Here is a 72,089-nt window from a genome sequence, read left to right as displayed (position 1 = left end):
GTAGTGACCATGCCGACATTCACTTACGGTGAGCCTTTTCTTCTTTGTTCATGCCATCTTAGTACATCAAAACTTGGTGAATTTACGCAAAACTCGTTGCATTTGATGCTGCAGGAGGACATGCTGAGTTACTGTATCTGACACAATGGACGGGAAACTCTGAGCAGCCAATGGTGACACTGCATTTTCAACTGTTAGTCATTTGTCACTATCCAAGTGCTTGATAGAGTGATCTGACATTAGTACCCCTTCATCAACAAAGAACTTAATGTCACACAATTTGGCAGGCCCATTTTCTACACCTCCGTAATCAAGGTAAAACCATTTTCCTGATGACAAATTTGTCACCACAGGGACATGAGGAGGGGTATCACAAATGTCCATATCTTCTTCCATTGAAAGAAACTCATTAGGAGGTGGTTGTGGCTCAAGGTATGGAGATTCTTTTAGATCAATAGTGGGACTACAAGACTTTTGTTCCTCAACAGGTTGACTATCACTAATATCTTTCTCACTTGACTTGTCCTTCTTTTGCACGTTTCTTTCACCTCGAGATTTTGCAACTGAAAAACTCGATTCCCTTTGAATGTTTTTATCTTCATCACTCTTACAACTATTTGGGGAGTTCTGCTTATCACATTCTGAGTTTTTGCAACTTGTTTCATCATGAACATCTTTTCTAGTTTGATCAAGGTGGGATCCTTCTACTAAATTTGGAGTACAGTCCCTGTGATCATGATGCCGAGCTTGATCTTCTAGCAACTGTTCGACGCGTGTTGGACTTCTCAACTTATGATTGTGCTGTCGCCAACCCTGATCTTATGGTGACGACTGAAGTAGTCCAAATGTGACTTTTTCATTGCAGAAGATTCATGGAGCAAGGGTGACAGATCAAATTACTAGGTTCCTGATGCATTACTTGGAAGATTCATGTGTGGTTTGATGTCTCTGATGTGACTGTCTTCAAGTTGCTCAGAACACGGAAGTGGATTATGTAACACCCTTCTAAAATACCCCAAATATTTAATTAAAACAACAAATATAAATCAGAGTAAATATGCCAGTTAAGGGTGTCACACAATATTCCACACCATTCACCAATATAACGGTCATGCTCCTTTATTAGTTCAAAACATAACATTTGCATAAAACACAGTGGATAGAAATCTCATCAATCATGTAAAACATTACATGTAAAATGGTTCATAACCAACTATAAAACATTTAAAACAAGTTAAAACATCCCATCCCGATGTTACATCTATCAGAGCACGACCCTCTAGGGAGACTACACTAGACTCCAAGCATTAGCTTCTACTCAACTCATTGCTCGTTACCTGAAAAATAGTTGTAAGGGTGAGTTCCTCAATCGATATAATAAGCATTATAAAATCTCATGTCATGTTAAGTAATTTGACACATTAATCACCCTAATCACAACATACGATCAGTAACAGCACATCAGCTCAACATCATGCTCAACACCAACATAAAACATAAGGATAATCTCAAATCATACTCCATAACAACACAAACACACGTATAATATTGGAATACATCCATTCATATTATACGCCATACATACATTATGCAATGAGACTCCACACATGCGGTACCGACTATTCTTGAATATATAGTTCAAGCTCACCGATCAAATCCAGATACGGCTACTAAGCTCACTAGTCCCACTCATTTGAGATCTAATGACTCACTCACTAATTCCTCACCATGGGAATTAGCTACAGCCCCGAAGGCTATGCTATGCACACTAATCATCTAGCATGCAAACATCAACAACAAATCCACAATGATTCACTCACTAATTCCTCACCATGGGAATTAGCTACAGCCCCACCGGCTATGCTATGCACGCTAATCATCTAGCAATGCAACATTAACAACAATCCACAATGGACATATGCTCACACTCTAAGCCATACAACAGTCCATTCACAAATACATGCATAATATATACATTCACAGCATTTTGCATATCATCATACATCATCAACACATGTATCAACACATCATATCATGTCAAATAATTAAACACAGTATTAGCACACTCTACTAATACCTATACTGCTCAAAACAGCGGGAAATAATCCCTACTATATCACACACCGATATAGGCAACCACCAATTAGGCACACAACATTTTAATTAACACTTTTTCCACTCTGCAACAGTGTTAACCGGTTAACGCCCTGGGTTAACCGGTTAACGCAGGCAAAACAGCACAAATTCTCAATTCGTAACAGTGTTAACCGGTTAACACCCTGGGTTAACCGGTTAACGCAGACAAAACAGCAGTTCCTGCGCTAACACAAAGCAGAATGCAGAATTCTCCGCATTTTCCGTCGTTGGAGGACTTCCGGACCTCCGATTCCAATTCCGTAAAAAGCTATACGTTAGGGAAATTACAACACACTCAATTACAGGTTCAAATTTCAGTTTTTACACAACATATCCATCACAATTTTTCAGCATTTTACAATCCCAATTAGGGTCAAATCAACGGTTTATCACTACCCATTACATGCTAACCCATAATACCCATCAAACGACGATAAACCCCCCTTACCTGAGTTAATCCGGCGAATCTTTAAGCTCCAAACTCTTCTCTTCTTTAACCCTCTTCCTCTTGCTCTGCCTCTTGCCCTTTTCCTCTTTCGGCCGCTTCTCTGAGTTTCACGTGAAAAACCTTATTTTCCAAATGAAACTCTTTTTCCTTATTCCAACTTATATATTTTCCAAATTATATTATTATTCCAATAATAGTAATAATTCAATAATTCCAAAATAATAATAATAATAATAATCCAATTATCTAATTAAATTAATAAATATATTATTAACTTAATTTAAATAATTATCATATTATTATCGGGGTGTTACAACTCTCCCCCACTAAAAGAGTTTTCGTCCTCGAAAACATACCTCAAGCGAACAACTCTGGGTAAGACTCCTTCATCTTACTCTCCAGTTCCCAAGTCACATTGCCACCTGCTAGTCCTCCCCAAGCTACCTTCACCAAGGCAATCTCTTTACCCCGCAACTGCTTCAACTCTCGATCCTCAATCCTCATAGGTGATGTTTCAACAGTCAGGTTATCTCTCACCTGTACATCATCTATTTGGACTACATGCGATGGATCATGAATGTACCTCCTCAACTGAGACACATGAAAAACTTCATGCAAATTCGCAAGCGACGGCGGTAAAGCGATACGATAGGCTACTTCCCCTATCCTCTCCAAAATATGATAAGGACCAATAAATCGAGGTGTCAACTTCTTTGACTTCAAAGCTCGACCAACCCCAGTTATCGGAGTAACACGAAGAAACACATGATCTCCTTCTTGAAATTCAAGTGACTTCCTCCTCTTGTCATGATAACTCTTCTGACGACTCTAAGCAATTCTCATCTTCTCCTGGATCATCTTAATCTTTTCCGTAGTCTGTTGAACAATCTCCGGTCCAACCACAGCGCTCTCACCGGACTCATACCAACATAAAGGTGTCCGACATCTCCTACCATACAAAGCTTCAAACGGTGCCATACCAATGCTCGAATGAAAACTATTGTTGTAGGTAAACTCAATCAAAGGTAAATAACAATCCCAAGCACCTCCCTTTTCCAAAACACAAGCTCTCAAAAGATCCTCTAATGACTGAATCGTCCTCTCAGTCTGACCATCAGTCTGCGGATGATATGCAGAACTCAATCTCAGCTTAGTTCCCAAAGCCCTCTGCAAACCTTCCCAGAACTTCGATGTAAATCTAGGATCTCTGTCCGAAACAATACTCGACGAAATACCATGCAAACTTACAACCTTCTCAATATACAACTCGGCTAATCTCTCTAACGGATAATCCATTCTGATCGGAATGAAATGAGCCGATTTTGTCAACCTGTCAACAATCACCCAAATGGCTTCAAAATTCTTATTTGTCCTCGGCAAACCGGAAACAAAATCCATACTGATACTATCCCACTTCCACTCTGGAATAGCCAACGGTTGCATTAGCCCAGACGGCTTCTGATGCTCAATCTTTGACTTCTGACAAGTCAAACAGGAATAAACAAAACTCGCAATTTCTCTTTTCATCCCCGGCCACCAAAATAACTTTTTCAAATCATGATACATCTTCGTAGCTCCAGGATGAATACTCAAGCCACTACGATGTCCTTCCTCCAGAATACTCTTCTTAAGTTCGGTAACATCCAGAATACACACCCGATTACCAAATTTCAAAACACCATTCTCATCAACTCTGAATTCACCACCTTGGCCTTGATTCACTAAAGTCAACTTATCAACCAAAAACACATCGGATTTCTGACCCTCTCTGATCTCATCCAGAATACCACTTGTTAACTTCAACATTCCCAATTTAACACTATTGTGAGTACTCTCACACACCAAACTCAAGTCTCTAAACTGCTCAATTAAATCCCATTCTCTAACCATTAACATAGACATATGCAATGATTTCCGACTCAATGCATCAGCCACTACGTTTGCTTTACCCGGATGGTAATTCAAACCAAAGTCATAATCCTTCAGAAATTCTAACCATCTCCTCTGTCTCATATTCAGCTCTTTCTGATCAAACAAATACTTCAAACTTTTATGGTCACTGAAAACTTCAAATCTTGACCCGTACAAATAGTGTCTCCATAACTTCAGAACAAATACCACAGCTGCCAACTCTAAATCGTGCGTCGGATAGTTCCTCTCATGAACTCTCAGTTGTCTCGAAGCATAAGCTATAACCTGCTTATTCTGCATCAACACACCACCCAAACCCAACAATGAAGCATCACAGTAAACCTCAAATGGTTCCGACGGACTCGGTAATATCAGAATAGGAGCAGTAGTCAATCTTCTCTTTAACTCTTGGAAACCTTCTTCACATTTTGAGTCCCAAACAAACGCTTGCCCCTTTCTAGTCAACATCGTCAACGGTAACGCCAACTTAGAAAATCCCTCAATGAATTTCCTATAGTAACCAGCCAATCCCAGGAAACTGCGAATCTCAGCAACAGACTTCGGAGCTTCCCACTTAGACACCGCTTCTATCTTAGAAGGATCAACAGCAACACCACCTCTTGAAATCACATGACCAAGAAAACTAACCTCTTCTAACCAAAATTCACACTTGGATAGTTTAGCAAATAACTTCTTTTCTCGTAGAACTTCTAAAACCACTCTCAAATGCTCAGCATGCTCTTCTTCAGATTTCGAATACACCAAAATATCATCAATAAACACCACAACAAACTTATCTAGGTACGGATGGAAAATCCTATTCATATACTCCATGAATACTCCAGGCGCATTAGTCACGCCAAAAGGCATTACAGAATACTCATAATGTCCATACCTTGTTCTGAAAGCAGTCTTCTGAATATCCTCAGTTTTCACACGTATCTGATGATATCCCGATCTCAAATCTATCTTGCTGAACACACTCGCACCAACCAACTGATCCATCAAATCATCAATCCTCGGCAAAGGATACCGATTCTTGATCGTCACTTTATTCAGTTGTCTGTAGTCCACACACAACCTCATAGTACCTTCTTTCTTCTTAACCAACAACACTGGTGCACCCCACGGTGACACACTCGGACGAATAAACTTCTTATCCAACAGATCTTCCAGCTGACTCTTCAATTCAGCTAACTCAACAGCAGACATACGATACGGAGCCATCGATATCGGTCTAGTACCAGGTACCAAATCAATCGAGAACTCAACTTCACGCTCTGGCGGTAATTCATTCACTTCTTCTGGAAACACATCAGGAAAATCACACACCACGGCTAGATCACAAATCGCCAGTTTATCTTTAGCCTCCAAAGTCGCTAACAGCATAAACAACTCTGCCCCCTCAGCTACTTCCTCATTCACCTGCCTTGCTGATAGAAACAAACTCTTTCCCTCCTCAACCTCAGGAAAGACCACCGTCTTATCAAAACAATTGATAGAGACTCGGTTAAACACCAACCAGTTCATACCCAAGATAACGTCAATCTGCACTAGTGGAAGACACACAAGGTCTATCCCAAAATCTCTACCAAAAATACTCAAAGGACAACTCAAGCAAACTGAAGTAGTAGTCACTGAACCCTTTGCAGGAGTATCAATCACCATACTACCATACATCTCAGATATCTCTAACTTAAGTTTCACAGCACAATCCAAAGATATAAAGGAATGAGTAGCACCGGTGTCAATAATAGCTACAAGAGGAAAGCCATTAATATAACACGTACCTCTGATCAAACGATCATCTGCAGAAGTCTCAGAACCCGATAAAGCAAAGACCTTGCCTCCTGACTGATTCTCTTTCTTCGGCTTAGGACACTGTGGACTGATATGACCCAACTCTCCACAGTTGAAACAAGTTACAGTCTTCAACCGACACTCTGCAGCCAAATGACCACCTTTTCCACACTTGAAACACTTCATCTCAGCACTGGTACACTCATGGACACGATGTCCAGCCCGACCACATCTATAACACTTAGCAGGGGCACCAGAGTCTCCCCCACTAGGCCTCTTCATCCCACTCTGCTTCTGGAAACCTTTGCCAGCTGCATACGGTTTTCCACGATCATTCTGATTCTTGCCTTTCCTATCAACCCTTTGCTGATAGCTCTCTGCTCTGGCTTTGGAATCCTGTTCAAAAATCCTGCAACAGTCAACCAAGTCAGAAAACACTCTGATCCGCTGATATCCAATAGCCTGTTTGATCTCGGGACGCAACCCGTTCTCAAACTTCACACATTTCGAAAATTCTCCAGCAGCCTCATTATAGGGAGTGTAATACTTCGACAGCTCTGTGAACTTAGCAGCATACTCCGTAACAGACTTGTTACCATGTTTCAACTCTAAGAACTCTATCTCTTTCTTTCCTCTGACATCTTCTAGAAAGTACTTCCTCAGGAATCTCTCTCTGAACACAACCCAAGTGATCTCAGCATTCCCAGCAGTTTCCAACTCAGTGCGGGTAGCAACCCACCAATCATCAGCTTCTTCTGACAGCATATGCGTACCGAACCTGACCTTCTGGTTCTCGGCACACTCAGTCACTCGGAAGATTCTCTCTATCTCCTTCAACCACTTCTGAGCACCATCTGGATCGTATGCTCCCTTGAACATTGGAGGATTGTTCTTCTGGAACTCACTCAGTTGACGAGCAGCTCCCATTCCCACAACATTCGGATTTCCTCCAAGCACTCCAGCTAGCATACCCAGAGCCTCAGCAATCGCAGCATCATCTCTACCTCTTCCAGCCATCTCTATTCTGAAAACCCAAACAAGCTAAAACAATGAGTACTGATAGGGTTACACAACACCTATACCGTACAGGGGAAACAGAATAATTACGACTCGACTCGACCGACTATGCTCTGATACCACTAATGTAACACCCTTCTAAAATACCCCAAATATTTAATTAAAACAACAAATATAAATCAGAGTAAATATGCCAGTTAAGGGTGACACACAATATTCCACACCATTCACCAATATAACGGTCATGCTCCTTTATTAGTTCAAAACATAACATTTGCATAAAACACAGCGGATAGAAATCTCATCAATCATGTAAAACATTACATGTAAAATGGTTCATAACCAACTATAAAACATTTAAAACAAGTTAAAACATCCCATCCCGATGTTACATCTATCAGAGCACGACCCTCTAGGGAGACTACACTAGACTCCAAGCATTAGCTTCTACTCAACTCATTGCTCGTTACCTGAAAAATAGTTGTAAGGGTGAGTTCCTCAATCGATATAATAAGCATTATAAAATCTCATGTCATGTTAAGTAATTTGACACATTAATCACCCTAATCACAACATACGATCAGTAACAGCACATCAGCTCAACATCATGCTCAACACCAACATAAAACATAAGTATAATCTCAAATCATACTCCATAACAACACAAACACACGTATAATATTGGAATACATCCATTCATATTATACGCCATACATACATTATGCAATGAGACTCCACACATGCGGTACCGACTATTCTTGAATATATAGTTCAAGCTCACCGATCAAATCCAGATACGGCTACTAAGCTCACTAGTCCCACTCATTTGAGATCTAATGACTCACTCACTAATTCCTCACCATGGGAATTAGCTACAGCCCCGAAGGCTATGCTATGCACACTAATCATCTAGCATGCAAACATCAACAACAAATCCACAATGATTCACTCACTAATTCCTCACCATGGGAATTAGCTACAGCCCCACCGGCTATGCTATGCACGCTAATCATCTAGCAATGCAACATTAACAACAATCCACAATGGACATATGCTCACACTCTAAGCCATACAACAGTCCATTCACAAATACATGCATAATATATACATTCACAGCATTTTGCATATCATCATACATCATCAACACATGTATCAACACATCATATCATGTCAAATAATTAAACACAGTATTAGCACACTCTACTAATACCTATACTGCTCAAAACAGCGGGAAATAATCCCTACTATATCACACACCGATATAGGCAACCACCAATTAGGCACACAACATTTTAATTAACACTTTTTCCACTCTGCAACAGTGTTAACCGGTTAACGCCCTGGGTTAACCGGTTAACGCAGGCAAAACACGCTTACTGCCCAAAACTTAACAGTGTTAACCGGTTAACGCCCTGGGTTAACCGGTTAACGCAGGCAAAACAGCACAAATTCTCAATTCGTAACAGTGTTAACCGGTTAACACCCTGGGTTAACCGGTTAACGCAGACAAAACAGCAGTTCCTGCGCTAACACAAAGCAGAATGCAGAATTCTCCGCATTTTCCGCCGTTGGAGGACTTCCGGACCTCCGATTCCAATTCCGTAAAAAGCTATACGTTAGGGAAATTACAACACACTCAATTACAGGTTCAAATTTCAGTTTTTACACAACATATCCATCACAATTTTTCAGCATTTTACAATCCCAATTAGGGTCAAATCAACGGTTTATCACTACCCATTACATGCTAACCCATAATACCCATCAAACGACGATAAACCCCCCTTACCTGAGTTAATCCGGCGAATCTTTAAGCTCCAAACTCTTCTCTTCTTTAACCCTCTTCCTCTTGCTCTGCCTCTTGCCCTTTTCCTCTTTCGGCCGCTTCTCTGAGTTTCACGTGAAAAACCTTATTTTCCAAATGAAACTCTTTTTCCTTATTCCAACTTATATATTTTCCAAATTATATTATTATTCCAATAATAGTAATAATTCAATAATTCCAAAATAATAATAATAATAATAATAATCCAATTATCTAATTAAATTAATAAATATATTATTAACTTAATTTAAATAATTATCATATTATTATCGGGGTGTTACAGATTACAATTGGGTAGAGATTCAGGTTGAGGCAGCTGATCTTCAGGAATCATATGGAAATCAGCAAAATGATGGTTATGAGAGTGAATTTCTTTAGGATGGGAAAGGTGATGGTTAGATTTGGTCCAAATGCCAATTTTTGTAAATTATGTATGTTTTTTTGGATAATCTTATGATTTGCAATGAATGAAAATTTGTGTTTCTTGTAGCAAGACAAAGATCTCTCTTTGCCTATTAGAAACTTCAAGTATTCATGTGATGAGATGCTTTTTGATTATAAGTTATTCATATGCCATGTGCATGGATGATAATGATTGAATGAATGAATGAAGTAATCGAACTATGAATGAGTATGTGGAAACTCTTGAATATAAATGGAAAATTTTCCAGTGTGAAGTGGAGAAAATATGACTGCAAATTTTGAAAATGTGAAAAACGTAAAAATATGAAATAGTAAATATGAACATGAATGAAGGATATGAATGTGAATGAAGAAATAATGCAAACGAGTGATCGATGGAGAAAATTTTCAGGGTCAAAATCGGGGTATGACAGTTGCCCCTTATTTAAACATCCTCCACCAGAGGAAAATGAAACAGCATTTTTCATCGGATCGCAGTGCGGGATGGTTAAATACCATGGAGACCTAGATTTTGAACCTGAAAAATGAAAATGCTATGATATGATATGCGTGGTGCAAGACTTTATTTCTGAATTTATCTGTTAGGGATACGGAGATGCTACTAGACAGACAATCTGTGGGGAATGCTGATGGTCCACAGGGAGACAGACAAATGGTAAAAATCCACCCGCTGGGGAAAACAATCCTGCTGGAGAATCAGACACACACTAGAGAGTACTCAAGGTGAAATTCGATGAACGACACTTAGAATACAAGAGATTTCGGCAGTAAGTTCACACATGACTTACTAAAACCGAATAAGAAAAACTTCTACAACAGGTTCATACATGACCTGATAACACTGAAACAAACATAGAGAAAGATTCTTCAAAACAGGTTCATACATGACCTGGTAATACTAGAATGAAAGCTCAACAGCAGGTTCATACATGACCTGACAGTGTTGGGGAATACCAAGAAGTTCTGACAGCAGGTTCAGACATGACCTAACAAACTCAGAAAAATTCAAAAAGATTATATCAACAGATTCATACATGACCTGATGACAAACTTGAATACTTTGAGAAAATTTCCACAACAAGTTCATACATGACTTGACAACATTGGAATAAAAGGTTCAGCCACAGGTTCATACATGACCTGGTAATACTGGAATAAAGGCTCAACAACAACGGGTTCATACATGACCTGACAATGCTAGAGAATATCAAGAAGTTCTGACATCAGGTTCAGACATGACCTAACAAACTCAGAAAAATTCCAAAAGAGTATATCAACAGGTTCATACGTGACCTGATAACAAACTTGAATATTTTGAGAAAATTTCCACAACAAGTTCATACATGACTTGACAACATTGGAAAGATTCTTCAAAAACAGGTTCAGACATGACCTGGGAATATTGGAATAAAGGCTCAACAGCAATAGGTTCATACATGACCTGACAAACACTAGAATAAGCAAAGAAAAAGATTCTTCAGAACAGGTTCAGACATGGCCTGGTAATACTGAAATAAAAGTTGAACAGCAGGTTCATACATGACCTGACAAAACAGGAACGTTCAAAGAATTTTCAACAACAGGTTCATACATGACCTGACAACACTTGACTATTCAAAGAATTTTCAACAACATGTTCATACATGACCTGACAACACTTGACTATTCAAAGAATTTTCAACAGCAGGTTCATACATGACCTGACAACACTCGACTATTCAAAGAATTTTCAACAGCAGGTTCATACATGACCTGACAAAACAGGAACGTTCAAAGAATTTTCAATAACAGGTTCATACATGACCTGACAACACTTGACTATTCAAAGAGTGCTCAATTAACAGGTTCATACATGACCTGACATCACTTGGGAAAAATCAAAGGGAGTTTTACCAATAGGTTCATACATGACCTGAGAATATTGGAAAACATACAAAGCAAGTTTCATCAATAGGTTCATATATGACCTGACATCACTTGGGAAAAATCAAAGGGAGTTTTACCAATAGGTTCATACATGACCTGAGAATATTGGAAAACACGCAAAGCAAGTTTCAACAATAGGTTCATACATGACCTGACACTTTAGAATACATCTGATGGTTCTGGAGATTTCTCACAAGAAATTCATCCAATCACATATTTCGGAGATTCCTAACAGGTAATTTATGCAAAACAAAGATAAACGGGAGTCTTCTTAGAAGTAGATCATCCACGCAAAAGGCTACGATGATTCTTTACAGAGAAAATCAAACAAAACCTCCAAGCTTCTGGGAACTCCTCACATTGGTGAGTCATACATGACTTTCACGGAACCATCAGGAAAGACAAGGTATTCAAACTCTCTGTATGTGCCAACAACAATTGGACTTTGACCATAAGCAATGGATTACAACCAGATTCTAACGGATAGATGCCAACAACAACTAGACTTGAAATGATGTTGGCGACAACCAAACTTCAGATATCAATCACAAATGTATTTACAAACAGACTGACAGTGATGGCAACGACAATTGGGTTTAAAATAAATGTTGGTTACAACCCGACCTTAAAGGATACCGGTTACAACTGGATTTGGTCAAAGACACTGGTGACAACCAGACTTACACTACGCCAAATAAGGGAAAAGAGGGCGCTTATTTTGGCCTATAACAGCGCTTTTAAGCGCCCTCTAAAGTGGCGCTGGCATAGGTAAAGACAGCGCTTTGTTTTCCTGGAGAAAGCGCTGTCTAAAGTGGCCACATTATAGTGCGCTTTCAGAAAAAAGCGCCCTCTGGAGTGGTCCATAAAGGGACACCTTAGAGGGCGCTTTCTGGAAAAAGCGCCCTCTAAAGTTGTCAATGTAAAGTGTTTAGAGGGTGCTTTCAGGAAAAAGCGCCCTCTAAAGTTGTCAATGTAAAGTGTTTAGAGGGTGCTTTCAGGAAAAAGCGCCCTCTAAAGTTGTCAATGTAAAGTGTTTAGAGGGCGCTTTCTGGACAAAGCGCCCTATAAGGTGTTAGTTATTTTAAAAAAAATTGTTTGAAAAACAGTGGATATTTAATTGGTAACCTGTTCGCATGCTGCAAAAGTGTAAAATTCATATTGATTTCATCCTTTAATCCAATGTTATACACCATTAATCCATTGATATATACAACATGAATCCATTTATATACAACATTAATCCTCCATATATACAACATTAATATATGATTCTTTGATCAACAATATACAACAACATATTCATGATTTAGTAAAAGTACAACAACAATATACAACATATATACAACAACAACATTTCATACATATATGTACAACAATATACAACCTAGCTATATGATTCTTTGATCAACAATGAATTGACACAATCCATCCTTCATTTCATCCAAATGAGCTCTTGAGTAAGATTTGTATTCCTCAAAGTACTACAATTAAGAGAATAAAACATATTCATGATTTAGTAACAAATTAGATGAAATATCCGATAATATTAAAATAAACCCTAAGTTATTATTCCATACCATTTTTGGGATGTCTATACGATTCAACGCAATGATATCTCTCATAAATCTCAATACAAAAAATCCGCAATCGACCGAATTATTTTGCTGAGGACACTACACAGAAAAACAAACAATATATATATAGTTAATTTCTTACAAACACTATTATAAGCAAAAAAACAAACACTATTATAAGCAAAAATAAGATACTTAATATATACCTGAACTCTGACCCAGGTAATGTCCTTCCTATTACGATAATTCTTTTTCGATCTAAATTTTATTATTGCCCTAACAAAATAAAAACGTATATTGAGATCAATCTGACAGACATAATTAAATATACAAATACACACGAATATTTAGGGGAATTTCACTTACGCGTCAACCGTCTTCTTCATACTCGGATATTTACTCCAATCACCCAATAACGAATCGAGATAATACACTATTAGTCTCGAAAGATCCATAGCAACCAACACCCAGTGACCACTGTAAAATAAAACAAAAATTTAGATGACTGAAAATTTTCTACGTAAACGATATATATAGATTAGAATGAAATTATTAGAAAGAAAATCTAACCCGTTGCCAGAATTAAACGGTAAAAAATACAAACTGGGTGTAGTATTATCGCCGGCCGCCATGAATCTATCGACTAGATCATTCTTTACGGATGTTGGATTTTTCGTTATTAACGTTGCGTTGATACGGGAAGCAGCAATAAAATTGAAACGGTTACACAATTCAGTTCCCCGCATCAATGTTACATACATATACCTTAAATAGAAACATAATAAACATTAGACTACTCATTGAAATGTGTAAATAAATTATTCAACTAAGTAAATTATAGATTGATCGGAGTACCATATGTATGTATGAATGACAGCGATGCCCAATTCGTCGTGTTCAAAAAGTTGTTGCATGTCCTCCTTTGCAATTATTTCGAAATGAGCAGCTCCGAAAACACCTTCATCAAAATCTATACTACGAATGGCCCCGTGCATAATATCGGACTCATCCACCATTTTCTCAAGACGCATCATAATTTGAGATTTTGTCCCGGACGTCATTGGAATATCCTTAGCAGCGCTTTTCAACTTTCGACCGGGAACCTAAAAATTCATATAAAATAAATCATGACTTTTTGTGATTCAACAGAATCGTTGCATATATAATTCAATGGGTATATATATTTGTACCTCTTTTTGAGATGCAACCGACTCGATGCGTCTTGAAATCCCTTTACCAACTTTATGTGTGGGTCTTGTAGGAGTCTAACATTACCATGTAATAAGGATTGATTAAATATCATAATTGTAGCTGAATTGAAATGTGAATACTAAATATTCATAATCATTTAGAACATATATACCTCGGCATCAGGGAAAATTAGATCTGACGGCCAACCAACAAAGGATCCGACTGCATCTCGCATCAACGTTGTCTCTGAAACAACGTCAGGTAATGGTAGAAGGGCGTTCGTATCTAATACAAGGTCAACCGAAACTTTCATATATCCCACCGAGAGGGGATTATGGTGAAGTAATTCACCCGAAGTATTGTGCACTTTTCCCTTGCCAACTATGCGATAAGTTGGTGACGATAGATACAGCTGACAAGGTGAAATGCCCTAAACCAATAATAAATGTTATTGTTAACGTGTATATGTGTCAAGTAAAAAAGTGCTATTTTAATTTCATAATAACATATATAATTACCTTGGGAAATTTCGGTTGACAATTGATACTAGCTTGGTCACTAGTATCTTTTGCCTCGGAAGCGCACCTTTCCTCTCTATACCTTGCATTCTTGTTTTGCAGTTGGAGTACTTGTGCCCTTAACTCCGCCAAGGTCTCCATCACCTCTTTGTTGGTAGGATTTTTTGTTTTTGGTTTTTTATAAAATGACGACGGAGTCACACCAAAACCCTTACCCCTCACACGACCGGAATACTCAGGAACATTTAGTACTCGACTAAGTACGCTCCTGCAATCCTGGACCTCGGTTGAAGGTAAGGTTTGGGATAAAGTCTCCTGAAATATTATTAGAGGAGATTAAAAATGAATTATATGTCTAACAAAATTTTCGATATAATTAAAGAAATAATGTTACATATACTTACACATTCGTCATAAACATTTTGGACCGCTTCAACGACAGCCCCATCCTTCCCAACCCGAGCAGCCTTCCATAATACGTGCTCCGGAAGAGATGTTGCGTCACTTTTCTCCTCGGCTAGCTACACATTGAATTAGATTATAAGATCATCAATTATAACATATTGTGACAATGTATAAGCTCATAGCATTTGAATATACTCAATATTCTTTGTTGTAACCGTGCATATCCTGTACGCCCTTTTTTGTACGGATACGCGGGTTTTGATGCCCTTTTCCGATTTTTGTCGCTTACTTCCTGGATAAAAAAGTTTAAGGCATATTAGAACCAAGTAACTTAACAATTGTATAATACCATAATTAATAGACATTACATGGAATTTTTCGTTTCTTCGTTTGGCGACAAAGTTATCCCATTCATCGGCTGAAATAATCTCGGCATACTTCATTGGTCGTTCTGCTTCAACAAATTTTCCTTCCTCATCCTTGAGAAATTTGTTGGACAAAAAGGATCGAAATCCTCGGAGTCTTTTTCCGGCCAATTGAATACAATATTTTTGCCAGCTTTCATCGATGTGAAAGGATCTCTAAAAAACATACACATGGAGTGTGTTATTATAAAGTAATATTATAACAATATATGGTCAACAAATAGTAAACAAAAAAAACATATAACAATATATGGTAAGTACCTGTATCTCCGACCATATTTTTTCTTTGCCAACCTTCAAGTCCGGACTTCTCCAATTATCACATGTAATCGGAATATGTTGTCGAACAAGGAAACCAATGTAACTTGCCAACATTGAACCGTTAGGCTCAATTAGTTGGTCTTCAGCACTCCAATGTACTTCAAATTTTACACCCTTGTCTCTTGCACGAATGATTGACTTCATAACAGTCAATCCTCGTTTGATTTCTTTTTCAACATTGTTACGTGATCCATTCGCGTCATGGGTATCGTCTTGGTTAGCCATTTTATCTGTAATATAGAAATGATTCAATAAGACCCAAGTAAGACAATGATTCAATACGTGAACACATTCATATACCTTCCATTTCTCTCATGTTACAACAATCTAAACTCTTTTTTTTTTATCATTATTGAATACAAACTCACACACACCTACTGCATGCAAAAGACCAATGCAAACTTATGGTGTTTGGAACATGAACAAACTTGCATCCATAATCATCAAACTTCTAAGCACAAGCTCAAACACACTTCAAATGATATCAGTTTTCAATCAGAAATAAAAAACTCAGTTTGCCCTAAACAACATTAATCAACATAATGCACAAAATGTAAAACTAAGTTTAGAAAATGCCCTAATCAAACACATGAAGAAAGTGAACGGTAACGATGGAGAAGAGAAATACCTTCAAGGTGACGGTAACGATGGAGAAGAAAGTGAACAATGACAGTTGACGCAGATAACTCAGTGAACGTGAACGCAGCAGCAGAAAAAGGCGACGGCGACGATGACGGTGAGGGAGGGAGAACGAACGGAGGACGAGAGTAATCGCAGTAGAGAGTAATCGTAGTAGAGAGAAAACCCAGTTACGTAAACGAAATAGCTTATAGAGAGGGAAAATAAAGAGACATGCAGTATATGTTATAATTTTAATGTTTACTAAAGGGGACCTTAGAGGGCGCTTTTGTAAAAAAAGCGCCCTCTAAAGGGGGCCTAAGAGGGCGCTTCTGAAAGCGCTCTCTAAGGCTTTCCAAAAGCGCCTTCTAAACTGGAAATGTACATGGACTTAGAGAGCGCTTTTTTAAAAGCGCCCTCTAAGGGTAACCTTAGAGGGCGCTTTCACTAAAGCGCCCTCTATTGTTGTCCCTCCATTTCCTCATTATTATTTTTTTTGGCTTCACTTTAGAGGGCGCTTTGTTACAAAAGCGCCCTCTAAAGGGGGTCTAAGAGGGTGTAACACCCCGATAAAAATAAGATAATTATTTAATTTAAGTTAATATTATATTTATTAATTTAATTAAATAATTGGAATTATTGGATTATTATTATTATTATTATTGGAATAATAATTATTGGAAAATATATATAAGTTGGAAATAAGAAAAAGAGTCCCATTTGGTAAAGAAAGGGTTTCACGTGAAAAGCAGAGAAGCGGCTGAAAAGAGGAAAAGGGCAAAGAGACAGAGCAAGAGGAAGAAGATTGGAGAAGAGAAAAGCTTGAAGCTTAAAGATTCGCCGGATTAACTCAGGTAAGGGGGGTTTATCGTCGTATAATGGGTATTATGGGTTAACATGTAATGGGTAGTGATAAGCCATTGATTTGACCCTAATTGGGATGTTGAATGCTAAAAAATGGTGTTGGATAAGTTGTGTTAAAGCTGTAATTGACTCTGTAATTGGATGAGTCTTGATTTCCCGAAAGTGTAGCTTTTTACGGAATTGAAATCGGAGGTCCGGAAGTCCTCCAACGGCGGAAAATGCGGAGAATTCTGCATTCTGCTTCGTGTTAGCGCAGGAACAGCTTTCTGTCTTGCGTTAATCGGTTAACCCAGGGTGTTAACCGGTTAACACTGTTAGGAATTGTGAAGTATTGCTGTTTTGCTTGCGTTAACCGGTTAACCCAGGGCGTTAACCGGTTAACACTGTTGTGATTTGTGAAAATTGTTGTTCTGTTTGCGTTAACCGGTTAACCCAGGGCGTTAACCGGTTAACACTGTTAAAATTGGCCAGGAAGCGTGTTCTGTCCTGCGTTAACCGGTTAACCCAGGGCGTTAACCGGTTAACACTGTTGGAAATTGGAAAAATTAATATTTTAATGTTGTGAACATAATTGGTGATTGGCCTATATCGGTGTGTGATATAGTAGGGATTATTTCCCGTTGTTTTGAGTAGGATAGGTATTAGTAGAGTGTGTTAATACTGTGATTGAATTATTTGGCATGACATGATATGATTATGTGATAAATATGCTGATGATGTGTGAAAATATGCATAATGTTGTGAATGTATATATTATGTATGTAATTGTGGATGGACTGTTTTATGGCTTAGAGTGTGAGCATATGTCCATTGTGGATTGTTGTTGATGTTGCATGCTAGGTGATTTGGCATGGCATAATGTGGCCTTTATGGTGGTAGCTAATTCCCATGGTGAGGAATTAGTGATGTTAGTCATTGGACTGTTGTTGATGTTTGCATGCTAGGTGATTAGCGTGCATAGCATGGCCCTTGGGGTGGTAGCTAATTCCCATGGTGAGGAATTAGCTATGTGAGTCACTAGGTCTCAAATGAGTGGGACTAGTGAGCTTGGTAGACGTACCTGGATTTGGTCGGTGAAGTTGAACTATATGTTCACGAATAGTCGGTACCGCATGCATGGAGTCTCATTGCATAATGTATGTATGGCGTATAATATGAATGGATGTATTCCAATATTATACGTGTGTTTGTGTTGGCATTGAGCATGAGTATGAATTGTGTTGGTATTGAGTATGATATTTGAGTTGATGTGCCGTTACTGAATGTGTGATATGATTAGGGTGATTAATGTGTTATTTACTTAGCATTACATGATATTTTATAATGCTTTTTATATCGATTGAGGAACTCACCCTTACAACTATTTTTCAGGTAACGAGCAGTGATTGAGTAGAAGCTAGTGCTTGGAGTCTAGTGTAGTCTCCTTAGTGGGTCATGCTCTGATAGATGTAACATCGGGACGGGATGTTTTACCTTGTTGAATAATTTTACATGTAATGTGTTACATGTTTTGCATGATTGATTTGATTTCTATCCGCTGCGTATTGTGCAAATGCTTTATGTTTTGAATTAATAAAAGAGCATGACAGTTATTATGGTGAATGGTGTGAAATAATTGTGTGACACCCTTAATTGCATATTTACTCTGATTGATATATGTTGTTATTTTAATTAAACTTTTGGGGTATTTTAGAAGGGTGTTACATTAGTGGTATCAGAGCATAGTCGGTCGAGTCGAGTCGTAATTATTCTGTTTCCCCTGTACGGGATAGGTGTTGTGTAACCCTATCAGTACTTATTGTTTTAGCTTGTTGGGTTTTCAGAATAGAGATGGCTGGAAGGGGTAGAGATGATGCTGCGATTGCTGAGGCTCTGGGTATGCTAGCTGGAGTACTTGGAGGGAATCCGAATGTTGTGGGAATGGGAGCTGCTCGTCAACTGAGTGAGTTCCAGAAGAACAATCCTCCAATGTTCAAGGGAGCATACGATCCAGATGGCGCTCAGAAGTGGTTGAAGGAGATTGAGAGGATCTTCCGAGTGACTGAGTGTGCCGAGAACCAGAAGGTCAGGTTCGGTACGCATATGCTGTCAGAAGAAGCAGATGATTGGTGGGTTGCTACCCGCACTAAGTTGGAATCTGCTGGGAATGCTGAGATCACTTGGGCTGTGTTCAGAGAGAGATTCCTGAGGAAGTATTTTCCAGAGGATGTTAGAGGAAAGAAAGAGATAGAGTTCTTAGAATTGAAGCAGGGCAACCGGTTTGTTACTGAGTATGCTGCTAAGTTCACAGAGCTGTCGAAGTATTACACTCCCTATGATGAGGCTACTGGGGAATTCTCGAAATGTGTGAAGTTTGAGAACGGGTTACGTCCCGAGATTAAGCAGGCTATTGGGTATCAACGGATTAGAGTGTTTTCTGATTTGGTTGACTGTTGCAGAATTTTTGAACAGGATACCAAAGCCAGAGCGGAGAGCTATCAGCAGAGGGTTGATAGGAAAGGCAAGAATCAGAATGATCGTGGGAAACCGTATGCAGCTGGCAAAGGTTTCCAGAGACAGAGTGGGATGAAGAGGCCTAGTGGGGGAGACTCCAGTGCCCTGCTAAGTGTTACAGATGTGGTCAGGCTGGACATCGTTTCCATGAGTGTACCAGTGCTGAGAAGAAGTGTTTCAAGTGTGGCAAAGGTGGTCACTTGGCTGCAGAGTGCCGGTTGAAGACTATGACTTGTTTCAACTGTGGAGAGGTGGGTCATATTAGCCCACAGTGTCCTAAGCCGAAGAGAGAGAACCAGTCGGGAGGCAAGGTCTTCGCTTTATCGGGTTCTGAGACTTCTGCAGATGATCGTTTGATCCGAGGTACGTGTTATATTAATGGCTTTCCTCTTGTAGCTATTATTGATACAGGTGCGACTCATTCCTTTATATCTTTGGATTGTGCTGTGAAACTTAAGTTAGAGATATCTGAGATGCATGGAAGTATGGTGATTGATACTCCTGTGAAGGGTTCAGTGACTACTACTTCAGTTTGTTTAAATTGTCCTTTGAGTATTTTTGGTAGAGACTTTGGGATAGACCTAGTGTGTCTTCCACTAGTGCAGATTGATGTTATTCTGGGTATGAACTGGTTGGTGTTTAACCGAGTCTATATCAATTGTTTTGATAAGACTGTGATCTTTCCTGAGATTGAGGAAGGAAAGAGTTTGTTTCTATCAGCAAGGCAGGTGAATGAGGCGGCAGCAGATGGGGCAGAGTTGTTTATGCTGTTAGCGACTTTGGAGGCTAAAGATAAACTGGTGATTTGCGATCTAGCTGTGGTGTGTGATTTTCCTGATGTGTTTCCTGAAGAAGTGAATGAATTACCGCCAGAGCGTGAAGTTGAGTTCTCGATTGATTTGGTACCTGGTACTAGGCCGATGTCGATGGCTCCGTACCGTATGTCTGCTGTTGAGTTAACTGAATTGAAGAGTCAGTTGGAAGATCTGTTGGATAAGAAATTTATTCGTCCGAGTGTGTCACCGTGGGGTGCACCAGTGTTATTGGTTAAGAAGAAAGAAGGTACTATGAGGTTGTGTGTGGACTACAGGCAACTGAATAAAGTGACGATCAAGAATCGGTATCCTTTGCCAAGGATTGATGATTTGATGGATCAGTTGGTTGGTGCGAGTGTGTTCAGCAAAATAGATTTGAGATCAGGGTATCATCAGATACGTGTGAAAACTGAGGATATTCAGAAGACTGCTTTCAGAACAAGGTATGGACATTATGAGTATTCTGTAATGCCTTTTGGTGTGACTAATGCGCCTGGATTGTTTATGGAGTATATGAATAGGATTTTCCATCCGTACCTAGATCAGTTTGTTGTGGTGTTTATTGACGATATTTTGGTGTATTCGAAATCTGAAGAAGAGCATGCTGAGCATTTGAGATTGGTTTTAGGAGTTCTACGAGAAAAGAAGTTATTTGCTAAACTGTCCAAGTGTGAATTTTGGTTAGAAGAGGTTAGTTTTCTTGGTCATGTGATTTCAAGAGGTGGTGTTGCTGTTGATCCTTCTAAGATAGAAGCGGTGTCTAAGTGGGAAGCTCCGAAGTCAGTTTCTGAGATAAGGAGTTTTCTTGGACTTGCAGGTTATTATAGGAAATTCATTGAGGGATTTTCTAAGTTGGCATTACCGTTGACGATGTTGACTAGAAAGGGGCAAGCGTTTGTTTGGGACTCAAAGTGTGAAGAAGGTTTCCAAGAGTTAAAGAGAAGGTTAACTACTGCTCCTATTCTGATATTACCGAGTCCATCGGAATCATTTGAGGTTTACTGTGATGCTTCATTGTTGGGTTTGGGTGGTGTGTTGATGCAGAATAAGCAGGTTATAGCTTATGCTTCGAGACAACTGAGGGTTCATGAGAGGAACTATCCGACACACGATTTAGAGTTGGCAGCTGTGGTATTTGTTCTGAAGTTATGGAGGCATTACTTGTACGGGTCAAGATTTGAGGTTTTCAGTGACCATAAAAGTTTAAAGTATTTGTTTGATCAGAAAGAGCTGAATATGAGACAGAGGAGATGGTTAGAGTTTCTGAAGGATTATGACTTTGGTTTGAATTACCATCCGGGTAAAGCAAACGTAGTGGCTGATGCATTGAGTCGGAAATCATTGCATATGTCTATGTTAATGGTTAAAGAATTGGATTTAATTGAACAGTTTAGAGACTTGAGTTTGGTGTGTGAGAGTACTCACAATAGTGTTAAACTGGGAATGTTGAAGTTAACGAGTGGTATTCTGGATGAGATTAGAGAAGGTCAGAAATCCGATGTGCTTTTGGTTGATAAGTTGACTCTAGTGAATCAAGGTCAAGGTGGTGAATTCAGAGTTGACGAGAATGGTGTTTTGAAATTTGGTAATCGGGTGTGTATTCCGGATGTTACCGAACTTAAGAAGAGTATTCTTGAGGAAGGACATCGTAGTGGCCTGAGTATTCATCCTGGGGCTACGAAGATGTATCATGATTTGAAAAAGTTATTTTGGTGGCCGGGAATGAAAAGAGAAATTGCGAGTTTTGTTTATTCTTGTTTGACTTGTCAGAAGTCAAAGATTGAGCATCAGAAGCCGTCTGGGCTAATGCAACCGTTGGCTATTCCAGAGTGGAAGTGGGATAGTATCAGTATGGATTTTGTTTCTGGTTTACCGAGGACAATTAAGAATTTTGAAGCCATTTGGGTGATTGTCGACAGATTGACAAAATCGGCTCATTTCATTCCGATCAGAATGGATTATCCGTTAGAGAGATTAGCCGAGTTGTATATTGAGAAGATTGTAAGTTTGCATGGTATTCCATCGAGTATTGTTTCGGACAGAGATCCTAGATTTACATCAAAGTTTTGGGAAGGTTTGCAAAGGGCTTTGGGAACTAAGCTGAGATTGAGTTCTGCATATCATCCGCAGACTGATGGTCAGACTGAGAGGACGATTCAGTCACTAGAGGATCTTTTGAGGGCTTGTGTTTTGGAAAAGGGAGGTGCTTGGGATTGTTATTTACCTTTGATTGAGTTTACCTACAACAATAGTTTTCATTCGAGCATTGGTATGGCACCGTTTGAAGCTTTGTATGGTAGGAGATGTCGGACGCCTTTATGTTGGTATGAGTCCGGTGAGAGTGCTTTGGTTGGACCGGAGATTGTTCAACAGACTACGGAAAAGATTAAGATGATTCAGGAGAAGATGAGGATTGCTCAGAGTCGTCAGAAGAGTTATCACGACAAGAGGAGGAAGTCACTTGAGTTTCAAGAGGGAGATCATGTGTTTCTTTGTGTTACTCCGATAACTGGGGTCGGTCGAGATTTGAAGTCGAAGAAGTTGACACCTCGATTTATTGGTCCTTATCAGATTTTGGAGAGGATAGGGGAGGTAGCCTATCGAATCGCTTTACCGCCGTCACTTGCGAATTTGCATGAGGTTTTTCATGTGTCTCAGTTGAGGAGGTACATTCCTGATCCGTCGCATGTGGTCCAAGTAGATGATGTACAGGTGAGAGATAACCTGACTGTTGAAACATCACCTATGAGGATCGAGGATCGAGAGTTGAAGCAGTTGCGGGGTAAAGAGATTGCCTTGGTGAAGGTAGCTTGGGGAGGACCAGCAGGTGGCAATGTGACTTGGGAACTTGAGAGTCAGATGAAGGAGTCTTATCCGGAGTTATTCGCTTGAGGTATGTTTTCGAGGACGAAAACTCTTTTAGTGGGGGAGAGTTGTAACACCCCGATAAAAATAAGATAATTATTTAATTTAAGTTAATATTATATTTATTAATTTAATTAAATAATTGGAATTATTGGATTATTATTATTATTATTATTGGAATAATAATTATTGGAAAATATATATAAGTTGGAAATAAGAAAAAGAGTCCCATTTGGTAAAGAAAGGGTTTCACGTGAAAAGCAGAGAAGCGGCTGAAAAGAGGAAAAGGGCAAAGAGACAGAGCAAGAGGAAGAAGATTGGAGAAGAGAAAAGCTTGAAGCTTAAAGATTCGCCGGATTAACTCAGGTAAGGAAGGTTTATCGTCGTATAATGGGTATTATGGGTTAACATGTAATGGGTAGTGATAAGCCATTGATTTGACCCTAATTGGGATGTTGAATGCTGAAAAATGGTGTTGGATAAGTTGTGTTAAAGCTGTAATTGATTCTGTAATTGGATGAGTCTTGATTTCCCGAAAGTGTAGCTTTTTACGGAATTGAAATCGGAGGTCCGGAAGTCCTCCAACGGCGGAAAATGCGGAGAATTCTGCATTCTGCTTCGTGTTAGCGCAGGAACAGCTTTCTGTCTTGCGTTAACCGGTTAACCCAGGGTGTTAACCGGTTAACACTGTTAGGAATTGTGAAGTATTGTTGTTTTGCTTGCGTTAACCGGTTAACCCAGGGCGTTAACCGGTTAACACTGTTGTGATTTGTGAAAATTGCTGTTCTGTTTGCGTTAACCGGTTAACCCAGGGCGTTAACCGGTTAACACTGTTAAAATTGGCCAGGAAGCGTGTTCTGTCCTGCGTTAACCGGTTAACCCAGGGCGTTAACCGGTTAACACTGTTGGAAATTGGAAAAATTAATATTTTAATGTTGTGAACATAATTGGTGATTGGCCTATATCGGTGTGTGATATAGTAGGGATTATTTCCCGTTGTTTTGAGTAGGATAGGTATTAGTAGAGTGTGCTAATACTGTGATTGAATTATTTGGCATGACATGATATGATTATGTGATAAATATGCTGATGATGTGTGAAAATATGCATAATGTTGTGAATGTATATATTATGTATGTAATTGTGGATGGACTGTTTTATGGCTTAGAGTGTGAGCATATGTCCATTGTGGATTGTTGTTGATGTTGCATGCTAGGTGATTTGGCATGGCATAATGTGGCCTTTATGGTGGTAGCTAATTCCCATGGTGAGGAATTAGTGATGTTAGTCATTGGACTGTTGTTGATGTTTGCATGCTAGGTGATTAGCGTGCATAGCATGACCCTTGGGATGGTAGCTAATTCCCATGGTGAGGAATTAGTGATGTGAGTCACTAGGTCTCAAATGAGTGGGACTAGTGAGCTTGGTAGCCGTACCTGGATTTGGTCGGTGAAGTTGAACTATATGTTCACGAATAGTCGGTACCGCATGCATGGAGTCTCATTGCATAATGTATGTATGGCGTATAATATGAATGGATGTATTCCAATATTATACGTGTGTTTGTGTTGGCATTGAGCATGAGTATGAATTGTGTTGGTATTGAGTATGATATTTGAGTTGATGTGCCGTTACTGAATGTGTGATATGATTAGGGTGATTAATGTGTTATTTACTTAGCATTACATGATATCTTATAATGCTTTTTATATCGATTGAGGAACTCACCCTTACAACTATTTTTCAGGTAACGAGCAGTGATTGAGTAGAAGCTAGTGCTTGGAGTCTAGTGTAGTCTCCTTAGTGGGTCATGCTCTGATAGATGTAACATCGGGACGGGATGTTTTACCTTGTTGAATAATTTTACATGTAATGTGTTACATGTTTTGCATGATTGATTTGATTTCTATCCGCTGCGTATTGTGCAAATGCTTTATGTTTTGAATTAATAAAAGAGCATGACAGTTATTATGGTGAATGGTGTGAAGTAATTGTGTGACACCCTTAATTACATATTTACTCTGATTGATATATGTTGTTATTTTAATTAAACTTTTGGGGTATTTTAGAAGGGTGTTACAGAGGGCGCGTCTAAAAGCGCTCTCTAAGGCTTTCCAAAAGCGCCTTATAAGCTGGAAATGTACATGTACATAGAGAGCGCTTTTTAAAAAGCGCCCTCTAAGGTTACCCTTAGAGGGCGCTTTCAATAAAGCGTCCTCTATTGGTGTCCCTCCATTTCCTCATTATTTTTTTGCTTCACTTTAGAGTGCGCTTTGTTACAAAAGCGCCCTCTAAAGTGCGCTGTCTATTCCAATAGTATGCTCCTTATTTTTTCTCTTCACTTTAGAGTGCGCTTTTGTAATAAAGCGCCCTCTAAGGGGCGCTGTCTATTCCAGTTTTTGGCATAGTGTTAACAGACGATGCCAGTAACAACTGGTCTCAGAGGTCAAGGGATACAATCAACAACGAGACCTGAGATTATGCAAATGAGCGCGAAGCACTTCGGGCTATGCATGATTTGGATTTTTCTTATATGCATGATGTATGAATGATCATGATATGCAAATGCTGACAATATACAGACTGGAAATTAGGGAAAGCTTTATGGAGGTACTGAATTCTCAACACCAATAACTCAATCGAAGGAGTGAGTAAATGCATCAAAGGAGGATCTATCAAGCTGAACAGTTACAACTGGCCCAATAATCCTTCCAGAGAATGATAAATTTGTGCTCTCTGGAGATAGATATTGATCATCCAAGGGGAGTCTTGCAACTTGAGACTTGCGGGGAAAGACGAAAGATTTCCTTTTAATATTTCCACATGTCAAAGCAAAATTGTGTTTCTCAATATGTTGAATTTTTTTTTTGAGTTCAAAATTCATTATTAACAAATAAATGACATTTTGTATAACAAAAGAAAACCAGAGAAAAATAGCAAATGATAGAATTCGATAGGCAAACTTGTATTTATTCAAGAATGGTAGCACACAAATGGCGTAGCTCCATGGAATATTACAAATTTGAAAATGGCAACAGGGAAAGGTTTACATTGAATTGCAATGACTACTACTATCCCTAATAACAATGACTCCACGAGACCTCGCTTCCGAAGGGAGTAACTAGATTGATCTTCCACTTCAGCTCTTCTGTGTTGATCAGTGACGAACCGATGCAGTCTATGCCTTTTGTCCCTAATTTTTGCCTGGATCGCCCTTTCGGGTTTTCAATCCACCAGGACGCTCCTTTTTGCCTAAGTCGCCCTTTCAGGTTTTCAGTCCACCGGGATTTGTTAGGCATAGTATCTTTTGACTGCATCAGAGTTCACAGGGTGAACGAGCTCTTCGCCATCCATAGTTGTGAGAAATAGAGCACCTCCAGAGTATGCTCTCTTTACAACGTATGGGCCTTCATAGTTGGGAGTCCACTTCCCACGTGAATCTTTGTGTACTGGCAAGATCTTCTTGAGCACGAGATCTCCTTCCTTGAACTCTCGAGGACGGACCTTCTTGTCAAATGCCTTCTTGATTCGTTGCTGGTATAATTGTCCATGGCACATAGCGGTCATCCGCTTCTCATCAATGAGATTAAATTGATCATAGTTATTCTGGATCCATTCAGCTTCATCCAGCTTGGCTTCCATCAATATTCTCGTGGAAGGTATCTCTACTTCGATTGGGAGGACTGCGTCCATCCCATATACTAAGGAGAATGGGGTTGCCCCTGTTGAAGTGCGGATTGAGGTCCGGTATCCATGCAAAGCAAAGGGTAGCATCTCGTGTCAATCCTTATAAGTTTTCACCATCTTTTGCAGGATCTTCTTGATATTTTTGTTGGCAGCTTCAACAGCACCATTCATCTTTGGACGATATGGAGAGGAATTATAGTGGTCAATCTTGAAACTCTGATATAATTCTGTCATTGTCTTGTTGTTCAAGTTCGAACCGTTGTCAGTGATGATCTTGCTTGGGATTCCATAGCGGCAGATAATCTCCTTCTTGATAAAGCGAGCAACCACATGTCTCGTCACATTGGTGTAGGAAGCAGCCTCTACCCATTTAGTAAAGTAATCGATAGCAACCAGGATGAAGCGGTGACCATTGGAAGCTTTAGGCTCTATAGCACCAATAATGTCGATGCCCCACATTGAGAAAGGCCAAGGCGACGTCAAAACATTCAAAAGTGTTGGCGGTACATGCACCTTATCAGCATAAATTTGGCATTTATGACATTTTTTTGCGTAGCTGAAACAATCGGATTCCATGGTCAACCAGTAATAGCCAACTCTCAAAATCTTTTTGGCCATGGCATGCCCATTGGCATGGGTCCCAAAGGATCCTTCATGAATCTCCTTGATTAACATGTCTGCTTCGTGTCTATCCACGCATCTGAGCAGAACCATATCATGGTTTCTCTTGTAAAGCACATCATTGCTCAAAAAGAATTTGGACGATAACCTCCTCAGAGTTTTCTTATCCAACAATGTAGCATCCTCTGGATACTCTTGACTTAAAAGATACCGCTTGATGTCATGAAACCATGGTTTACCATCAGTTTCCTCTTCAATCAACTGACAGTAAGCAGGCTCATCTCTTCGCTCGATTCGAATAAGTGGAGCTTCATTATGGAATCTGACTTGGTACATTGATGCCAATGTTGCCAAAGCGTCAGCCACTTGATTTTCTACTCTTGGGATGTGATGGAAAGTGATATCGTTGAAGTATTATATCATCTTCACAACATGAGCGTGATACGGGATTAGCTTCGCATCGCGGGTCTCCCATTCACCTTTGACCTGATAGATCACCAAGGCTGAATCTCCATACACCTCGAGGATCTTGATTCGGAGATCAATTGCAGCTTCAAGACCAAGGATACAGGCTTCATATTCGGCGACATTATTTGTACAATCAAAGCACAACCTTGCTGTGAAAGGGGTAAAGCCACCATTTGGATTCATCAAAATAGCTCCCACACCATGACCACTGTAATTGGAAGAACCATCGAACGCGAGCTTCCATCGAGACCCTGGTTCTGGTCCTTCATCTGGACCTGGGGTCTCACAATCCTTTATCACCATTATATCCTCATCGGGAAAATCAAACTTCAATGGCTGATAGTCTTCAACTGGTTGGTGAGCAAGATACTCTGCTAACACACTTCCCTTGATTGCCTTCTGGGTTACGTACTGGATGTCGTATTCTGACAAAAGCATCTGCCAACGGGCAAGTCTTCCAGTCAAGGCAGGTTTCTCAAAGATATACTTTATTGGATCCATTTTTGAGATCAACAAAGTAGTATGGCAAATCATGTACTGTCTTAAACGACGAGCGGCTCATGCTAGCGCACAGCAAGTTTTCTCCAAAAGTGAATATCGACTTTCACAATTGGTAAACTTTTTACTCAGATAGTAAATAGCATGTTCTTTCCGACCAGTTTCGTCATGTTGCCCCAGCACGCATCCCATTGATCCTTCAAGCACAGTCATATACATGATTAATGGCTTTCCCGGGACAGGTGGAATCAAAATAGGAGGCTCTTGCAAGTATTGACGGATTTTCTCAAAAGCATTTTGACAATCAGAATTCCATTCAACATCTTGGTCTTTTCGAAGCAATTTGAAGATAGGCTCACACGTGGCCGTCATGTGTGAGATAAACCTTGAGATGTAATTCAAACGTCCAAGGAAACCTCTGACTTCTCGCTCGGTGCGTGGAGCAGGCATTTCTTGTATAGCTCGGACTTTGTCGGGGTCTACCTCAATCCCTCGTTGACTAACAATGAAACCAAGCAACTTCCCTGAACGGACACCAAATGTGCATTTTGCAGGGTTTAATCGTAATCTAAACTTTCTGAGGCGTTCAAACAGCTTCTTAAGATGGCTCATATGATCTTCTTCATTCCGAGATTTAGCGATCATGTCGTCAACATAGACCTCTATCTCCTTGTGCATCATATCATGGAAGAGAGTGACCATAGCTCTTTGGTAAGTTGCCCTAGCATTTTTTAGACCGAAAGGCATTACCTTGTAGCAAAACGTGCCCCAAGGGGTAATAAAAGTGGTCTTCTCCATGTCATCTGGAGCCATCTTGATTTGATTGTATCCCGAAAAACCGTCCATGAAGGAGAAGACAACAAATCTTGCAGTGTTATCTACCAGAGTATCAATGTGTGGTAGGGGGAAATCGTCTTTTGGACTAGCTCTGTTCAGATCCCTATAGTCAACGCACATCCTCACCTTTCCATCCTTTTTGGGCACAGGTACAATGTTAGCTACCCATTGTGGGTACTTCGCCACTGCGAGAAAACCAGCGTCAAATTGTCGTTTGACTTCTTCACGAATTTTCAGAGCCATATCTGGTCTTGTTCTTCGGAGTTTCTGTTTTACTGGCGGGAAATCTGGCTGAAGTGGCAGCTTGTGCTCAACGATGTCGGTATCTACACCTGGCATATCCTGGTATGACCATGCAAATACATCCACATATTCTTGTAGCAGCTTAACCAATCTCTCTTTGATGCTTGCTTCAAGCGTGGTACCGATTTTGACTTCTTTCTTCTCTTCCTCTGTGCCAAGGTTGATTGTTTCCACCGGTTCTTCATGTGGTTGAAGGGCTTTGGACTCGTGCTCGAGCAGCCTTGCCAATTCGTCGGGGATGTAACAATCTTCTTCACCCTCTTCTTCCGCTTGGTAGATAGGGGAGTCAAAGTTATGAGAGGTAGTAAAGTCATTGGATTCAACGGGGTTATCATTTATTCTGCATGTTTGAATGATTGATTTCTTTTAGAAAAGTAAAAATAGAAAATGCATAAATGAAATATTTTTTTTTGTTTTTGAAAAGATTGCCATTTTCTTATGAGAAAGCCAAGTAAATGAATAAAAAGAATTTAATGAAATGCCTTTCATTCATTGATAATGATTATTTGAAAATGAAAAGGGGCCCTACAACATGATCCATTAGCCTTGGGTAGAGCTAAGGATTTGAAAGGAAAAAAAACAACAATTATTACTTTGACAAAGGAAAAAATTCGGGGATCTCAACCGCCTTCCAGTTGTTCAAAGCTGTCTCACACCGGTAAACCAAACATGGCTCATCTTCATTTTCGGTGTTGTCTTCAATGGCATTGACCTGATCTCCATGGATGAATCCTGTGCTAAGGAATACTTCCTGGATGCTTCGGGTGTTGTCCTTTGCAGGGACTCGGGCTCCTTTCGCAGCGGAAGGCACATATCCTAGACCAAAGCGATCATGCTTCTCACGAATATCAATAAGTTGACCCCAACCTTCAGGGTTTCCTCCTTCAATACTAGACTTTGCGCTTTTCAGAGACGCGAAAGACGAACAAGCTTTCCCAACAGGGTCCTTCATTTCCACAAAAGTGGCATTGGCTATTTCAAGAGCTTGGAAAGAAGTTTCCAAAGCGTCCTCATCAGCCTCAATGTATCTGAAGGATGAAAGGTGACTGACCACAAAGTCCTCATCTCCAGAAATGATGATTAATTGATTGTCCACTACAAACTTCATTTTCTGATATAAGGTGGAGGTAACTGCCCCTGCAGCATGAATCCAGGGACGCCCCAATAAGCAGCTATATGCTGGATTAATATCCATGACTTGGAAATTAATCGGGAATACATGAGGGCCAATCAATATGGGCAATTCAACCTCTCCAATCATTGTTCTCCTGGAACCATCAAAAGCTTTCACTACCAAGGCACTGGGCTTCATAGTTGGTCCTTGATAAGATAACTTGGCGAGTGTTCTCTTTGGCATAACATTCAGAGAAGATCCGGTATCAACTAACACTCTTGCCAAAGCATCATCTTTGCATTTCATCGAGATATGGAGGGCACAATTGTGATTTTGTCCATCCTCAGGTAATTCCTCTTCACTGAAGCTCAAAGTATTACAAGTTGTGATGTTTGCCACTACCCCATCAAATTGGTCTACTGTTATGCTTTGTGTTACATGAGCTTGAGCAAGCACCTTCAACAAAGCCTCCCTATGGGCTTGGGAGTTCAGTAGCAGAGACAGAATAGAGATCTTAGATGGTGTTTGATGCAGCTGATCCACCACTTTGTAGTCACTTCTCTTGATTAACTTCAAGAATTCAACAGCATCTTCGGATTGGACCACTTCGGGTTCTTTAGTGGGAGCTGCAACCGTTGATTCCTTGTTTGGCCCTTGAGGAGTCACATTGAATTCGGGCGTATAGATTCGACCACTACGGGTCATTCTGCTCATTCCTGCAATATTGGTGACATCTTCACTTACAGCTTTTATCACTTCAGCGTCTGCACTTCCTTCAACAACCTTATCCACAACAGTAATCTCATATTTCCAAGGCACGGCCTTGGTGCTCTCATATGGAAAAGGCGCGGGCATACATATTTCAACAGGCGACGGATGACTATTCTCAGGAACCACTCCACCACTATAATATGGGATTTCAACTGGTTCAGGTAAATTGAAACAAGGTTCAATTACCAACACATCTTCATTCTTCACAGCACTGGATATTTGAAGCACTCCTTTATCCATCAAATCTTGAATGTTGTCCCGTACCACCTGACATCCCTTTGGGTATGGGGCAAACTCTTCACAATTGTCATGATCAACATTAATCAGGCCAACTTCCACCAATCGGGCACGGAATGCTGCCAAAGGAGTCTTTACATCATCCACCTTCTCAACCATAACAACAGTAGATGCATCTTCAATGGTGTTCACCGCCGGATCTCCATGGGGAGGAAGAGGTTTGCTTTTCACATTCGGTCCCATGTCCTTAAAAGACAAGATCTTGCTCTCAATCAATTCCCGAACCCTGTGCTTTAGAGCGTAACAACCCTCTAGGTCATGCCCGGGGGCACCCTCATGAAAAGGACAGTGTGCATTAGGTTTGTACCATGGAGGAAGACGGTCAGGTGGAGGTCCCATAGGTCTAGGAACCACCAAACCCTTTTGCAACAAGGAGGGATAAAGCTCAGTGTACGACATTGGGATTGGATTGAAGGTCGCCCTCTCCCCTTGCCTCTTATTCTGGTTCTGAGCATTTTGCCTCGGCGCTTGAGCTCTCGGTTGTTGATAAACAGGAGCTGCTGGTGCTTGTTGATAAGCTGGAGAAGTCATAGCACGTTGCTGAACTGGAGCTGGTCGGTAAGCTGGAGGCGCTTGATAAGCCTGAGCAGGCTGTTGATTGAATGCAGGCATCACAGCAGCCACATATGGTTGCAGAGCATACTGGACGGGATACATGGGTTGCTGATAGGGAATTGGTTGTTGAACATACTGCTGAGGTGGATATTATTGTGGTCTCCTTCTTGGAGGAGCTCTTCCTTGACCATCAGTCACAGCATTCGTTTCCCCTTCCTTCTTTCTAGGAAACCCTCCAGAGAACTTCTTTGGATTAGCACTTGAAGTTCCAGCTACAACCGCCAGTTTGCCATTCCTTCTTTCTAGGAAACCCTCCAGAGAACTTCTTTGGATTAGTACTTGAAGTTCCAGCTACAACCGCCAGTTTTCCATTCCTTACACCATATTCAACACGAGCTCCTATAGCAACAAGCTCGGAGAATCCCAAAGAAGCACTTCCAACCATCTTCTCGTAGAATTGGGGTTGGACAGTGTCGATGAACAGTTCAGCCAATTCCTTTTCAGCAAGAGGTGGTTCGACTTGAGAAGCCAGCTCCCTCCATCTCTGAGCATATTCTTTGAAGGACTCTTTGTCATGCTGGAACATGCTCTCCAACTGTCTTCTGTCAGGCGCCATGTCCATGTTGTATTTGTAATGTTTTATGAACGCATCTGACAGGTCTTGGAAACACCTGATCCTGATCTGATCCAGACTTAGATACCACTTGGAAGGAGCCCCACTCAAGTTGTTCTGAAAACAGTGAATCATCAGCTTGTCGTCCTCCACGTGTGCAGCCATTTTGCGGTAATACATGATGAGATGGCTCTTTGGACAAGTATGCCCCTTGTATTTGTCGAAGTCCGGGGTTTTGAATTTTGCTGGAATCACCAACCCGGATACAAGGCACATTTCTTTGGCAGCAGATCCAAAGACGTGGTCTCCTTCTAGATCTCAGAATTTCTTCTCAAGGAGCTGCATGTTCTCCTTTAATTCTCCGAAATCCTCAAGCCTTACTTCGTCACCAGCAACGGTTGAGTCGACAGTCTGATACATGTGGTTTTGATCTTCATAATGAGGAATATGCCTAGCATAGGCAGCTGGTGGAACCACAGTATGGATGACTGGACGTGCGTCAGTGTAAACCGGTAATGGCACGGCTTGTTGGACAGATTTCCCCATGTCGTGCACCACCTCCGCTCGGGGGACGAAGTCATAGGGTAGCCCATATGGAGGAATGGTTGAGGGTGACGTCCTCTGAGGTGGGACTTCTACTGCTGGGCCCGTGGTCTTTGAAATAACGGTCGCTTGTGGAACCTCGAACCTGAAGGTTAAAGCTTGCAGCATTTCTCGCATCTGGGACATGCCTCCTTTGATTTCGTCTAGTTCAGCTCTAACTCGGGCGCTCTCTTGTTCTTGTTCAGCCATTCTCTGTCTTGCTCTGGCGCGAGTATTGTACCGGTGTTGAAGATTCAGCGTGAAACGGTTAAAGAAAGGGCAGAATGAGACTCTATTTTGAAAATGTATGAATGCATGTATGGATGCATCTTGTTTGCAAAACTCTTGGTTCAAACTAAAAGTTTTGCTTTTTATGCGTATGCAATGAATGGATGGATGCAAAGTTTTTTTTTTGGATAAGTTCAAAGGTCCGAGGTATGGATAAACCTGATTGCTTTCTAAGGATAGGTTCTCACCGGGTATGATCTAGGGCTTTGTTACAAAGGATCCCCAGAGTCATTGATTCACAAGAATGTTTGACGCTTACGGGAAATACTTTCCGGTCGTCAACTCCATCAAGGGAATCTATTCTGGGTGAGGTTCTCGTACCGACTCTTACGAAGTATTCACCTCGGGAGTCCGCACTACGCAACCATCGACTTGGTTCTAGACAGGGTACTCAGAGTCATGGATTCAAAAGAATGTTTGACGCTTACGGAAAATACTTTCCGGTCGTCAACTCCATCTAGGGAATCTATTTTGAGCGAGGTTCTCGTATCAATTCTTACGAAGTATTCACCTCGGGAATCCACACTACGAAACCATCATTTCTAGTTGGCCAAAGGTTCAATGTTCTAAAAGGTTCTTAGAGTCATGGACCCCTTTGAAACATCGAAGCTTACGAGGTATACACCTCGGGCGACAATATTTGCAAAAGGATCTACTCTAAGTGAGGTTCTCGTACCGACTCTTACGAAGTATTCACCTCGGGAGTTCGTACTACTCAACCATCGTCCTATCTTATGTCTTTTCACTCTAGACTCGGGTGTAGAGTCTTTCCCACATGGTTTGCAATCAAATACCCAAGTACCCAACACAGTGGAACCAATATACAACAAAAATATAACAATAAAGATAATAAAAGAAATAAATAAGGAAAAGCCACACAATTAAACAAACAAAGGCACACAAACGTCCTAACTAGGCTTGACTCACTTAGGGATTGGATATGTCCCCAGCAGAGTCGCCATCTGTCGTACCTCATGGAAAAATGAGAACACGACTTAGCGAAGCGCGATCGCACGCTCGCAATGATGGACTGAACAGAGTCGCCACCGAACTTTATTTATTCCTAAAAAGGAAAGGGGAAATATTGATAAAGCCCAAGAAACAAAACGACAATGATTATTGGTCGTCGCAACCAAATCAGGGTTCGGGAGTCGATTACGCAAGGGGAAGGTATTAGCACCCCTCACGTCCGTTGTACTCAACGGGAACCATTAGGTTAGTTGTGTGTGTTAGTGTTAGTTGAAATATTAGGCTTTTCGAATTATTAGGTGGGAAAGAAAGAATAGAAGAGAGAAGAAATATTTTTGGATTTTTGACGAAGGACTAAACCTAAGTTTTTTATTAGTGGGCCTGACAAGATTTACAAATCCTGCTCCTACGTATCTCAACAGAGAAATCAAGGCTTACGTAGTTCTGGGTAGAAAAATGTTTTGTTTGTTGGTCGATTTTAGCGAAAGCTACTTTGTGTCAAATCGATGAAAACATTGTTGGACTACCCAAAACAGGTGGAGAAACATTGCCTTGCATTGTTTTGAAACAAAGTACCTTTCGTTTGAAAAAGGTTTAAGAGTCAATCGCACGGCGACGAGAAAAAGAAATTGATTGGTTTGGTGTATTTTGAGTGATGGCGAGAACTTGGATGAGCGAGATATACCTCTCGAATTCTAGCCTCAGGAGTGCACGATATACACCATGTTCAATTTCCATCTTTATTGAAAGAGGTTAAGATAGGAATTAAGTATTTTGGAATTTGATTGAGAAAGGGTTTGAAGAAACCTCATTGACAATTTTAGACGATGGCGAGAGCTAAGATAGGCGAGGCATACGTCTCGAATCTTAATCTCAGGAGTGCACGGTATACACCATGTTCCATTTCCACCTTTATTGAAAAAGTGTTAAATAAGAATTAGGTATTTTGAGTTTTGTTGTGAAAATAACTTGACCCTAGATCAAGTATTGATGGACGTTTAAGAGAAATTTGAATGAGTGTTTGAGAGAAAACAAAGTGGATAAATTTGGATGATGGCGAGGGCTAGGATTGGCGAGATATACATCTCGAATCCTAGTCTCAGGAGTGCGCGGTATACACCACGTTCCACTTCCATCTTTATTGAAAAGGTCTTGACTATGAATTAATATTTTTTGAGTTTTTATTAGGGAAAATGGCTTGACGTTGAATCAAGCGTTTGATGAAAGTTTGAAAGAAATGGAATAGAATAGGAGGGAGAAATGGATTGATTTGTTTATTGAGAAAATACTCGACGTTGGATCGAGTCTTATTTTTGATCTTTTGGAAATTGTTGATTTTATTCTTGTGTTAGTAGCTAACTAAACAATCAAAGAAATAAAACAGTAAAACTATTACACATCGGGGGAGTGGGGTACATTTTGTCAAATGGGGATTCAAAATACTGGAATAATTAAATCGGGCCCAAACAACAAATAATGCAATGTATGAGTGTAAGTGTAAGAGAACTGTCTCATTGTAAGAAGGCCCAAGAGTAAGTCATGTGAAGAAAATAACACAACAAATTATATCTACAACACACTTAAAAATTAAATCGAAAAAAAGGTAAAATCGGGATTTGTACGGATGGAAATTGAGGGACACATAAAACCTAAATAATGTGCTCAAAGCCGGTTTGCGCATGTTGACAATAATTGAAATGTCATATGCGATTAATCGAAACGCGGCGAAATATTATCAATATATCGATAAAAATAATCATGGATAAACAACATGGGAATTGTTGAATCCATAAATTAAAATCGATATTTAACAATTAAAATAAGTAAAAGGGGTAATAAACATTAGGAATAATGAGGGGATTAAAAAGAAATGTGAAATAGAAATTAAAGAAAATGCTGTAAAATATTGAACCCAGGAGCAAGGGTTTGCCAAAGCTTTCCTTTACCAACTCAGCCATACAGACATACTTGTCATAAGATCTCATGCGCTAACACATAACATAAAGAAAAACGGACCAAGCCCTTTTAAATAAAACAAAGTTGAAAAACAGTAGCAGAACTCAACAAGTTCATCTTAACGCACATAAATACTGTTTCTTTCCATTTCCAATATCAAAGATTTAACAGCAAGATATTATCACAAACAAACAGTATTGCTAAATGAAATCAAAGTGGAACAACAACCATGGTTCCCTCAGAAGGATGCAAAGCAGAATCGAAACATAGAAATAAAGTTCGGAAAGGAAGCTAACCAGTTGCGGCGAGCTCGACCGACGAATGTAGTTAAACGTTGCCTTCAAATCTCTCCTTTTCTTTTCTGAATGGTAGCCGCCAATCCTCTCCAAAAACTAGGGTTTTTCCAGCTCCTCTATGAACAGTGGCCACCTATTATATATGACTGATAGTCCTTTCTCTCTGCTGCGTTTTCAGAGTAGTGGTCGTACGGAGGATGCTTGGAGGTTGTTTGTCCTCAATCCAGCTCAGTGGTCCCTCCCTCAATTCTCTCCATTTTGAAAACTTCACCGCTGGTAAAAAAACTTTTACTATCGTAAGTTATTTCAACTGAAAAAAACTTGCATTTTTGGAATTAACTGATTTCGTGTTGTTATTGTAGCAGTTCTGCAAGCTCAAGACGGACGATCTCTGTGTAACAAACAATAACTGCTACTTGCATTTTGATTAGGTGAATGGATGGTGATGAGGTAGTGGCAAAAGAAATGGCAGTAGTTGATGGGAATTGTGCTTCGGCAGAAACATCCAAGGATTGGACAAAGTTCGTTGAAGCAGATGCTATTATAACCTGCGATTGACTGACTTGGGAACCTACTGATCAAGTTGCTGATGGGTTCTCAAACCTTGCTAGTGTTGGTGGTGTCTTAGGCAAGTGTTGACCGGTCTTTCCAAGAATGCCTGCTCATAACCTTTTGCAACCAATGGTTAAGATGAGTTGTAGATAATCTTGTACACCATTTTTCATATGTATCAATGACTTGATGCAAGACAATTGTCCGGCCCCTTACTTCTAAAGCTGAAATGAATAATACTGGGATTCCGGTAACCTGAGGTATAACTGTCTGAATTTCTTTTTGAACAACCTCCATAATTTGCTCATAGGATGATGATTTATCTTTGCCCCTTAGAAAGTCCATCTTATTCACAATCACAACCAGTCCACGTCCCTCTTCCACAGCTCGTCTGGCTATAACTACTTCAGCATGTTTCATACTCTGTTTAGCATTTACTATCTCGTCTGCATCTAGTACCAAAGCAATTATATGAGCTCGGAGTAGACTCTTTCTTGATCGCATAATGCTCAAGGATGACGCTCCTTTCTCCAGTTTTGTCCTCTGTAACCAGCCGGCAGTATCAACCAGATAAATTGTTCTTCCTTGAAATTCAAACTGAGTTCTGATTGCATCTCGAGTGAAACCAGCTTCAGGACCCACAAGAACACGGTCTTCTTGCAACAAAGTATTCGGTAAGGTTGACTTACCAACATTGGGGCGTCCTACAATTGCTAACTGCAATGGCAATTTGCTTTCATCAGCCTCAGGGGAACTAGGCTCAATATTGTGTTTGTTGCAAAAGGCGACCACTTCTTTGCAAACTCAGCTGTTTCTGATAAGGCTTCAAAAGTCAGCATAGCTGAACCATCATCCGATACATAGCAGGAAACCTTGTCGACAGGGTAATCAACGGAGAGTATAGACAAAACAGTATTTGCAGTGATAAGAGGCGGCTTTTTGAGAGGGTTCTCCGTACTGACAAAAACATCAATAAGGGCCAACTGTGATGGTTCTCCGTCACGATCATATCTTATATCAAGTCTGTCAAGATAAATCTCACGGCTAATGGGCGACCACTTTGGAAACTGATCCAAAATCCCGGATAATGCAAACCAAATCTCACAGATAGCCGATGTCAACCACAGTGGATATGCTATTTCATGGAATGGCTGGACACTAGGGAGAACCGACATATTAATGTGCCTTATGATAATCCCTTCTACTTCCTTGAACAATTGGTCACGATCCTCCCAACAGCAGACACACTGAAGTGTGTGTAGGAGATTGTATGTTTAGAACCTTTCCTTCTGTTTTTTTGTTTTATTCAAAGAACTTTCTAACAGTAGCTTGCTTTCTTATGTTCCAAACTTGACATGATAGTAACGGTTTCGTAGCATGGTCTAATTATTATTATTGAACTGATGCACACTTTATTTTTCTTGGTTGGAGACAAAACATGCAGGTTGGTGCTACTGCAAGGTTATCAAATATGCCAGCAATTATGTTTGCTGCTGACCCATGTAAGGAACAAATCTTTAGCAGCCAAAGGTTTACCGACTTCACAAAATCCATCAATCAATTATTCAGCTGCTGCCTCTAGTCTATCAACTCTGGATGTGACTTCAGAGGATTTCTATGGAAAAGGATATGATGACAGTGATAGGCGCATCCCTGACATGACAATTATCACTAAGCAGCTTGGTAGCCAACCACCCAAGTCCCCCCATGACTCCTGCAACTTCTTGGTTTACGCCCAAGTGGTTACTGGCTATATTTGGTGTGATTAACATGCTGAATTATTTAACCAAGGAGCAATAGCTAGCAATGGTATTATTGGACATCGTGGAACTTGCACAGGTGGTACCTGCAAGTCTGGTACGGGAATACATGGTGATTTTGACTTGAACAATTTTGCTTTCACCAGTCATACTAGATTCATCAATTGCGAGTGAGTGACCTATGATTAATACTCCGTCGGCAGGAACCTGATCTCCTATTTTAAGGGGTGTAACATCACCAACAACAATATCAAATAATGATATTTTAATTGTTCTTCCACTTCTAATGATCTCTAAATGTATATTTTGTTTCTCTGCATTCAGATTCTGAAATTGCCAAGATTGTCGATAATCACGGCAATTCTAATCAGTACCATGGCTACCGAACCACCGGGGAGTCTGTGCTTCTATGGATGTACATCATAGTAGTTACTCATGGTCATAATGCTGATGAAGAATCCACTATACCTGAGCTTGATTCGGTGTACATGATTACGAGTTCCAGAGCGACAACTTATTTTGGTGCAATTACCAAGCCAGCTAATTCAACTGTTAGCAATTCGAAGTTGGGAATCCATGACAGAAACAGAGCTGACAGTTGCGCCAACCAATCATCCAGTCTCCGCAGTCATAACAGGTAAATCAAACTCGCTGCATGAGTGTTAACTTGGAAAGTGCCAAAACATTTCCAACGAAACAGCATTGACCGATACCGGTAACATCATCATGGATATGTGAAAGCCAAGACAAATAGCCGATCGGTAACACGACATTCCCAAATATCGCATCACATTTCATTTAACTGACTAACATCTCTCAAAGAGAAAACCAACAGAAATCATTTGAACCAAAGCCTTGCATCGTCATCATCGCGACTGCCCTTTCTAGACAGGTTCAACGAAAGGATATAGCAGTGGAGGCTTCCACATGGCGTGCATAATTTCTACAGTAGCAGCATGTCCATCAAATGTGTATGGTATGTTAGTTGCTCCAATGAAATATAGCACTAACTTTTTTGGACCACTGTGTGTCACATTTTCTGCCTGTCCATGAACAATAGCTGCTATAGTAAGATACCAAGCAGTGTAAGTGATCATTCCAAGTCCAAGAAAAGACCAAATACGGTAATTATGAGACGATGGAATGAAAACAGTTGTCGCACAACATACTCCAAATATGTAAGTCCAAGTTCTTTTGTCCAAGTTGTCATTTGTGCAGTAGATGTTGCTTGCACAAACTATAAGCTGAATCACAAGTCCAAAGAGAAAGAAAGTACAGTTGAAAGCTAGACCCAATGACCCAGTAGCCCATCAAGCACTTCAAACTACTGAATAACATGGTTCTTGAAATTAACATTTCCTTTTATTTTCCGGTTCGGTACTCAACGTATAGGACACTGATGAGATAAGCAGTCTAGCCTCCAAGAATTCCATGGAATATTTGAATCAAGATTCCAGATAGCATACAAAATTGAGAGAAAGAAAATGGCAGTGTCAACAAAACTTGAGCCACTTGATTTGAAGCACAACTGAACCATGCATCCCGAACAGAACCACCATGCTAGAGAAAATTCTTGACACTGAATGAATGATCTTGTTCTTGCTCTTCTTCCTTTCCAAGTGCGGATTCTTATTGATCTGGTTTTGATAGTGAGCATTGCGATTTGGTTTAATTCTTGCAGGGCCACAGTTGTGTTTGCTGTAGTGACCATGCCATCTTAGTACATCGAAACTTGGTGAATTTACGCAAAACTTGTTGCATTTGATGCTGCAGGAGGACATGCTGAGTTACTGTATCTGACACAATGGACGGGAAACTCTGAACAGCCAATGGTGACACTGCATTTTCAACTGTTAGTCATCTGTCACTATCCAAGTGCTTGATAAAGTGATCTGACATTAGTACCCCTTCATCAACAAAGAACTTAATGTCACACAATTTGGCAGGCCCATTTTCTACACCTCCGTAATCAAGGTAAAACCATTTTCCTGATGACAAATTTGTCACCACAGGGACATGAGGACGGGTATCACAAATGTCCATATCTTCTTCCATTGAAAGAAACTCATTAGGAGGTGGTTGTGGCTCAAGGTATGGAGATTCTTTTAGATCAATAGTGGGACTACAAGACTTCTGTTCCTCAACAGGTTGACTATCACTAATATCTTTCTCACTTGACTTGTTCTTCTTTTGCACGTTTCTTTCACCTCGAGATTCTGTAACTGAAAAACTCGATTCCCTTTGAATGTTTTTATCTTCATCACTCTTACAACTATTTGGGGAGTTCTGCTTATCACATTCTGAGTTTTTGCAACTTGTTTCATCATGAACATCTTTTCTAGTTTGATCAAGGTGGGATCCTTCTACTAAATTTGGAGTACAGTCCCTGTGATCATGATGCCGAGCTTGATCTTCTAGCAACTGTTCGACGCGTGCTGGACTTCTCAACTTATGACTGTGCTGTCGCCAACCCTGATCTTGTGGTGACGACTGAAGTAGTCCAAATGTGACTTTTTCATTGCAGGAGATTCATGGAGCAAGGGTGACAGATCAAATTACTAGGTTCCTGATGCATTACTTGGAAGATTCATGTGTGGTTTGATGTCTCTGATGTGACTGTCTTCAAGTTGCTCAGAACACGGCAGTGGATTACAATTGGGTAGAGATTCAGGTTGAGGCAGCTGATCTTCAGGAATCATATGGAAATCAGCAAAATGATGGTTATGAGAGTGAATTTCTTTAGGATGGGAAAGGTGATGGTTGGATTTGGTCCAAATGCCAATTTTTGTAAATTATGTATGTTTTTTTGGATAATCTTATGATTTGCAATGAATGAAAATTTGTGTTTCTTGTAGCAAGACAAAGATCTCTCTTTGCCTATTAGAAACTTCAAGTATTCATGTGATGAGATGCTTTTTTATTATAAGTTATTCATATGCCATGTGCATGGATGATAATGATCGAATGAATGAATGAAGTAATCGAACTATGAATGAGTATGTGGAAACTCTTGAATATAAATGGAAAATTTTCCAATGTGAAATGGAGAAAATATGAATGCAAATTTTGAAAATGTGAAAAACGTAAAAATATGAAATAGTAAATATGAACATGAATGAAGGATATGAATGTGAATGAAGAAATAATGCAAATGAGTGATCGATGGAGAAAAATTTTCAGGGTCAAAATCGGGGTATGACACCATTATGTCTTAGGTTAGTAGGAACTCGCCGAGACAAAGTGATTGTCACACTCCTCACATTTTGTTTTCAGATAAGGAAGTTATAAAGGGTAGGAAGGCTGACAACTGATCTTGAGAATTGAACAATTAGTTTTTCCCTAAAATTTTCATTTAAATCTGTTTATGAATTATCAAACTTATTATGTATTTGATTTTTTGTTGGATTTATTGTGATGTACTTTATGCGTAATGATTTAATACATTTTGATGTTTTAATTCGAACAAAGTTGTTTGTAATTTTAATGTACCTAGTACTTAGTTAAACTGGAGAAAATATTTTGAAAGTACAAGTTTTTTGTTGCCGCTAAATTTTACAATCAAATGGATAATTTCAAAAATTAAATACAATTATTTTTTTGACAGAGAGAGGGAGTCATTTTACCATTCTCTTAACTAATGACAAATCTATTTAAGATAAAAGACTATGGGAGAAAGTGTCCCCATATTAATTTTGAAAACTATGCTAATTAGATAAGACATGAATCATTCATAAAAAAATTAACAATATTTTTTAATTTTTAATTATGAAATTTTCTTTATCCTCTCTAAAATAATGGAATTTTAGGCCTAAAAAACAGAAAAAGATAATATTGATTAATTTGTCGGTATTTTTGAGGATTGTTAACTATTTCAAATCATTTATCTAGAAATTACGAGTATAAAGATAATGTTATATATTTTGCACGAAAATTTTCCTCGTAATGTAATGTTTTTGATCTATTCGCAACACTATGTCTATTTTGAAGATATACCATTTTTTGGTCACTGAGACTATTAATTTAGATTCTCTTTTTTTGTGTGACCGTTGTGATGTGGTTGAATCGTTACGATAATTAATTTTAGATTTGATGTTAATTGTGCTTTGACGAATAGTAGTTTTTTTAGGTAACACTCAATTTAACATTTTGATGCCTCATGATAAAGTAATTTGTGAATGAGCTGAAGTTAGATGTAAACTAATAAAAATTAAAGATTAAATAGTTAATTTTTAAGCTAATGATATTTTAAGATCTTATTAATGACAGGTCTTCAAAAGAAGTCAGTTGGAACATGCAATACGAACTGTTATAAAAAAGAATATACTAAAACTGAAAAGAGAAAATATATAGAGAGACTAAAAATGAAAGTAAATATTTTAGAGGACCTAAAATATATTTAACCCAAATATATTATATCAACAAAATAAATCACGATATTTTACTTATATAAAATATAAATTAAAGGAACACAAAACATAAAGATTAATAATATCTATTCAATAAATATATTTTTTTAAATCTACAACACTTTAAAGATTTAAATTTATTCTTATACAAAAAGACTTAAATTTCATCAATAATTGACTTTGTATATATTTTCAAAAAAAAACTAAATATCTCTGTAAAATATTTAGGATGTCATAAGTGCCAAAATAAGACAAAATAAATGTATCAAACATGTAATCATCTTTTTATTATTATATTTCTCCTAATTTTATACAAATAAACTTATTTATAGTAACTAACTATATTTTATTGTAGTAGCTAAACATAAATTTTACTTAATCATATAAGTAAAAAGATAACTTTTGGAGAACGATTTCTCAACATGTACTTTTATTTTATTTTAATGTGTTAATATTTCCCTTCCATGGTATTTTAATGTGCTAAGAACCCCTTCCATGATATTTATCTCTCAAGTATAATATTTCCCTATTTTGGGCTTTTGACTTGAATCCAACTTTTCAACATTAAGCATTCAAACAAGGCTTAAAAGGAACAAATATTTTTGCCATAAAAAAATTTTGTTAATAAAATTGAGGTGTGACTTTCAACAATAACAGTGACTTGTGAGTTGTCGTTGTAACATTGAGCTTCAGACAACTAAATTGATCTAAATCCGTTGCGTTTTACACAAAATATGACACCAACTTCAATTTAAATAACCCTTTTCAAAATTTTAATTTATCAATTTACACAAAGTGAAACATTAGTTAATTATGGTTTCTTCATATGCTAATAACTCTGTGTTTCTCTTACTTTGCTTATGCTTAACCTTTAGTACAATTGCATTTGGAGGAAATTTCAACACTGATTTTAACATTCTATTTGGAGATAAAAGGGCTAACATACAAGATGGTGGCAATTGTATGACACTTACAATGGATAAATATTCTGGCTCTGGCATTGGTACTCAGAATGAATATTTGTTTGGACGATTTGATATGCAAATCAAACTTGTGCCAGGAAACTCTGCAGGCACTGTCACTGCATATTATGTATGTACTTTGTTACAAAACTACACTCATATATGCAAACTCTTAATTCACATTTGTTATAGTTTTAAATGACAATTGCATATATATTCCAAATTTTAATATTTCGGTAAATGTGATTGATGTGGCAAAATTACGTTTGTGATGTTGTTAAAGAGACTAATAAAACCATTATATTGCATATTACAACTTCCTATAATTAAAAATTCACACAATTGGCACATCGGTGACGCTTAGATCGAGGTCAAACAATGCATGAATCAAGTAGATTTGGATATTTTAAATTCTAAAAATATTGAGTTTGAAATATATATTGTTTGATCTTGATTCAACTTGTCATCGATGAGCTAGCCACTTGAATGTGTAAGATTTATGACATTAGCCAATTCAAATCGTTATATTGTGGCAAAACTTATAGATATGGAAAACAAGTTATTACTATTATGGTTGCGCACACACATAACACATTGCATAATATAAGAAACTTTTACTTATTGTATGGCTATTTAATTTCGCATATATGCATATATGCAGCTAAGTTCTCAAGGACCACACCATGATGAGATTGATATGGAATTTTTGGGTAACTTGTCTGCTGATCCATATATTCTCTCAACCAATTTTTATGCCAATGGTGATGGAGGTCATGAGGTACAATTCTATCTTTGGTTTGATCCCACAAACGACTTTCACACTTACTCTATTGATTGGAATCCTCAGCGCATAATGTAAGTTTTTCATTGTTTAAGTAAATTTTCATAAACTTTATTAGAAATATTTTTTATTTGGTGTTTCACATTTCCCTTCATTAAAGGTACATAATTTTATTCGAGACATGTCATCCACTAAATGTGGCGCCTCTCACAGTTGAATTCAAATTTGGATCACCGTCTAACCTTAATTTCTACTAGACCTAATACCCGAGTTAATACATATCACAAAAATCAAGATTAAATTATACTAGATTTTAATACATTAACCATCAATAATACCTATTAGAAATTCAATGTGAATTAGAACCTCAACAAATTGACCAAAATTGATGATTGCGTACAATCACATCGCACATAATCCAAATCCTAAGATTACATGATTCTATCATTATCATTAATCTATGTCCCTTGATCTAAGTGACAATATCTTGATCTCCATAAGAAAAATTCTTTCTAAAACAATGAAAAAAATATAATTCAATATATGGAACAAACAATGTATATATACATATAACTATATCATGTGTTTGGCATCTATGCAAAATATTGGTGGATAACATACCCATAAGAGTGATACATAATAGACAAAACGTTGGTGTTCCATTCCCAACAAGGCAACCAATGAAATTATACACAACACTATGGAATGGAGATTCATGGGCAACAAGAGGGGGACAAGTGAAAATTGATTGGTCAAAGTCTCCATTCACGGCTGGATTTAGAAACTTCAGTGCTAATGCGTGCATGCCTAGTCCATCAAATAATTGCTTAGGTTTCAATGGCGGAGAATATAAAGGTCTTAATGGTGAAACAAGGAAGAAGCTCAAAGAGATTTATTCAAAATTGATTGTTTATGACTATTGTCGTGATTTTATACGTTTTGCTCGTGGTCTGCCTAATGAATGCCGCAATCGCTTAACAGATCACCCAGATGAATATTAGAAATTGCATGTAGTCACGATGCATATTATGATCAAATATATACCGTGAAGTAAAAATTTTGTTGTTTTCGATAAGTTAAAATATGTAATATATATATTTGTCGATGAGTTCTTAATTTTGTATTCATTAAAAAGATGGGTACGCCGACTATTGATGCCTCTTGCAAAATTAATTTAAAATTCAAATTTATTTAAGTTTAATTAAATTTATAAAACCTAACATTGCATAATTGTGTATTGGATAGTATGACCAATAAAATTTTATGGTATTGGATTGTTCACTATATATTTTGTTATACTTTATTGATTTAATGTTTTTTTGTGTGCAAAATCATATATAATATATTGTCACGTGAAATTTACTATGGTTGATAAGGTTGATACATTGTTTTAAATAACACTACTCTTATATTTAAACTCTTTTGCTTATGAAAATACATTGATTGAACCATATTTATACTATAGCTCTTTAGTTTAGATTGGTGAGCTATTGTTTTGTTTTACATAAAAAAAATCTCATGTTTGAATTTGAAAATCAAAACTTAAAAAAAGTTTATAAGCAATCACTTTCATCAACCGACTAAGACGTCTTTCAATTAAGTGCAAAATTTTAAGAGTCTATGCAATACACAAAGCATACAATGCCATAAAAATAGAAGGAAAAAAATATGGTTATTTCTACCGGCATTCACATGCTTTAGTTAGAATAGATGAATTAGGTTCAATGAAACCTTTCAAAAAAGTTGGAAGAAAATAAATGACAACATTAGTGGTGTAGCTATTCAATGAAACATTTCCCACCCAAAAGAGAATTTTGATAAAATCCATTCTACATACTTTTAAGTTTCAAGGACAATTTTTAACAACTATATTCAAAATATTAATACTATTTATGATACTGTATGTTTCTAAAAATTAACAATATTTTTTAATTTTTAATTATGGAATTTTCTTTATCCTCTATAAAATAATGAAATTTTAGGCCTAAAAAACAGAAAAAGATAATATTGATTAATTTGTCGGTATTTTTGAGGATTGTTAACTATTTCAAATCATTTATCTAGAAATTACGAGTATAAAGATAATGTTATATATTTTGCACGAAAATTTCCTCGTAATGTAATGTTTTTGATCTATTCGTAACACTATGTCTATTTTGAAGATATACCATTTTTTGGTCAGTGAGACTATAATTTAGATTCTCTTTTTTTGTGTGACCGTTGTGATGTGGTTGAATCGTTACGATAATTAATTTCTAGATTTGATGTTAATTGTGCTTTGACGAATAGTAGTTTTCTAGGTAACACTCAATTTAACATTTTGATGCCTCATGATAAAGTAATTTGTGAATGAGCTGAAGTTAGATGTAAACTAATAAAAATTAAAGATTAAATAGTTAATTTTTAAGCTAATGATATTTTAAGATCTTATTAATGACAGGTCTTCAAAAGAAGTCAGTTGGAACATGCAATACGAAATGTTATAAAAAAGAATATACTAAAACTGAAAAGAGAAAATATATAGAGAGACTAAAAATGAAAGTAAATATTTTAAGAGGACCTAAAATATATTTAACCCAAAATATATTATATCAACAAAATAAATCACGATATTTTACTTATATAAAATATAAATTAAAGGAACACAAAACATAAAGATTAATAATATCTATTCAATAAATATATTTTTTTAAATCTACAACACTTTAAAGATTTAAATTTATTCTTATACAAAAAGACTTAAATTTCATCAATAATTGACTTTGTATATATTTTCAAAAAAAAACTAAATATCTCTGTAAAATATTTAGGATGTCATAAGTGCCAAAATAAGACAAAATAAATGTATCAAACATGTAATCATCTTTTTATTATTATATTTCTCCTAATTTTATACAAATAAACTTATTTATAGTAACTAACTATATTTTATTGTAGTAGCTAAACATAAATTTTACTTAATCATATAAGTAAAAAGATAACTTTTGGAGAACGATTTCTCAACATGTACTTTTATTTTATTTTAATGTGTTAATATTTCCCTTCCATGGTATTTTAATGTGCTAAGAACCCCTTCCATGATATTTATCTCTCAAGTATAATATTTCCCTATTTTGGGCTTTTGACTTGAATCCAACTTTTCAACATTAAGCATTCAAACAAGGCTTAAAAGGAACAAATATTTTTGCCATAAAAAAATTTTGTTAATAAAATTGAGGTGTGACTTTCAACAATAACAGTGACTTGTGAGTTGTCGTTGTAACATTGAGCTTTAGACAACTAAATTGATCTAAATCCGTTGCGTTTTACATAAAATATGACACCAACTTCAATTTAAATAACCCTTTTCAAAATTTTAATTTATCAATTTACACAAAGTGAAACATTAGTTAATTATGGTTTCTTCATATGCTAATAACTCTGTGTTTCTCTTACTTTGCTTATGCTTAACCTTTAGTACAATTGCATTTGGAGGAGGAAATTTCAACACTGATTTTAACATTCTATTTGGAGATAAAAGGGCTAACATACAAGATGGTGGCAATTGTATGACACTTACAATGGATAAATATTCTGGCTCTGGCATTGGTACTCAGAATGAATATTTGTTTGGACGATTTGATATGCAAATCAAACTTGTGCCAGGAAACTCTGCAGGCACTGTCACTGCATATTATGTATGTACTTTGTTACAAAACTACACTCATATATGCAAACTCTTAATTCACATTTGTTATAGTTTTAAATGACAATTGCATATATATTCCAAATTTTAATATTTCGGTAAATGTGATTGATGTGGCAAAATTACGTTTGTGATGTTGTTAAAGAGACTAATAAAACCATTATATTGCATTTTACAACTTCCTATAATTAAAAATTCACACAATTGGCACATCGGTGACGCTTAGATCGAGGTCAAACAATGCATGAATCAAGTAGATTTGGATATTTTAATTCTAAAAATATTGAGTTTGAAATATATATTGTTTGATCTTGATTCAACTTGTCATCGATGAGCTAGCCACTTGAATGTGTAAGATTTATGACATTAGCCAATTCAAATCGTTATATTGTGGCAAAACTTATAGATATGGAAAACAAGTTATTACTATTATGGTTGCGCACACACATAACACATTGCATAATATAAGAAACTTTTACTTATTGTATGGCTATTTAATTTCGCATATATGCATATATGCAGCTAAGTTCTCAAGGACCACACCATGATGAGATTGATATGGAATTTTTGGGTAACTTGTCTGGTGATCCATATATTCTCTCAACCAATTTTTATGCCAATGGTGATGGAGGTCACGAGGTACAATTCTATCTTTGGTTTGATCCCACAAACGACTTTCACACTTACTCTATTGATTGGAATCCTCAGCGCATAATGTAAGTTTTTCATTGTTTAAGTAAATTTTCATAAACTTTATTAGAAATATTTTTTATTTGGTGTTTCACATTTCCCTTCATTAAAGGTACATAATTTTATTCGAGACATGTCATCCACTAAATGTGGCGCCTCTCACAGTTGAATTCAAATTTTGGATCACCGTCTAACCTTAATTTCTACTAGACCTAATACCCGAGTTAATACATATCACAAAAATCAAGATTAAATTATACTAGATTTTAATACATTAACCATCAATAATACGTATTAGAAATTCAATGTGAATTAGAACCTCAACAAATTGACCAAAATTGATGATTGCGTACAATCACATCGCACATAATCCAAATCCTAAGATTACATGATTCTATCATTATCATTAATCTATGTCCCTTGATCTAAGTGACAATATCTTGATCTCCATAACAAAAATTATTTCTAAAACAATGAAAAAAATATAATTCAATATATGGAACAAACAATGTATATATACATATAACTATATCATGTGTTTGGCATCTATGCAGAATATTGGTGGATAACATACCCATAAGAGTGATACATAATAGACAAAACATTGGTGTTCCATTCCCAACAAGGCAACCAATGAAATTATACACAACACTATGGAATGGAGATTCATGGGCAACGAGAGGGGGACAAGTGAAAATTGATTGGTCAAAGTCTCCATTCACGGCTGGATTTAGAAACTTCAGTGCTAATGCGTGCATGCCTAGTCCATCAAATAATTGCTTAGGTTTCAATGGCGGAGAAGATAAAGGTCTTAATGGTGAAACAAGGAAGAAGCTCAAAGAGATTTATTCAAAATTGATTGTTTATGACTATTGTCGTGATTTTATACGTTTTGCTCGTGGTCTGCCTAATGAATGCCGCAATCGCTTAACAGATCACCCAGATGAATATTAGAAATTGCATGTAGTCACGATGCATATTATGATCAAATATATACCGTGAAGTAAAAAATTTGTTGTTTTCGATAAGTTAAAATATGTAATATATATATTTGTCGATGAGTTCTTAATTTTGTATTCATTAAAAAGATGGGTACGCCGACTATTGATGCCTCTTGCAAAATTAATTTAAAATTCAAATTTATTTAAGTTTAATTAAATTTATAAAACCTAACATTGCATAATTGTGTATTGGATAGTATGACCAATAAAATTTTATGGTATTGGATTGTTCACTATATATTTTGTTATACTTTATTGATTTAATGTTTTTTTGTGTGCAAAATCATATATAATATATTGTCACGTGAAATTTACTATGGTTGATAAGGTTGATACATTGTTTTAAATAACACTACTCTTATATTTAAACTCTTTTGCTTATGAAAATACATTGATTGAACCATATTTATACTATAGCTCTTTAGTTTAGATTGGTGAGCTATTGTTTTGTTTTACATAAAAAAAAATCTCATGTTTGAATTTGAAAATCAAAACTTAAAAAAAGTTTATAAGCAATCACTTTCATCAACCGACTAAGACGTCTTTCAATTAAGTGCAAAATTTTAAGAGTCTATGCAATACACAAAGCATACAATGCCATAAAAATAGAAGGAAAAAAATATGGTTATTTCTACCGGCATTCACATGCTTTAGTTAGAATAGATGAATTAGGTTCAATGAAACCTTTCAAAAAAGTTGGAAGAAAATAAATGACAACATTAGTGGTGTAGCTATTCAATGAAACATTTCCCACCCAAAAGAGAATTTTGATAAAATCCATTCTACATACTTTTAAGTTTCAAGGACAATTTTTAACAACTATATTCAAAATATTAATACTATTTATGATACTGTATGTTTCTATCTCTAAATTTAATACTTTTTACTTTCAATATTTAGCACACATTTCAAAAGTACACAGAAAATATACCTACACAATAAAAAATGTATATTTAAATAAGGTTTCTCAATTTTTAAAACATTAATTAGCATCTTGTACTCCCTGCAGATAATACAATTAAAAAATTTACTACATGTTTTAAGGGGTCTAGATTTATTTTTTTGGATTACTTTTGGTTTATTTGTTCTCTTATATAGAAAATTGGTAGTATTTTAATGTAAATTAGTTTTAAAAGCATAACTTTGAGAGTTTTTTTTGGTAACATTCTTTCCGATTCAAGCATTTTTGTCAATATTACCGTCCCTGCAAATATACGAGAAGAAATGAGTGTGTATAGCAATAACAATAACTAGTGTTACTATAAGAGTGAGAGAGTTCCCTTTCCTTTAGAATAAATAAAGTCCAGTGACGACTCTGTATGTATTTCGATCTTTCCTTACACTCGGGTATTTTTCGCAGTGCAAAAATGAGCATTGAGTGAACTTGAAGTAAATTTTAAGCATTTAGCTTGATGAACTTCCCAAATAAATCTTGAATCTAGATGATTTTATGTCTTGATGAAAAAAGAGAAAAATTAAATTCACGAAATTTAACAATTAAGCTGAATTAGTAAACAAAACTTACATTCTTGTTGTAAAAGTGGTGAGGAAGTTATGAAAATATGAGGAAGTTGTGAAAATGAAAGGAGAAAAGGGTTGGGAGGAAGACGAAACAGAGAGGGAAGAACACAAAATATGGAGAGAAAAAATAAGTCCATGAGGAGTGTGGGGGTGCTGCAACCTGTCTAACAAATAAACATTTCAGCATTGGGAATATCACGTCACAATTAAAGTGATTGTTGGTTGTTGCATCGTGAATCCCATGTCACCAATTCAAAATTCATTGCGACATGATTATCTTATCACTAGATGCCAACGTGCCAGAATGGTCATAATTTTATGACGTGATTTCAATGACACTAATTTGAAATATTTTGTGACGTGATTATCTCCTCACTAGCTGCCAGCGTGACAATTTTAAATTTTTATTAGCGGCGTTTTTTGCACGCCACTAAAAGGTTTACACACATTCTAAATTTCACCAGCTAAAGTTTAATTTTTTTATTATTTTCTAACTATAGCGGCGTGTTTTTCATGTGACAACTGCCTTTTATTAGTGACGTGAATTTCATGTGACTATATCGTGTGGTTCGAGCACAGTTTTCTTGTAGTGTAGTTAGACAAATCTCTTTCTCCATGCTTATTATGTTGGTTAGAATTCTTGCATGTGAGATTTTGTGGGTATTCAATGAGAATTTTATGTTGAAAATGGTATAGTTATCAAGAAAATTTTTTATGCACAATTTCGGTTGGTTATTAGTGATTTATGTGTAACATGAACCGATGCATTAATTAATGAACCGATGTATTAATTAATGAACCGATGCATGTTACACATTGACTTGCAATATTTGAAAAATTGTCAATAATGAACCAGTTCATTAAATAATGAACTGGTGCACGTTTGTCAAAACCTGAACATGAACCAATTCATTAACTAATGAACCGATGCATATTTTTCGAGACTGCAATGTGAACTAGTTCATTAATTAATGAACCAATGCATATTATCTAGAATATAAATGGAGCGGTGTATAGGTAAGATGAACGGGTGCATGATGATAAATATTTAGAATTTTTGTTCTTAAAACTTGCAGAAACTTAATCAATAATATATTAACTCCACCAATGTAATAATCATGATTTTAATACTTCTTTGATCTGTATTATTTAATCAAGTTTTATAGATAAGGGGTCACAAACTCACTTAGATATTGGAAAACCTCAATCTAGGATCAAAAGATATTTAAAAGATTACAGCCAAGGGAATTATAAGATTCAAGATTAGAGGATCATTAGTTTATCTAATGGATTCTTAGAATATATCAGTTGATCAAAGAGATATTCCCCATCATGAAGTGTTAATCTATGTGCACAATAAATACTCATTTTGATTATGTTATTTAGCTAATGCTACATGGGACTCCGACAGACCTTTTGGAATCCATTTACGACGATGTTAAGCTAGGAAAGCTAGGAAGGAGACTGATTTGCATCCTATATCAGTCAAATACAATAGACCTCTGAGATAACTCACCTCATAGTGTATATCATTTCAAATGAACAGGACAATAATAGTGTGAAATAATGATACATTCATTATTATGCTATGACATTCAGGGGGGGCTAAGAATTATGTTTAGATCAATAAATCGATGGAAATTATGATAACTAATTAAAAATTAGGTTCCCATTATGTCTTAGGTTAGTAGGAACTCGCCGAGACAAAGTGATTGTCACACTCCTCACATTTTGTTTTCAAATAAGGAATCTATAAAGGGTAGGAAGGCTGTCAAGTGATCTTGAGAATTGAACAATTAGTTTTTCTCTAAAATTTCCATTTAAATCTGTTTATGAATTATAAAACTTATTATGTATTTGATTTTTTGTTGGATTTATTGTGATGTACTTTATGCGTAATGATTTAATACATTTTGATGTTTTAATTCGAACAGAGTTGTTTGTAATTTTAATGTACCTAGTACTTAGTTAAACTGGAGAAAATATTTTGAAAGTACAAGTTTTTTGTTGCCGCTAAATTTTACATTCAAATGGATAATTTCAAAAATTAAATACAATTATTTTTTTACAGAGAGAGGGAGTCATTTTACCATTCTCTTAACTAATGACAAATCTATTTAAGATAAAAGACTATGGGAGAAAGCATCCCCATATTAATTTTGATGACTATGCTAATTAGATAAGACATGAATCATTCATAAAAAAATTAACAATATCTTTTAATTTTTAATTATGGAATTTTCTTTATCCTCTATAAAATAATGAAATTTTAGGCCTAAAAAACAGAAAAAGATAATATTGATTAATTTGTCGGTATTTTTGAGGATTGTTAACTATTTCAAATCATTTATCTAGAAATTACGAGTATAAAGATAATGTTATATATTTTGCACGAAAATTTTCCTCGTAATGTAATGTTTTTGATCTATTCGTAACACTATGTCTATTTTGAAGATATACCATTTTTTGGTCAGTGAGACTATTAATTTAGATTCTCTTTTTTTGTGTGACCGTTGTGATGTGGTTGAATCGTTACGATAATTAATTTCTAGATTTGATGTTAATTGTGCTTTGACGAATAGTAGTTTTTTAGGTAACACTCAATTTAACATTTTGATGCCTCATGATAAAGTAATTTGTGAATGAGCTGAAGTTAGATGTAAACTAATAAAATTAAAGATTAAATAGTTAATTTTTAAGCTAATGATATTTTAAGATCTTATTAATGACAGGTCTTCAAAAGAAGTCAGTTGGAACATGCAATACGAAATGTTATAAAAAAGAATATACTAAAACTGAAAAGAGAAAATATATAGAGAGACTAAAAATGAAAGTAAATATTTTAAGAGGACCTAAAATATATTTAACCCAAAATATATTATATCAACAAAATAAATCACGATATTTTACTTATATAAAATATAAATTAAAGGAACACAAAACATAAAGATTAATAATATCTATTCAATAATATATTTTTTTAAATCTACAACACTTTAAAGATTTAAATTTATTCTTATACAAAAAGACTTAAATTTCATCAATAATTGACTTTGTATATATTTTCAAAAAAAAACTAAATATCTCTGTAAAATATTTAGGATGTCATAAGTGCCAAAATAAGACAAAATAAATGTATCAAACATGTAATCATCTTTTTATTATTATATTTCTCCTATTTTATACAAATAAACTTATTTATAGTAACTAACTATATTTTATTGTAGTAGCTAAACATAAATTTTACTTAATCATATAAGTAAAAAGATAACTTTTGGAGAACGATTTCTCAACATGTACTTTTATTTTATTTTAATGTGTTAATATTTCCCTTCCATGGTATTTTAATGTGCTAAGAACCCCTTCCATGATATTTATCTCTCAAGTATAATATTTCCCTATTTTGGGCTTTTGACTTGAATCCAACTTTTCAACATTAAGCATTCAAACAAGGCTTAAAAGGAACAAATATTTTTGCCATAAAAAAATTTTGTTAATAAAATTGAGGTGTGACTTTCAACAATAACAGTGACTTGTGAGTTGTCGTTGTAACATTGAGCTTTAGACAACTAAATTGATCTAAATCCGTTGCGTTTTACATAAAATATGACACCAACTTCAATTTAAATAACCCTTTTCAAAATTTTAATTTATCAATTTACACAAAGTGAAACATTAGTTAATTATGGTTTCTTCATATGCTAATAACTCTGTGTTTCTCTTACTTTGCTTATGCTTAACCTTTAGTACAATTGCATTTGGAGGAAATTTCAACACTGATTTTAACATTCTATTTGGAGATAAAAGGGCTAACATACAAGATGGTGGCAATTGTATGACACTTACAATGGATAAATATTCTGGCTCTGGCATTGGTACTCAGAATGAATATTTGTTTGGACGATTTGATATGCAAATCAAACTTGTGCCAGGAAACTCTGCAGGCACTGTCACTGCATATTATGTATGTACTTTGTTACAAAACTACACTCATATATGCAAACTCTTAATTCACATTTGTTATAGTTTTAAATGACAATTGCATATATATTCCAAATTTTAATATTTCGGTAAATGTGATTGATGTGGCAAAATTACGTTTGTGATGTTGTTAAAGAGACTAATAAAACCATTATATTGCATATTACAACTTCCTATAATTAAAAATTCACACAATTGGCACATCGGTGACGCTTAGATCGAGGTCAAACAATGCATGAATCAAGTAGATTTGGATATTTTAAATTCTAAAAATATTGAGTTTGAAATATATATTGTTTGATCTTGATTCAACTTGTCATCGATGAGCTAGCCACTTGAATGTGTAAGATTTATGACATTAGCCAATTCAAATCGTTATATTGTGGCAAAACTTATAGATATGGAAAACAAGTTATTACTATTATGGTTGCGCACACACATAACACATTGCATAATATAAGAAACTTTTACTTATTGTATGGCTATTTAATTTCGCATATATGCATATATGCAGCTAAGTTCTCAAGGACCACACCATGATGAGATTGATATGGAATTTTTGGGTAACTTGTCTGGTGATCCATATATTCTCTCAACCAATTTTTATGCCAATGGTGATGGAGGTCATGAGGTACAATTCTATCTTTGGTTTGATCCCACAAACGACTTTCACACTTACTCTATTGATTGGAATCCTCAGCGCATAATGTAAGTTTTTCATTGTTTAAGTAAATTTTCATAAACTTTATTAGAAATATTTTTTTTTTGGTGTTTCACATTTCCCTTCATTAAAGGTACATAATTTTATTCGAGACATGTCATCCACTAAATGTGGCGCCTATCACAGTTGAATTCAAATTTTGGATCACCGTCTAACCTTAATTTCTACTAGACCTAATACCCGAGTTAATACATATCACAAAAATCAAGATTAAATTATACTAGATTTTAATACATTAACCATCAATAATACCTATTAGAAATTCAATGTGAATTAGAACCTCAACAAATTGACCAAAATTGATGATTGCGTACAATCACATCGCACATAATCCAAATCCTAAGATTACATGATTCTATCATTATCATTAATCTATGTCCCTTGATCTAAGTGACAATATCTTGATCTCCATAACAAAAATTCTTTCTAAAACAATGAAAAAAATATAATTCAATATATGGAACAAACAATGTATATATACATATAACTATATCATGTGTTTGGCATCTATGCAGAATATTGGTGGATAACATACCCATAAGAGTGATACATAATAGACAAAACATTGGTGTTCCATTCCCAACAAGGCAACCAATGAAATTATACACAACACTATGGAATGGAGATTCATGGGCAACAAGAGGGGGACAAGTGAAAATTGATTGGTCAAAGTCTCCATTCACGGCTGGATTTAGAAACTTCAGTGCTAATGCGTGCATGCCTAGTCCATCAAATAATTGCTTAGGTTTCAATGGCGGAGAAGATAAAGGTCTTAATGGTGAAACAAGGAAGAAGCTCAAAGAGATTTATTCAAAATTGATTGTTTATGACTATTGTCGTGATTTTATACGTTTTGCTCGTGGTCTGCCTAATGAATGCCGCAATCGCTTAACAGATCACCCAGATGAATATTAGAAATTGCATGTAGTCACGATGCATATTATGATCAAATATATACCGTGAAGTAAAATTTTGTTGTTTTCGATAAGTTAAAATATGTAATATTTATTTGTCGATGAGTTCTTAATTTTGTATTCATTAAAAAGATGGGTACGCCGACTATTGATGCCTCTTGCAAAATTAATTCAAAATTCAAATTTATTTAAGTTTAATTAAATTTATAAAACCTAACATTGCATAATTGTGTATTGGATAGTATGACCAATAAAATTTTATGGTATTGGATTGTTCACTATATATTTTGTTATACTTTATTGATTTAATGTTTTTTTGTGTGCAAAATCATATATAATATATTGTCACGTGAAATTTACTATGGTTGATAAGGTTGATACATTGTTTTAAATAACACTACTCTTATATTTAAACTCTTTTGCTTATGAAAATACATTGATTGAACCATATTTATACTATAGCTCTTTAGTTTAGATTGGTGAGCTATTGTTTTGTTTTACATAAAAAAATCTCATGTTTGAATTTGAAAATCAAAACTTAAAAAAGTTTATAAGCAATCACTTTCATCAACCGACTAAGACGTCTTTCAATTAAGTGCAAAATTTTAAGAGTCTATGCAATACACAAAGCATACAATGCCATAAAAATAGAAGGAAAAAAATATGGTTATTTCTACCGGCATTCACATGCTTTAGTTAGAATAGATGAATTAGGTTCAATGAAACCTTTCCTTACACTCGGGTATTTTTCGCAGTACAAAAATGAGCATTGAGTGAACTTGAAGTAAATTTTAAGCATTTAGCTTGATGAACTTCCCAAATAAATCTTGAATCTAGATGATTTTATGTCTTGATGAAAAAAGAGAAAAATTACATTCACGAAATTTAACAATTAAGCTGAATTAGTAAACAAAACTTACATTCTTGTTGCAAAAGTGGTGAGGAAGTTATGAAAATATGAGGAAGTTGTGAAAATGAAAGGAGAAAAGGGTTGGGAGGAAGACGAAACAGAGAGGGAAGAACACAAAATATGGAGAGAAAAAATGAGTCCATGAGGAGTGTGGGGGTGCTGCAACCTGTCTAACAAATAAACATTTCAGCATTGGGAATATCACGTCACAATTAAAGTGATTGTTGGTTGTTGCATCGTGAATCCCATGTCACCAATTCAAAATTCATTGCGACATGATTATCTTATCACTAGATGCCAACGTGCCAGAATGGTCATAATTTTATGACGTGATTTCAATGACACTAATACGAAATATTTTGTGACGTGATTATCTCCTCACTAGCTGCCAGCGTGACAATTTTAAATTTTTTATTAGCGGCGTTTTTTGCACGCTGTCGCATCCTGCGAAAAATCAACCGGCGAGCTAAAAACAAAACACACACAGAGCCGCCACTGCGCGTTATTTATCCCAAGATAGGGAAAGGAAACGCTCAGAGAAACCTGGAAAGGAAATGGTCTCGCGACCAAAGAGAAAGGGTAAGGGAGTCAGTTACGCAAGGGGAAGGTATTAGCACCCCTCACGTCCGTCGTACTCGACGGGATCCACGTCCTAGAATAAAAAAATAGGTTGCTAAAACATCACACACACACACGGGGGACGCAGGTGGGGTTAAGAGAAGGGAGCTCGATAGGATGTCGCATCCTATGCCTACATATCTTGTCTGGAACAAGAATCAGAGCCACTGTATTTCGGCTTACGCACGCCAAACAACACAAAACATACAAACACACAAGGGTGGCAAACATGGAGCCCGACAACCACTGGATGGAATTACGTCGGCATCCGAACCAAAACATACTCAAAACGGCAAACGTGGAGCCCGACAGCCAATCACTGGGCTTACGTCGGCATCCGAACCAAAGCATAAGAAGATAACAAACAAACACACACAAAAAGAAAAAGGTTGCCCGGAGTGGTCTCGCACGACCACCTGCCTACGTACCTCGTCTGGAACGAGGATCAGGGCGATGTAGTTCCCCTGAAAGGGACTGAATTACTAGCCAGAAACCAGGGAGACACAGCACTAGGGAGACTACGACTCGAGCCTAAATGTTGCCATGCACAGTCATCCCTAAGTTCAGTTTTCTATCCTACTTGCATAAGCAAACTACTCCTATCCAGGAAAGAAGCAAGCACACAAGCAAAATAATTCAAGCATACATCAAATGAGAACAAGCATCTCAAACAAGCATGTCAATCAGATATCCACATAGCACGCACTATAACCAAACAAGGGGGCTCAATCAATAGGTTTGACTGCCGAAGCGAGTCGTCTGTACGGGCTGGGTTTGCTCTTAACCTTGCCATTACGAGGCTAAGGTGAAGCAGATGAAAAGGTGAAGTGAGGATCAGACCTCACAGCTCTTATCCCTAACCAGGGAGAGCTTCTGACAAATGAGCATGGGTCCAGAATAGGGGAACCCTTCTATACTCGATGACTCCGACTCGATTGTGCGACAGCACAGATCTTGGGCTTGTGTTCTCAATGCTACAACCATGTAATGGGAGCAATGAGAAGACTCACAGAATAGTGGGGGGTAGACTGCATACCCCTACCTTCCACCAATTGCCTTATTTAAAGGACTTTACCTGCTTAGGCACAATATTAAACAACCACAATCATCGCCTCTTAAGGAGGACTTCAGACAGTTTGCCCGGTCAAATAACAGACCGGGTCTCCAGACTACATGAAGTTAGGAAGTTATACCTCAATGCAAGTTGCTTAAGCAAAGCAAAGCAAAAGTTCACAAGGAACTGAGCAACTAAAAGTACCTGGAAACAGTCAAACACAGTTAGTACTCAGACAAACAAAAATAATCAGCAAATATTAATCAGTCAGACTATACAAACTAATGCACAACAAAGGCAATCTATGAGCTCAAGCCCAAACTTCACAACCTACAAAACAATGTTATGTTAGTGTACAAACATCAAACAACATCATTTCAATCAACTTGGATCATTCTCCATGAGCCTTATGCTACTCATCCTGAAAAATCAAGCAAATATTAGCAACTAGACCACTAGGCCAAGCCTAGGGTCCAAAGGCAAGAAAAATTCCTAAACAGCAAGGTATCTCTAACCAAACTCAAATTAATGTCAAACAAAAGCCAACGCAATTAGTCCCATGTCCCTATCATTCATTATGTTCCTTTTATGCACAAAACAATCCAAACTAGTTCAAATGGAACACCAAACATCCAAACAGAACCATTGCATCCAATTTCATATCAAAACAAATCCAAAAAATCTCAAATAAATTATACCTAAACAGGACCTAATCCAGGTATGGCACACCAAATTTCAGCTTAATTGGGCAAAGGGAACCATGTCAATGAAAATCAACAAAAACAGACACAATTATATGCTCCAAATCACAACATCAACACATGCTTCCACTTCAAAAATTCATAACTCAATGAAAACAGTAAAGAAATGAGTGAGACCAAAACAGGGATGTCACATCATGTGTCCACAACAAGCATATTAAATTTCATGATCATTCAATACCATATGAGCATTTCACAAGGATATTTCAAACACATGTCACACAAGCTTGCACATTTGACCAACAGAGATGAAAAATAGCAATCAATTTGAAAATGCCACATAAAATTCCACAAAAATTCACATAGCATCCTAACATGTTAATCAACCATCATGCAAAATTTCACATTAATCCAACAAGTATAGGTCACTCAAATAAATCCAGCAAGTTGACATAATGAGGTGTGACACACATTGTCACACCTAAGTTCCAAAATTCATAACTCAATCCACAGGAATCAATATTTCACAAAATGTACATGTAAATCACCATTAGCCAGTCCACAATTACCACAAAAAGTTTCAAGCATTTATTTGTAACCATGAGCATTTCACAATCAAAATGGTAGAATGTATCAAAAATGCACACATGTGAAACAAACCTAGGTCAAACATAATTTCTACCATGCACAACCTTCAAAAATGAGTCAAATAAATCCTACAGTCAACAACAAAGTCAACACAAAAATTTCCACATTTTTCTGATTTTTTTATGATTTTCTATGAATTTTCTAAGGTGTTATGAATTTTTTAAGAATTAAATTATAATTAATTAAAATTGCCAATGGCACAATTGTAAATAATGGAGGCGGGAGCGGGAAACGCGTTATTCAAAAATTCAAATCGGATTCAAGATCAAACACTCCTAAATGTCCAGAATTCGTCTTCTTCTTCCCCAGATTTTCCAGAAATGGCATAAACATGATGAACACCAAAACTCAACGAAAATTAACATGCGTATACTCGTTAGAACCGTCTTTCTACACACAATCCAAATATCAACCTAATTTTGTCCAATTGTTCCTTAATCTCTCAGATCGATCATGTTAGGGTTTGGTTACAAAACTTCCAATCCAGATTTCTTAGCCTACAGTCATCTATTTGCAAAACTACAAACATCACAATGATCTACATGACATACACTTTAAAACGCACATAAGCATTAAGCATAACTTGAGATTCGTAAAAATGCAAAACCTGGCAATGGCAGTGTTGACCGGGATGAATTCGTGCGTTTTTGCTCCAAACAGGTGTAGTATATGCTCGTGGAAGGTGAGTAGAAGAGTTGGATTCGAATGTAGTGGCTTCTAATGCTCGAATTCAAGATTCACCATGAATGATGCACTTTTGGACAGCTGCGAATCACCACTTCTTGTGCTCCAATGACCAAAAACAGTTTGAGATGATGATGAGAGGAGTTCAAATCAAAAAGAAATTCGCAGATTGATCAAGATTTGATGAAGATTGATGAGTTTTTAGGTTTGGTGTTCTTGAGATTTTGAGAGAATGTGATGAATTTTCAGATCTAGTTTTGGAAAGTGTGTAATTTCTGTTATGATTAGTTGTGATTAAGCTTATATATTCATGATTAATCCAAGCCTTAATCACACCAATTAACAAAATGCAAATAATTAGTGAAAGTGGTTATTTTCAAGCTAGGGGCAAAATTGAACTTTCACATGCCAACTCATGACAGCTCAATGCCACCTCATACACCTTCTAAACACCTGTCATGAGCTGTTGCCACTTGTTGGATGTTCATTGGATGTGTAATTCTCATTTTCACTATGTGAGGGCTAATTGTCCAATTTTCCAATTTCATTTCAAAAGCCAATTTTCAAACCATAAGCCTTTGCCATGTTATGATGATTCCAACAATTTTCAAATACCATTTATGAGGTGTTGCAAAAATCCCCACTCAAAAATTCCAATTATTTCACAAGTTGGACAATTTTGCCCCTGGTCCATTTAACTGTCCAGTTGAAATTTGACTTTTTGCATTGACCATTTTTGAAGAAATCCAATTATGCACCATGAAAGTACATGTCAAATGGAGTTTGTGCATATAAAGAACTTGCAATTTGGACAAACCATGTGGAAATTATGGCCTCCTGATTATGGGTCATTTTTGAATTTCACTGAGCCATAACTTTCCAACCATGCATTGGATTTTCAAGTTCTTGGACTTTTTGGAAAGGTGAGAACAAGATCTACAACTTTCATGTTGAACAATTTTTCATTTGAAGCTTCCTTGGACACGTGGCTTTGAGGTCAAAAACCTTCCATTTTTGGAAACTTCCATTACAAGTCACTTTCTATTTTTGGCAGTTTTTGTCCTGACTTGATTTTCTTCATTTTTAAGCTTTGAGATGTCAAATAACACTTGTTCCAACATGAATGAAGTGTATCTAACTCATTTACACCTCCAAATCCATCAAATCATGTACAGTTGACCACAGTTGACTTTTCATCTGACAGATGAATCTGGCAATGCATAGATCAATCTGAGCTCCAATCTTCAACTGAAATGGCTCAAGGGTGAAACCCTAGCCTCAATAAGCACAATATAATCATATAATGAACCCCATAACCATCACAAACCCCATCTCCTGATTATGCCCTGATTGGCCCAATGCAACTGATTAGGGTTGACCAGTGGTCAAAACCCTAATCTCAAGGAACATGCTTCAATCACTTGATGAAATCCAACCATGATGATGATGATGTATCACTTCAATCAAGATGAAGACCAATATCCTTTGAGAATCATGAAACCCTAATTCACATCCCAATCCTCAGATGGCCAATGATCAGTCAATAAAACCCTAGCTTGCACTCTGACTTCCTTATCTTCTGATCAAGACTTGGGAGAATGGCTTGCACAATGTAACCACATGATATGCAATATGCAATGCCTAATGACCTAAAAAATGTAATGCAATATGTTAATGCTAGTCCCAAGAGAGGAGGGCAAATTTTGAGGAGTTACAGCTGCCCCTATTCAATCCACTGTGAACCTGTCAATACGAAATAGCCTCGCCTTTCGGATGATCAGGGTGAAGAGTGATTGAATACCAAGAACAGACGAACAATTTGCACTCTGATGGGAAATAATTAACAACGCCTGTCAGCATCGGCGAAGAACACAATCTCTGAAAAACATCGACCTGGATACCAAAATAAATGGTAACGCAGGGATAACCATGGTCTGAACACCACTCATCCGCTCGGGATTAATATCTCTTTTTTTTTTTTTTTTGAACCCCGAAAATTTTTCTTCTTCTTGGTCTGAAAACCACTTCGATCTGATTACCGGAACATCGGCCTGATTGCCACTTCGGTCTGAATACCGCCTCGGTCTGAACACCGGAAAATTGGTCTGAACACCACTTCGGCCTGAACACCGGAAAATTGGTCTGAATACCACAAGTGCTTCGACCTGATCGTCGGAAACTTCTTCGATCTGAGAATCGGAAATTGGGCCTGAATGCCACGTCGGTCTGAATACCGGAAAATGGGTCTGAAAACCATAAGTGTTTCGACCTGATCGTCGGAAACTTCTTCGATCTGAGAATCGGAAATTGGGCCTGAATGCCACGTCGGTCTGAATACCGGAAACTTTTGGATTATCATTCCCATCTTCGCTTGACAGAAACTTTGATGCAACATCACCTCTCAAATGGTAACCACAGCTTGAGACTAGCTTATGCCTGTAATATGATGCATGATTGATTTTTTCTGCGTAATGTTCCATAAACATGGAAATGCTACGCGATCATTTATTTTTCTATGCAATATGCCATGTTATTTTTTCATGATGAATGCATAAAAAGAAATATCCCCCTCAAGGGACTCTTCTGGGGAATACGAGACACTCCGCTGAGGATCTCGTCACCGCTCGGACTTCCACCATGCTGGGGAATCACTGCTGTTGGGAAAAGGCAACCCTTGCTGGGGAAGAACCTCCTTTGCACCCAATCCACTCGAGAAACCGCTGGGGATAAACACCACCAACGCTCTGTGGGGATACTCCAATCTTGACTTACTGGGGATATCAATCCTGACTCCGCTCCAGGAAAACCCTCACAGATACCTGCTGACTTTACTGGGGGAAGTGCTCACAAAGAACTCCGCTGGGAAACAGCCACCTCCAGGACTGACGACTGGGGAAGCATTCGATCTGAAACCCACTGGGGATAACCATCCTGACCCTGCGAGGGGAAAAGAATACTACTCCGCTGGGGATAACCCATGCTATCCATAGGTAGAATCAACTCAGCTGGGGATGCAAAAATCCGTCTGCTGCGGAAACTCGTCCAATCCACTGGTAGGATGAACACTGCTGGAGATATATTTCATTGAAACCCGCTCCACTCGGGGAATAGCAACCTTCAAGCCTGGCTGCTGAGGAAACACCGTTGTAAACCTGCCGGGGATAACCATCTTGACTCGGCTGGGGGATCCATAGACCTTTGGATCTGCTAGGGAGTTGGTCCTCTACTTCTGCTTGGGGACCTAGCTGAGGAATGAGAATAGTTGGTACAGAACACCCGTCAACTCGTCGAACCACAGTATCCACCTCCCCCTCTCGTATCGACTTTCCACTTTTGAGAATTCCCAGACTCGTCTGGACCTTTTCTGCTCCATCATCTTGTATTCCAAATCGCTCCGTGCTCGACAGAAACGTACTCCTGGGATTTATACAGAAATTTCAATTTTCCGACTTTGAAGAGTCTTCTTGGTTAATTCCAAAGGTCGTCGGACGTGTCTCGTCGTCTCTTCACCATTCTTCATGCACTCGTTCCTGATCAGACTCTGCGGGGAATTTTACAGACTTTCCAATCTTCCAATTTTGAAGAGTCTTCTTGGTTACCATCAAGGATCGTCGTACGTCTCAACGTCTTCGTCATCCTTTCATTCATTCGTCCCTGAGCGAACTCTCTGGGGATTTGTTACAAAGCTTCCACATCGCAACCCGCAAGTGAATGAAATACCTAACAGTACCTGCAAAACAGACCGTCAGATAAAACCGTGCCCCGGGCGTGTCAAGATTCCAACACTTGGGTCACTCAACCTTCCAAATAAGATTTCAAGCATTCAATCTTATAAACATGCATTGGAAGGAACCTGTATGTCTTAAAATGCAAAGATTCTTTATCAAAATAATCGGATGTTTTTGCAATCAAAGCGGTAATGAAAAACAAAAACAAAATTATTTGACTGAATATGCATTTTATTGATTGAAAAAGTGTGTGGCTCAAATGAGCAATACAAAAGGAAGCAATTCCTGAAAAGAGGTAATTGCGTTCAAAAGGAAAAATCTATCCTAATGGCAATGTGAAACCCGTGATCTCATCGAGTTCCAACTCGGTTACACCCCATATGTCCTCAGACTCTCCGTGCCTTCTGCCTTCTGAACAAGACGTTTCTGACTGATCCCTACCGGGTATTATCCATGATGCTTTAACCAAAGCGAAAACGATCGTGCTGGACGCAGTTGTTCGTTTCAATCCCTCTTTTGCCTGGACCGCCCTTTCGGGTTTTCAGTCCATCGGGATACCCTTTTTTGCCCAAGTCGCCTTTTCAGGTTTTAGACTTGCCGGGTGTACATTTTTTCCATTCATATCCCTAATTTTTGCCTGAACCATTTCTTTCTGTTTTTGGTTCGCCGGGATGCCCATTTTTGCCTGGACTATTTTATTCTTTTCGTCTAGCGGGTCAATTTATACGAAGTATTTTTTAACTGCGTCCGCATTCACAGGGGATGGAAAATCCTCACCATCCATGGTCGTTAGCAACAAGGCTCCGCCAGAGAAAACCTTCTTGACCACGAATGGACCTTCATAATTCGGCGTCCATTTGCCCCTTCGATCGTTTTGAGGAGGAAGGATCCTTTTCAGCACCATATCACCTACGTGATATACCCGAGGTTGCACCTTCTTGTCAAAAGCACGCTTCATTCGCTGCTAGTACAACTGCCCATGACAGATGGCTGCTAGCCTCTTTTCTTCAATTAGGCTCAACCCTTCATACCGGGTCCTTACCCATTCAGCCTCTTGCAACTTCACGTCCATCAGGACTCTCAAAGAGGGAATCTGAACCTCAACAGGTAGCACAGCCTCCATCCCATACACCAACGAGAAAGGAGTTGCCCCAGTAGATGTACGTACCGACGTTCGATACCCATGCAATGCGAACGGCAACATCTCCTGCCAATCTTTGTAGGTCACCACCATTTTCTGCACAATCTTCTTTATATTCTTGTTAGCTGCCTCAACCGCCCCATTCATCTTCGGACGATAGGGAGAAGAATTGTGATGCTCGATTTTGAATTCCCGGCACTGCTCTGCCATCATCTTATTATTCAAATTGGAACCATTATCAGTAATGATTCTCTCGGGAACCCCATATCGGCAAATGATGTCTCTCTTGAGAAATTTGGCAACGACCTGTTTCGTCACATTCGTATAAGAAGCTGCTTCAACCCACTTGGTGAAGTAATCAATAGCCACCAATATGAATCTGTGCCCATTCGAAGCTGTAGGTTCAATCTTTCCAATCATATCAATGCCCCACATAGCAAACGGCCATGGAGACGACATCAAGCTCAACGGATTTGGAGGCACGTGCACCTTGTCTGCATAAATCTGGCATTTATGACACTTCCGCACGAAATTGAAACATTGGGCCTCCATTGTCATCCAGTAATAACCTGCTCTCAACAGCTTCTTTACCATTGCATTCCCACTGGCATGGGTACCGAACGATCCCTCATGAACCTCTTTCATCAGTTGGCTTGCCTCTGCATCATCAACACATCTGAGCAAGACCCAATCAAAATTTCTCTTATACAAAACCCCATCCTTATTCAGGTAGAACACCATGGCTAACCTCCGCAGAGTCTTTCTATCTTTCTTCGATGCCCCCTCAGGATACTCCTGCGTCTCCAGATACCGTTTGATATCATAATACCACGGCTTCTCATCATCATGTGCTGTATCAACAACAAACACATAAGCCGGCCTATCCAGACGTCCCACTTCAACACTGGGGAACTGATTCCACCTCTGCACCTTAATCAAGGCAGCCAGAGTAGCCAAAGCATCCGCCAAAGGATTCTCCTCTCTGGGCACATGATGCATCTTCACCTTGGTGAAAAACGTCAGCAATCTCCTCGTATAATCTCGATACGGAACCAAATGAGATTGATGCGTATACCATTTTCCGTTAACCTGATTTATCACCAGAGCTGAATCTCCATATATGACAAGGTTCTTGATTCTCAAATCAATCGCCTCCTCAATACCCAATATGCAAGCTTCATATTCAGCTACGTTGTTAGTACATTCAAATGTTAGCCGGGCAGCAAAAGGAATATGAGATCCTTTCGGCGTAACCAAAACAGCACCAACACCGCTTCCATTCACGTTAACGGCCCCATCAAACATCAGAATCCATTCGGATTCAGGGTCAGGCCCCTCCTCCGGGATCGGTTCCTCGCAATCTTTCGATTTGAGAAACATGATGTCCTCATCAGGGAATTCAAACTTCATCGGTTGATAATCATCAATGGGTTGCTGAGCGAGGTAATCAGACAATACACTCCCCTTGATCGCTTTCTGAGAGGTATACTGTATATCATATTCTGTCAAAATCATTTGCCACCTCGCAACCCGTCCGGTCAATGCTGGCTTCTCGAAAATGTACTTGATCGGATCCATCTTGGAAATCAATAAAGTGGTATGAACCAGCATGTACTGCCTTAGTCGGCGAGCAGCCCAGACCAAAGCACAACAAGTTTTCTCGAGCAGTGAATATCTTGTTTCACAGTCGGTAAACTTTTTGCTAAGGTAGTATATGGCATGCTCTTTTCGACCAGACTCGTCATGCTGCCCCAATACACACCCCATAGACCCCTCGAGGACTGTCAGGTACAGAATTAACGGTCTTCCTTCCACAGGAGGCATCAGAATCGGAGGCTCCTGCAAATATTCTTTTATTTTTTCAAATGCCGCTTGGCAATCATCATTCCACCTGACCGTTTGATCTTTTCTTAACATTTTGAATATCGGTTCGCACGTGGTTGTTAGATGAGATATGAACCGTGAAATGTAGTTCAATCTACCTAAGAAACCACGAACCTCCTTCTCTGTTCTCGGTTCAGGCATTTCTTTTATCGCTTTTACTTTAGCAGGATCAACCTCAATTCCTTTCTCGCTTACAATGAACCCCAGCAATTTACCGGACCGCACTCCGAACGTGCACTTGTTCGGGTTCAACCTCAGTCTGAACTGTCTCAACCGGTCGAACAACTTAGCCAGATCTACCAAATGCCCCTCTTCTGTCTGGGACTTTGCTATCATGTCATCAACATAGCATTCAATTTCATGATGAATCATATCATGAAACAAAGTCACCATGGCCCTCTGATAAGTAGCACCGGCGTTCTTGAGACCGAATGGCATCACCTTGTAACAAAAGGTACCCCACGGTGTAATGAACGTTGTTTTCTCCATATCATCTGGCGACATTTTGATTTGATTATAGCCAGAAAAGCCATCCATGAAGGAAAACACCGAGAATTGAGCTATATTATCTACCAACACATCAATGTGAGGTAATGGAAAATCATCTTTCGGACTAGCTCTATTCAGATCCCGGTAGTCCACACACATTCTCACTTTCCCATCCTTCTTCGGGACTGGCACGATGTTCGCAACCCATGGCAGGTAATTAGTGACAGCAAGGAAACCAGCATCCCACTGCTTCTGCACTTCTTCCTTAATCTTCATCGCCATGTCAGGTCGAGTTCTGCGCAATTTCTGCTTCACTGGAGGACAATCTGCTCTCAACGGTAGCTTGTGCACAACAATATCGGTATCCAACCCTGGCATATCTTGATAAGACCAGGAAAAGATGTCGACATACTCTTTCAACAATGCCACCATTCTGCCCTTGACACTTTCCTCCAAAGCAGCCCCGATTTTCACCTCTTTCTTAGCCTCGTCGGTACCCAAATTCACGACCTCAATCTGTTCCTCGTGCGGCTGAATCACCTTCTCCTCTTGTTTCAACAACCGGGCTAATTCCCCTGGCAGTTCACAATCCTCTTCGTCTTCTTCTTCAGCAAGATAGATCGGATTGTCGAAGTCATACAAGGGTGTAACAGGGTTGTTATCAATGAGATCCGGAGAGGAATCGCATCTGCATGAATGTTGATTCATGCATTGCTTTAGAACCGGTGTGAGAAAACAAAAGAAAAATGAAAACATTGCCATTTTTATTTGTTTTTATTTTTAAACTGCAAAAATAAATGAAAAACAGGGAACACCGCTTTTGATTGAAAAACATCCTTTATTCATGATGCAAAAATCTTGCAAATTTAAACATGAGGTGGCCCTTACAATGGACTATTACGTGTCGGGCAACACGCATGGCTTTCATGCATATAAAATGAAAACAAGAAAAATATTACTCTTCAAGGAGAGTGACCCGGATGATCTCTTCGGCCTTCCAGTTCTGGATTTCCATCCCTGGTGTGCACGGCTTTATCCACTGGTCGATGTCGCAGTCACTATCAGCATCTTCACCCATCATACAGATTTGATCCGGATCCGGCATTCCGGCGCTTGTGAAGGTTACCGACGTACGACGTCCTCTTCCTTGCCCAGAGCCTCGGCCCGGCTGATATCCAACCCCAAAGCGATCCTTCTTCTCAGGGACCTCCATCATTTTACCCCAACCAGGAGCTTCTCCACTTCTTACCACCTCAGCAGCCTGTTTGTATGAAGCGATGGATGGTTTCTCTTCTTCCTGCTTTGCGAACAGAGCATTCTCCACCTTAACGGTTTCGAATGCCTGGCTAGGCGTCTCCCATATTTCTCCATCCATCTCCACGTACTTGAATGAAGACAGGTGGCTGACAAAAATGTCCTCCTCTCCGCAGACGGTGACAACCTGACCTCCCCAGACATATTTCAGTTTTTGGTGCAAAGTCGAAGTAACTGCTCCCGCAGCATGGATCCATGGGCGACCCAACAGGCAACTGTATGCCGGCTGAATGTCCATGACATAGAAAGTCGACTTGAACACCTCGGGTCCAATCTTCACCGGCAATTCAACTTCCCCGAACACGGCCCGCTTTGACCCATCAAATGCCCGCACAATCAAATCAGTCGGGGTCAAAATCAGCCCCTCACAGTTCAGCTTCGCCAGGGCTTTCTTTGGCAACACATTCAATGAGGAGCCGGTATCAACCAGCACATGCGAAAGCACGGCTCCTTTGCATTCCATCGCTATGTGTAGTGCCCTATTGTGGTTCCTTCCATCCACTGTCAGGTCCAT

The 72,089-nt window shown here is 37.9% G+C and overlaps 6 protein-coding genes and 1 pseudogene across 7 annotated transcripts; 3 read left to right on the top strand and 4 right to left on the bottom strand.

Moving 5' to 3' along the window:
- Positions 1-15,172: 15,172 nt before the first annotated feature.
- On the bottom strand, positions 15,173-16,109 carry LOC127129021 (uncharacterized). Of its 2 annotated transcripts, XM_051058352.1 has the most exons (4): positions 15,861-16,109; positions 15,543-15,755; positions 15,370-15,466; positions 15,173-15,290 (listed from the first exon to the last, which is right to left on the bottom strand). In XM_051058352.1, exons 1-4 carry the CDS (start codon positions 16,062-16,064, stop codon positions 15,271-15,273), a joined length of 534 nt encoding a protein of 177 aa, XP_050914309.1. In that variant the 5' UTR covers positions 16,065-16,109; the 3' UTR covers positions 15,173-15,270. The 2 variants fall into 2 exon arrangements, with proteins under 2 accessions (XP_050914309.1, XP_050914308.1); XM_051058351.1 differs by having other exon boundaries at positions 15,259-15,466.
- A 14,984-nt stretch (positions 16,110-31,093) lies between these two features.
- LOC127130238 (uncharacterized) lies at positions 31,094-32,828 on the bottom strand. Its single transcript, XM_051059282.1, has 2 exons — positions 31,284-32,828; positions 31,094-31,126 (listed from the first exon to the last, which is right to left on the bottom strand). The coding sequence occupies exons 1-2, from the start codon at positions 32,826-32,828 to the stop codon at positions 31,094-31,096; spliced, it is 1,578 nt and encodes a 525-aa protein (XP_050915239.1).
- Positions 32,829-38,054: 5,226 nt separating this feature from the next.
- Positions 38,055-39,157, bottom strand: LOC127130236 (uncharacterized). The gene is made up of 2 exons (XM_051059281.1): positions 38,855-39,157; positions 38,055-38,741 (listed from the first exon to the last, which is right to left on the bottom strand). Exons 1-2 carry the CDS (start codon positions 39,155-39,157, stop codon positions 38,055-38,057), a joined length of 990 nt encoding a protein of 329 aa, XP_050915238.1.
- A 695-nt stretch (positions 39,158-39,852) lies between these two features.
- Positions 39,853-41,392, bottom strand: LOC127130235 (auxin transporter-like protein 2; annotated as a pseudogene).
- Positions 41,393-44,613: 3,221 nt separating this feature from the next.
- On the top strand, positions 44,614-47,011 carry LOC127129020 (xyloglucan endotransglucosylase protein 1). The gene is made up of 3 exons (XM_051058350.1): positions 44,614-45,240; positions 45,772-45,966; positions 46,494-47,011. The coding sequence occupies exons 1-3, from the start codon at positions 44,962-44,964 to the stop codon at positions 46,890-46,892; spliced, it is 873 nt and encodes a 290-aa protein (XP_050914307.1). The 5' UTR covers positions 44,614-44,961; the 3' UTR covers positions 46,893-47,011.
- Positions 47,012-48,941: 1,930 nt separating this feature from the next.
- Positions 48,942-51,262, top strand: LOC127129019 (xyloglucan endotransglucosylase protein 1). The gene is made up of 3 exons (XM_051058349.1): positions 48,942-49,568; positions 50,099-50,292; positions 50,821-51,262. The coding sequence occupies exons 1-3, from the start codon at positions 49,287-49,289 to the stop codon at positions 51,218-51,220; spliced, it is 876 nt and encodes a 291-aa protein (XP_050914306.1). The 5' UTR covers positions 48,942-49,286; the 3' UTR covers positions 51,221-51,262.
- Positions 51,263-56,473: 5,211 nt separating this feature from the next.
- Positions 56,474-58,405, top strand: LOC127130234 (xyloglucan endotransglucosylase protein 1). The gene is made up of 3 exons (XM_051059280.1): positions 56,474-56,752; positions 57,284-57,477; positions 58,006-58,405. The coding sequence occupies exons 1-3, from the start codon at positions 56,474-56,476 to the stop codon at positions 58,403-58,405; spliced, it is 873 nt and encodes a 290-aa protein (XP_050915237.1).
- Positions 58,406-72,089: the final 13,684 nt, after the last annotated feature.

The sequence above is a fragment of the Lathyrus oleraceus genome, chromosome 3, assembly GCF_024323335.1.
Source record: "Lathyrus oleraceus cultivar Zhongwan6 chromosome 3, CAAS_Psat_ZW6_1.0, whole genome shotgun sequence".
NCBI classification, from domain to species: domain Eukaryota; kingdom Viridiplantae; phylum Streptophyta; class Magnoliopsida; order Fabales; family Fabaceae; genus Lathyrus; species Lathyrus oleraceus.
Note: the sequence above shows the minus strand (reverse complement) of the source record. Positions and strands in the feature narration are given on the sequence as shown.

Excerpts from the sequence above, each read along its gene's own strand:
- LOC127129019 (XM_051058349.1), top strand. The coding sequence starts at position 49,287 with ATGGTTTCTTCATATGCTAATAACTCTGTGTTTCTCTTACTTTGCTTA. Across the intron at positions 49,569-50,098 it reads GCACTGTCACTGCATATTAT|CTAAGTTCTCAAGGACCACA; the intron begins GTATGTACTTTG and ends GCATATATGCAG. Across the intron at positions 50,293-50,820 it reads TGGAATCCTCAGCGCATAAT|AATATTGGTGGATAACATAC; the intron begins GTAAGTTTTTCA and ends GCATCTATGCAG.
- LOC127130238 (XM_051059282.1), bottom strand. The coding sequence starts at position 32,828 with ATGTATCCCGTCCAGTATGCTCTGCAACCATATGTGGCTGCTGTGATG. Across the intron at positions 31,127-31,283 it reads CTATGAAGCCCAGTGCCTTG|GGGCAGTTACCTCCACCTTA; the intron begins GTAGTGAAAGCT and ends TTCATGCTGCAG.
- LOC127129020 (XM_051058350.1), top strand. The coding sequence starts at position 44,962 with ATGGTTTCTTCATATGCTAATAACTCTGTGTTTCTCTTACTTTGCTTA. Across the intron at positions 45,241-45,771 it reads GCACTGTCACTGCATATTAT|CTAAGTTCTCAAGGACCACA; the intron begins GTATGTACTTTG and ends GCATATATGCAG. Across the intron at positions 45,967-46,493 it reads GGAATCCTCAGCGCATAATG|ATATTGGTGGATAACATACC; the intron begins TAAGTTTTTCAT and ends CATCTATGCAAA.
- LOC127130234 (XM_051059280.1), top strand. The coding sequence starts at position 56,474 with ATGGTTTCTTCATATGCTAATAACTCTGTGTTTCTCTTACTTTGCTTA. Across the intron at positions 56,753-57,283 it reads GCACTGTCACTGCATATTAT|CTAAGTTCTCAAGGACCACA; the intron begins GTATGTACTTTG and ends GCATATATGCAG. Across the intron at positions 57,478-58,005 it reads TGGAATCCTCAGCGCATAAT|AATATTGGTGGATAACATAC; the intron begins GTAAGTTTTTCA and ends GCATCTATGCAG.
- LOC127130236 (XM_051059281.1), bottom strand. The coding sequence starts at position 39,157 with ATGTCGGTTCTCCCTAGTGTCCAGCCATTCCATGAAATAGCATATCCA. Across the intron at positions 38,742-38,854 it reads TTGATTACCCTGTCGACAAG|CCTAGTTCCCCTGAGGCTGA; the intron begins GTTTCCTGCTAT and ends CACAATATTGAG.
- LOC127129021 (XM_051058351.1), bottom strand. The coding sequence starts at position 16,064 with ATGAAGTCAATCATTCGTGCAAGAGACAAGGGTGTAAAATTTGAAGTA. Across the intron at positions 15,756-15,860 it reads AAATATGGTCGGAGATACAG|AGATCCTTTCACATCGATGA; the intron begins GTACTTACCATA and ends TATGTTTTTTAG. Across the intron at positions 15,467-15,542 it reads GAAGAAACGAAAAATTCCAT|GAAGTAAGCGACAAAAATCG; the intron begins GTAATGTCTATT and ends TTTTTTATCCAG.